Here is a 72,089-nt window from a genome sequence, read left to right as displayed (position 1 = left end):
GGAAGTCACAGGCAAGAAACATGAACCAAGCTCTAGGTTTCCTTGGGAGATATTCTGCACAGTTACACAACCGAAAGTTTTCATTGTTTTAGGGAGAGAATACCTCTTATTTTCTAGAGGAGGCCTGTCTAATGCAAGGGTGTAGGGACAGACAAGCAGTTCTACGTTCCTGGTTTCATCCCTGAATGGACTGATTTGATTTAATGAAAGATGCTTTCTTGAGCTCTTGGCTCTAAGCCAAGGTTGTGTGATACGCTGAGTCGCCCATTGAGCAGGAAACATGATTCTCTCCAAACCTCTTGACAGAGGCCCAGTGAGTCACAGGTCTTTCCAATATGCTGCCTTTTGTCAATAAACCGAATGGTGTCACCTAAATATGAGAAACACGAGAGGCTGGGTTGGTTCCGTGTCAGCAGAATAACAGCCCGTTCTGCCGAGAACACGCTGGCCTCGTTTCCTGGGTCTCAAGACCGCCCCAGTTCCTCCTGCAGCTCCTGGGAGAGCTCCAGCTCTGTGTTTTATTTCCAGGAGCCGCCTGCTGCGCGGTGACTCCCGGGACCTGATCGGTGGCCTCGTCCCATGGTGAGCAGCGTGGTCCCCACTCCTCCTTGCCCATCCACCTAGAATCGCAGGCCCTGGGCAACAGCTACTAGAAAGATCTGGTTTCTGCACAAAGCATCTGAGTGTTGTGTAGGCCCTGGAGCTGGCCAGTGTGTGGTGGCCCCTGCCTTCTGATGCACAGGGGCATTGGGACACTCAGCAGGGTGTCACCTGGCGGGGGGGAAGCCATCTGGGTCTGTCTTCAGGCTTCCACAGTTATTGAGAGATGATTTGGAGCAAACTCCAGAAGAAAGAAAATCTGGGGTTGGGATAGGATGGGATGTAGGCTCTCAGGCCAACCTCAAAACAAATCATTGAGGCTGGACTCATGATACAGCGTTTGAAAGACTGTTTGCAAAACACTTCCATTCCATCATCCCACTAGCCTCACAACAAGTCCATGAGGTGAGGGGGACAGGTGTCATCGTTATTTTGCAGATGAGGAAATCATGTCCGAGAAGGTCGATGACTTGCCCAGGGTTACATAGCTAATGAGCAGTGGCTCCGGGACTGGCACCCAGCTTTTTGGCTCCAACCCAGGTGGCTCAGGGAGACCAGCCACCGTTGTCCTGCCAACGTTTTGTCATTGAGGGGGACTCTGGAGGACAAGGAAAGAGAGTCCAGGAATCTAGGGCACTGCCCAGTGAGCTCACCTGGGCATGGAGGTAGATTCGCAGGTGGAGAGATTGGAAGGGTCCACCTTCTAGAGTAATAGCTGTGGAGGGGACGTGGACTCCAAGAAGCAAGATGTCAGAGCAGACATTGGAGAGGACATCATCCCTCTGGGACTTTGATCCTTACTCCCCTTTACCCACTGGTGGAGGCAGGAGGTGGGGGCAGAGCTAGGTGTGTGGTTTCTGCCATGCACACCTGTGCAACAGGCCAGGGACACCTCCACACTGCCTCCTGTGCCAGTGTTTGTGTGGGTCCCTGACCACCTGTACCAGATTCACTTGGTATAAAATGCAACGATACAGATACTCGAACCCTATCCCAGACCTACTAGCCCCGCTCTCTAGGGGTAGCACTTCCTAGGTCACGATGATACATAACAAAGTTCTCGAACCGCTGCCCTAGGCATGCCACTCCCCACTCCCAGACCACTGTGGGTTCTTGGGCCTCTCTAGGGACAGATGTGCAGTGTAAGATATATTCTGGGAACCTACTGCCTCAGTGGGTCTACTCTGGGCTGATGGTGTCATCTGACTGTGATAATGCCTGGCTCCGGTAGGGACAACATTTATCAGCACCTGCCACGTGCAAGTGCTACAGTAGGAGTTGCAAATACATTAGGAAGTTGCCACCTAATAGAAGACCCAGCCATGTGCACAGCGAACAGGTGAACACTAAAAATCGCAGAATTCACGAGGGGAACGAGCTTCCCACCCACACCCCTCTCTTTAAAGATCGGAGAACCGAGGCCTGATTAGAGGCGTGAGCTGGCCGAGGTCCCACAGTGAGTGGGCCTTGGAAGGCAGGTCCCGTCTTTTGGCTGCATTATGTCATGAGACAAAAGAAGGTTCTCTTACAGTCGGTGTAGGAAAGCCCACCTTTTGGGACTTGGGCAACATTCCCTGAAATTCTGCTGTGAATTTGTACTTTAAGAGCGTTCATCTTTCACCAGGGGGTTAAGGTGACTCTCGCTGAGAAGACAGACAAGAAATAAAGGCAGCAGGTGCATGGGGTTTGTAGGGGAAGCTTGTAGTGAGTCCTGCCTGTTCTGTTTGCTCCTCTGGCACCAGCTACCCGAAGCGGCTCCTTGCATTAAGTCAAGCCACAAAATCAGTCCAAACCCCAGAATGGCCAAATGAGGGACGGAGAGGTCTGGGGTCCTAGGGCCACCTCTGAGTGTGTCCCCAGTGGGAGGTTGGGATGCACCAGCCCAGGAGCTCCGGGGGGCCACACCAGCAGGCCCCCGACCTGCCTCCTGCCGTCTCACCTGCCGCCTTCCGCCGCTCTCAGGACGTCTCTGCAGACACAGCGCTTCACTTCCTGCGTGGTCATTCTTTGCTCTCGGTTCTCTGGCCCCTCGGGCGGCTCCGTTCGTCCCCGGGGCAGCCTTGTGTGACCTGGCCTTTCCCTCCCTTCCTTCCCAGGACAAGCACGCCGAGGAGGTGCGGAAAAACAAGGAGCTGAAGGAAGAGGCCTCCAGGTAAAGCCCGAGGCCCGAGACGTTTGCAGGACAGCGGACAGCGGCGTTCCAGGCAGCCCGCCCGCGGCGGCGCTCCCAGCACCGGGGTTGGGGGGGAGGGGGGTGGCCAAGGGGCGTTTCCTCTGCTTTTGGTGTTTGTCCATGTAAAGAATTGACCAGTGAAGCCATCCTATTTGTTTCCGGGGAACAATGATGGGGTGGGAGACGGGAGAGGAGGAGAGAGTTTGGGAAGGGGAGACGGAGACGAGCTCACTGACGTCGCAGCACTGCCCGGAGCACACTCGGCCCGGCCCTGGGTTTTCACATCCCCGCCGGGGCCCTGGGCGTCCAGGCGCCGCGTCGAGGGCAGGTGACAGCCCGGGCGGCAAAGGCTCGGAGTGAAGGCCGAGCCCCGGGCGGGCCGGCAGGCCAAGCCCAGCCCGAGGGGCGCGAGGCCCAGACGTGCGGCTCCAGCCCTGCAGCGGGTGGGACAGGTCTCTGTGTGTGTGAACCATTACCTTTTGATCATCACGACCAATGAAACGTTGACTCTACGTCTCCATTCTTTATTTCCTGAGTTTGTCCTTTGGGTGATTGTTGGAATGTTCTGGAATTTTAGCCCTTACCCACCTGAGGGCAGATGCCCTTTTTCCTTCCTTAATTTTGGATCAGAGCAAAACTGTGTTGAGTCAAGCCAGCCTTTGGCATAATGGAAAGGTTGTTTTTTTTTTTTTTTTTTAAACCCCCTTGTGGACTGTCCTTTATTGGATTGAATGCACTGAAGTGATGAGAAAAGAAACTCAATCTTCCTTGCTGTGGACTGACATTCTAATACGGTCCCCAGGACACCGTGTAAGAAAGTTGTCTTAGTCTGTTCAGGCTGATAAAACAAAGCACCTTAGGCTTAGTAATTTGTAAGCAACAGACATCTATTGTTCACAGTTTGGGAGACTGGGAGGTCCCAGATCAAGGCGCCCACAGATTCTGTAGCTGGTGAGGGCTCTGTCTCTCCTTCAGAGATAGCTCCTTCTTTCTGAGTTCTCATATGGCAAGACCAAAGGGCAAAAGAGCTTCCTTAAGCCTCCTTTACAAGGCACTAATCCCATTCGTATCACCTCCTAAAGGCCCCGCCTCTTCTGCACACTGTGTAGTTTTGTACAGCTTTGCAAAATAAACCCTTTGGTATTGCTAGTTTTTTTTTTTCCCTCGCCAGTCCACTGCAATTTAGCTTTAAGAGAAGATCACAGGAGGGATCAAAGATGACAAAAAAGATAACGATGGTGACAATGACAGCTAATTTAGCACTTGCTAGGTGCCTGACAATTTTCTCGGCTTTTACACATCTATTATCTCACTTAATCCTCACACCAACTGTAAGAGGTGGGTACTCTCATCACCCCATTTTGCAGACAAAGAAATGGACGTATAGAAAGGTTAGGTAACATGCCCAAGGTCACACAGGTGATAAGTGGGAGACCAGCGACCTGAATTTGGTGGTTTGCTCCGTGAGTCCATAGTCTTAGCCGATTCTCTGTGCTGCTTCTAGATGCTTCCAAACTAGGGTGTGAGTACTAGGGCAGTGTCCCTCATCTGTGAGTTGTGACTCATTGGATGCTGAGATCAACTTAGTGGGTCCCACTCCACTTTTCTTTCTTTCTTTCTTTTTATAAAATGGACTAGAATAGAAAACAAAACATCAAAATGCATCAAAATGTAATGGGAGTATTGTTTCATGGAAATTGTGTTTCAATTTTATATTTTGTGGATGTATGGACTGATCACAGCATAAAACTTGGGTGTGGCAGTTGAAACTCTTTGAAAGTCACTGTCTTAGCATGAGCACGAAGACAGAGCCAGGATGTGCAGCCCCGGATGCTTTAGGAAGCTGCTGTGCTTGACAAAGTGAGAGCTGCAGCGGTGCCATCAACAAGCAGCTTTTTCGGAGCAGAGACAGCAGGACGGATGGCCTCAAGGGTCTATTTGCACAAATGTACCCCACCAGCATCTCCATCATCCTGCTGCAATACCCAAGGCCGGGAGGAAGCTTCATTCCTGCCACTCTCTTTCGCCAAACTGCTACACCTGGCCATTCACTCATTCCCTGATAAACTGCACTGACTTACACTCCACCCTTTGTACACCCAGTTCCCTTGCTGGGTTGCTCTTCCCTGCCTGGTTGGATTAATTCCTACTCATTCCTTTAAACTCAGCTCTGACATTAAGTTCCCTGACTGCCAGTATTTCTATATTTCTCATATACTTTGATTACTGTGTTGTTTATTCACCTATCCGTCTCGCCTGTTAGATCCGTCATCCTTTGAAAACAGAAAGTAGTTTTATTAATCTTCATGTCATGCCAGTCCCTTCAACAGAATTTCTGTATAGGGTGGGATTAGGAGTGGCCATGCCTGGGAAAGAGAGGCTGGGGGACTTGTCTAGAAGCTTCCTTTGTACAGCACTTTACTTAAACACTGTATATACATATATAAGACGGAGAATGGAGATATCAAGATTATGCAGGCTACTAAAACCCACCTCCAAGACAGCCCAGCTTGGGGCCCCCACTAATCCCCAGTGCCTGACAGTAAAAACTGAAAACTCCAATTATGTGCTCAGCATGGGGCCAGCTTCCAAGCCTTAAAAAGCAATTCCTGCGTTAAAAGATTTTACAAAGCAGTTGGGACACACATGAAACGATCAAGGCAGTGGTTCTTAAATTTTCAATTTACATCCAAATCCCTCTGAGAACTTGTTAAAGTGTAGATTTCTTTGTTTTAGATGTTTGCAAATGAAAATAATTGACCAGACTTATTGCATCTTTTGAGGGTGTTGCCCTGCAACCTACATTTAGAAAGCTATTTCCCAGTTGGTTTTTTCTTTTTTTTTTTTTTAAGATTTAATAAGATTTAATCTTATTTTCAGTTATATTTGGTTATCAACAAATCTATTAAATTAATATACAACAGGATGGGCAAATGAGTTGTTTACAGCTATTATTTGTCCCTTCTTTTTGGCCAGTGCCCCTGCCATTCCAGCTGTGCAGCCTCTTCCTGGGATTCTGGGGACAGCCCCACAATTCAGAAACTGAGGGGTTCAAGCTTGGCACCCTACAGGGCCTCAGAACCTCACTTCAGCACCGTAGCTGGCATCCATTCTATTGGTTAAATATTTGTTTACAATTGACAGATAAAATTATATATATTTATTGTGTACAGCACGATGTTTTGAAGTATGTATGCACTGTGGAAGGATAAATCGAATTCCAGGTTTTTGGGAGCCAATCGTGACCACAGTTGGAGGAGTTCTGCACAATCAAGAGCCAAGGCTTAGGCAGCATCTCCAAGGGCAAGAGGAGGGGTAGGTCGCTGTCAACTGGGATCCACTGAGAGGCCTTCGGGGAGCAGGCAGCCCTGCAGCTGAGTGTTTAAGGATGAGCAGACTTGAGCAGACCCAGAGGGAGAGGCAGGGCTGGAGATGCGGGGTTGGGCACCGCCATGGGATCAGGGCAGTAGCCGCAGCTGCAGGAGTGAATGAATTCGTCATCTGGGAAGAGTATGAGGAAGGGCCCTTGGATCCCCTGATGATGCAGCAGGAAGAGGAACTGGAGCCGGCAAAGGTCAGTGTCAAAGAGAGGCATGTGTTAAATCCTGAGTTCCTAAACCAGTGGCTTCAATGGGGACGGCAGAGGGCGATTTGGAAATGTGTGGCAGCACGTTTGGTTAACACAAGCAGCAGCGGGTGAAGGCCAGAGACACTAGATGTGCAGGAAGAGAATGTCTCAGGCCACCCTCTGCTTCGGAATGTAAATGAAAAACCTGTCTGTGATTACCTAAGCCCAGAACCTAACTAAGTTTTCCATATAAACATATAAACTGTTAAGTTATATAATTTGCTCAGGAGTTGTTTTTCATTAACACCATTGGGGAATAACGGAGCTCTGTGCTTAACAACCAAAGCTGGGAGAGCAATCTGCTAAAAGCAGACACATGCACTCTCAGAAGCAGTGACTGCAGTCGTACCCTAACACGTGACTGAGTTAAATTTACGTCTTAGCTATAAATACATAGGAAAGTATATACGTGAAGGTAGCGTAACTCATGAATGCTAAACACATTGCGCCTTAACTTACTTTAAGCATAACTCCAGATGTAAGTCGTGGTGGCTGCAGAGACTGCTTCATGAGTGTGTGTTTAATCTGCACAACGAAACCATCAAGATAAAGACCCTGCATTTCTCAGCCTCCGCTTCTGCTTGATCCTATCATTTTACCCATTTCTGGGATGGAAATGAAAAAGATATGTACAACTTACAGGAAGTTTTCAAATTTAATTTTTCTTCTCTTTCCTGTCTTACGCTGGACTGAATGTGGCTATGTTGGAGGGATCGTTTTGCATCTGGAGGTGGAGGTAAGGAAAATCATGTGTATGAAGGTGTGACGGCTGGAGGAAGCCTGGATGTCTAACCCAACGGGCACCAAACTCACCTCAGACTTGCAACCTCAGCTTTTATAAAAGAGAGATAAACTTTTTTTTTTTTGAGACAATTTTTATTGTCAGCTACAATTGGATCTCATCCTATTGGATATAATTTCTTTCCTCATTATTAAAATTCACATGAAATTCTTGCCTTTCCCACATCCTGAGATTGTAATAATGCATCCAAAGCACTGGGATGCTGGATATGGGGGAAAACGAGGACCCTACCGTCATGAAGCTCATTTTATTTTGCTTCATTTTATTGTGCTTTGCTTATAGTGGTGTGTTTTTTTGCAAGTTGGATGTTGGTGGCAACCCTGCATAAGTCAGTCTATCAGTGCCATTTTTCCAATAGCACATGCTCACTTTCTGTCTCTTTGTCACATTTTAGTAATTCTCACAATATTGCAATCTTCATTATCATTATTATATCTGTCATGGTGATCTGTGGTCAGTGATCTTTCATGTTACTATTGCAATTGTTTGGGGGCACAAACCACGCCCATGTAAAATGGCAAACGTAATCGATAAATGTTATGCGTGTTCCGACTGCTCCACTCACTGGCCTTCCCCCCACATCTCTGCCTTTCCTCTGGCCTCCTCATTCCCTGAGACACAGTGGTATTGAAATTAGGCCAAACTCATAAACCTACAGTGGCCTCTACGTGTTCAAGTGAAAGAGAGGCACATCTCTCACTGTAAAGCAAAAGCTGGAAATGACTAAGCTTAGAGAGGAAGGCATGGCAGAAGCCAAGGTAGACCAAAAGCAAGGCTTCTTGTGCCAAACAGTTAGCCAAGGTGTTAATGCAAAGAAAAAGTTCCTGATGGAAATAAAAAGTGCTGCTCCGGTGAACACATGAATGATATGAAAGTGAACAGCCTTAGGGCTGACATGGAGAAGGTTTGAGTGGTCTGGATAGAAGATCAAACCAGCCACAACAATCCCTTAAGCCAAAGCCTAATCCACAGCAGGGTCTCAACTCTCTTTAATTCTATGAAGGCTGAGAGAGATGAGGAAGCTGTAGAAGAAAAGTTGAAAGCCAGTCGGTACAACCTCTAGGCAGTGTTCCCTGGCAGGCTGGTGTGTTCAGGGAGCAGTTTGTTACCCAGAGTGGCAGAAGACTATGTACAGTGGGATTGGCAGGAGATGAGCCTGGAATGACTGGGCCATTAGGAAGGGCCCTGAATGCCAGACTCAGGAATTTGGACTTAATCTATAGGTAATTAAAAGTTATCAAATGGTCTATAAAGATAAGAAATCCTTTCACAGCCTGTCATTGAAATGATGACACACGCCCACGTTCAGAACATCACAGTCTGTTTCCAACAAAATGGTAAAGGGCTTCTCTATAGAAATACTTTATAATTACAAGTTTCTTCCAAGGGACTCAAATAATTTTATGGGCAGGAGGCAGGGAAGAAAGGAAGGGGAGAGGGAATGGGTGCGCACATTTAATGCAAGCTCTAGATGAAAGATTAGGGCGAGAAGAAAGACTGAAGACTTGTTTTACATCAGGAAAGATTTCAAAAGAATGGAAGGGAAAATCAAGATGAATTTTGAAAAGTTTAATTAAGACCATGGAACATATTTGCCATAGGGAAGAAGAAAACGGTTTCTAAATTTATTTGTAATGAGATCTTCACACTTTATCCCTTGGTCTATTTATGTGGCTTCTCTGTAGGTTAATCGTAATAGATACTAAATGTCTCTTTTTGATTGACTTTCTAGAAACGTTACATGTGATATTTATTTAATTTGAGATTTATTCTTTATAAATACCAAAAGAAAATTTTATAATCTTAAAATTACATTTCATACCTTGGACGAGAGAAGCAAACAAACATGAAATGCCTACTATGTGCTTATTCTATGCCTGGCACTTAGTCTATATTATCTCATTTAGTTTAATCAGCACAATAACCTTATTAGATAGGCATTATTGTATCCATTTCAAACACCAGCTGAAGGTTTCAAAGATTGAATATAGTAACCAGATTTTTCTAAGTAGCAGAACCAGCATTTAAATTCTAATCAGCTTGACTCAGGAACCCACATTCTTTTCAAAACACCAAGAACTTTCTGGTTTTGCCTTTCACAGGCTGAGCGCACTTGGGCATGTTGTGCAGCCTCAGTGAGGGGAACTGAGATGTGCTCTGAATTCCCAAAGGAGCTACTTCTAGGAACCTTGAATTAGGTGCATGAGTCATTGCAGGCTAAGTTTCCCATGAGAAAGAAATATAGCACTCATGTCTTTTCTTGCTGGTAATTTTATTTGGATCCCTTGACTCTACAAAGAAGAGAATCTTCCAATGCCACTTGAAATGCCCTGGCCTCAGGGGGACAGGAAGAATAACTGAGCAATGCTAAGCCCCTTTAAGTCACTAACTCTCTTCACGTAGAAGCCATATGCTTCAATGAAAGGTCAGGTGCAGAAAGACCTCTTACTCGTATGGGAAGATGTAAGAACATGGCAATGCCTTGTTACCGTACCATTCTTAGTCAGTGTGTTTCAGATATCTTGAATACCTCAAATGAAACAGGATATTAATCTTTCTTTTTTCAACTTCTAAAAATCAAGAAAAGTATTTGAGCACTCATGGTACTGTGCATTTGGTTTTCTTACTTCTTTTGCTCTGTGGTTATTTCAAGAAATTGTTAAGCACTTGGAGCTGGAATTACCATCTTATGAGTATAAAACTCGGTTGTCAGGTTATGGGATTCTGAGATAGAAGATAGGAAATGGTTGGAAAATGGAACATCTTGCATTGCCCTACAGCCTGCAATTCGAGAGTTCGCACATTCTTGCATTTACCTCTCCAGTCCCAACTTCCAATACTCCTTTTTGCGAAGCTCTTTTTCCTACCAGTGTAATCCGCTCATAGTCTATCCATCGTGAGATTTGTACCTTCAACTTTTTGTCTTTCTTCATGCTTAGAATGGGCTCCTCTTTCCTCTACCTGCCCATGCCCTGATTTTCTTTCATAGAACAGCTCAGATCTCATCTCTACCATGAAGCCTTTGTAGTTTTATTTTAAAGTGTGCCCTTCCCCTGGAACTTACAGTTCTGTACTTCATGTTGTTTTTAATCTCTTAATTTATTCACTTCTAATTAAATTATTTGAGAACAATATTTGTGGCTTACCCTTCTTTGTATTCTTAGCATCAGCATTTAGTGGGTGCCTAATAAATGCTTACTGATGATTGACAGGTCCTGGGGCAGCTTGGATCGTGGCTCTGGGAGAGCTTCCCTGTCTGCTGCATGGAAGGCAGGAGGAATTGCGGCAGAGCTCCCAAGACCTCTGTCTCTTTTCTTTAATGCTCTCCTTACAACCCAGCTCTCTCAACCTCCTCCTTTCTGGTTCCTCCTGATCCTGCTCTTTCATATCCTGATGGCTTTGACACTGCCTTTCGACTGTTTCCTCATCCACAGACCTGCTGGACCCCGGATGTGGCCACTGAAATACCATACGTGCAGCTTCTCCGGTTCTCAAAAGGATGGACAATTATTATTTCTGTAACGTGGAGACGAGGCTTTGTAGAGTTATGAGCAATTACTGATACAGTCTGTGAAGCTTTATTATAGTGTAAGAAACACAGTAAATACTTAATAAGGTGTTAGATATGAGTATTAGCTTTCTCTATATTCCTATGCTTTCTTTCATCTGGGATCACTTATTCTACAGCTCACAGAATTGTCCTTATTCAAGGATGTGTCAAAAGGGAAAAACCAACCGGAGACCATGAAAAGAGACAAAAACACAAAATAAGGCTTTCAGGGCACTAAGTTGCATAGGAGTGCTTGTTAGTACCTTGAGAAATATTTATTAGCATAGAAAAGAGAAATACATTTTAAAAAGCATCTGTTTTGTCTCTCAATAAAATTCAAGATGCTATGGACCAAATCAAAGTCACAAGATGATAAGAAAATAGATTAATATGAATCGGGCTGAGAAGAGGAAGAAAAAAGAACATGGAGATGCACATGATATTGGGAAGTATTTAAGGAAAATAAAAATGCATACCAGAATTAAGACATGCATTAGAATCAGTAAAATATGTAAATAAATGAATATATAACTCACCATGAATAAATGGTTCAAGCCAAGATGTGAAATTCTTCCAGAATGCAGAGGAAGAAAGAGAAATAAAAAATATTAAAATGAGCAATAAATGAATAAATAGAATGTGTATTCTTTTAGTACAGATGATAGGAATTAATCTTAAATGAATTTAAACATCAAAGGGAATTTATGGGCTCACATAACCAGCAGGGCTCAGAGTGCTGTGACTTCAAGGGTATCTCTAGGCTGCTGTTATATAATTGGCTGTCTTAAAAATTTTTTATGTTCACATTTATCAATTTTTTCCTTTATGGCATGGAGCTAAACACTCATTTTAAAGGGAACATTTATCCACTTATTTACTCACCACTCATTGAGTACGAAAGCAGTTAAAGCGAATCTCATGAAAACGTCCGTGGTGGGGTACTTATTTTCTAGATCAAATGCATTTCTTAAAGACCAAATTTGTACTTCTGTTTCCACACTCTCATTCCTCCTTTCCTGTCTTGGCTTTCTATTATGTGTTGAGAATTTGCCCCTAGGTTTGGGAATTTTCCTTCTCATTGTGATAAGAATGGAAGTTTATTGCAGTGCAAATTCTGTGTAGTCATGCCGTGTTTGTTTCTGCAAAGCGGGAGGATCAGTGCAGCAAAGAGACCTTGGCTTTGGTGCTGGGATGGCCTCACTTTGCACATCAAAGCAGGCCAGGTGCTTGCAGGAGAGAGTTGTGCCCACCAGGTGGCGCTCTGACTGTTTTCATTTTGAGACCTTGAGCAGCAGTTCTGCAAACATGAATACTTTCACAGGAGAGATTGCTACCCCAGAGCTGTTCCAATTGGTAATTGGGATACGGTTGCTATGGTGACGAGGGGTCTTGGGGTATTTATGGCTTGGCAAGAGCCAATGTCTATGAGCCATCAGATTATTTCTTTCGATGCTGTCATAGCAAGGTCATGAGAATCCGCTAACATCGTGCAAACTGCAGTGGTCACTATTCTTTATGTTCTATGATTTATGGGCTATAACTAGAATTTTGAGAGTGACAGAACATACCTTTTTAAACATGTTTATCTTATCCCACATTGGATTTTTGACATTTTCTGTATATGTTTTATCTCCAACACAGCGTCTCTCAATGTGGTTTTCATACAAATGCTCCATGAGGAAATGTTCCATTGGTCTAACAAGTCTGACAAAGATGCTAAAACTCTCAGAGATTCACCGTGTACAGCAGCACATTAAAATCCACAGAACTCCTGTTTTATTTGCAAAAATTCACATGACAGTTGAACCCATTTTAATGGAATATTCATTAACACATGGGGAATCTATCTTCATTTTGTTCCTAAAATGCCAACAAATAATCCACTAAAAATGGGTTCAGTTGTAATTTAATATGTTCATGTAGGTCTCCCCAGCAAGATGGCGAGTTCTTTTCTTTGACACTAACCTAGCAAAGGCTTAATGCAAAATGGAGTCTTAATAAATATTAATGGTTATTTATGGGCTCCTAAGAAATATTTTTCAATTGAATTATCTATCCATGAATACCATTGATTGCAATAATATTTTGTAAATGAGCTTTAATGACAAGTTTTAGTGGACAAATGAATCAACATCCAAGACATGGTCAATCACATTGGTAATAAGTCATTTGTAACTTAGCATAGGATTGTTACTATGTCCATGAAAAACGACAAAAGATTGAAGCACTTTTGCCTCTACTCGCCATTTATTTTCTATTTTATCACATATTCCCCAATATTTTAAGATTAATATGTGGCTAGCAATTTTTCAGAAAGACACTTTTCGCCTTGTGAATAATCAATTTGTGATCGATCATAAAACAGAACCCATTTAAAAAAACGAAAAAGCATCAAGTTTTGCTAATACTCAGTCATCCTCACTCACATTTTATGATGTGAGTGGGTGATTTACTGTGTTTCCACTTTCTGGGGAAGTGTCATGTATGTGTGGACCTTCTCCTGCCAGCAAAAGAACAAGGGCCATGGCTCCTAAGGGGGATGCTTTTTGTTAACACCTGTGTGTCCAGACACCACACAGAATGTGTCCCAACTCATCTGCTCTGGGTGATGTCATGCTGTTTCCACTGAGGGGGCTTCTTCTTTAACTATTGCAGCCTCTGCTTTGGATTTATTATTTTTTTTGAGACAGAGTCTCACTCTGTTGCCTGGGCTAGAGTGTCGTGGCGCCAGCCTAGCTCACAGCAACCTCAGACTCCTGGGCTCAAGCAATCCTCCTGCCTCAGCCTCCTGAGTAGCTGGGACTACAGGCATGCGCCACCATGCCCAACTCATTTTTCTATATATATTTTTAGTTGTCCATATAATTTATTTCTACTTTTAGTAGAGACAGGGTCTCGCTCTTGCTCAGGCTGGTCTCAAACTCCTGAGCTCAAACAATCCGCCCACCTCGGCTTCCCAGAGTGCTAGGATTACAGGCGTGAGCCACCGCACCCAGCCTCTGCTTTGGATTTAAACAGACAAAGGCTCAAAAATGTTTCCCTACACCTTACAAGCTGCACAAGATGGGAGGAGGTACCTGTGAGCCTTCATTTTCTCATCTCTGAAATGGGGATAAAAAATCCACCCAACAGGCTACTTTGAGAATAAAGTATAATAATGTCTGTAACCAAGCAGCAAGGTGCCTGCCACGTAGCTAGGCGCTTGGTAAACACTATTTCTTCCTTACCTTCTTTGTCCATGGTTTTCCTGTCTCCCAACATCACTGGCAATAAAAAGCAGTGGAATTCTGGTGTGTGAGGTGAGGAGAGAGTAATGGGGAAAGACCAGAACGGGATCTACGTATCTTCACTTCTAAGTCTCTACTCTTTCCAAACTCTATGTGATAGATTTTTGGAGCTGACAAATCCTCCCACCTCCCTCTCTCTGCTTTATAGTCTCCCAGCACACGCAAGTGTTGGTATTTTAGGCTCACAAAACTATCTAAATGGAGCCAAGGTGTTTCAGCTGGCAGTGCTCCTAGGGGCATAGGTGGAGGCTTATTTCATTATAAAATAGAAACTTGCACAATTTTACCATGTGGTTCATGCTCACTGGCCAATTTTTGTTAAATGATTAATGTTCATGTTCACCTATTTTTCTGCGCTAGCTCCTAGTATCCAATTCCTCAGCATCTACTCAGTTACCATTTTGCCTTATTCCTATGGTGTGGGCTGATTTTTCGTGGCCTTTATCTATCAGTATATATATTTTTTGTCTCTCCAGTTGATTCTAAACTCACAAGTTTGTTTTGATCAAGCCCCCAAAGTTATTTTACCCAAAGCTAGACAACTGGTTTCTATTTAGGGTATTTTAGTTACACAAATATTTGTACTAGATTCCATTGATAATCAATGAATTACTTTTTTCATACCTAGTGGATCTGCTTAATGACTTTAATCACCAGTCTAAATACGAATCAATGATCCACACATTCAGCTGTTCTAACAGTTTGATTATAGAGAGTTGTATAATGATAAAACAATTTTTCCAAAGTCATTAATTTTTAGTTTTACAATACACAATCCTTTAGACATACACTTCGATTTTTATACAAATAATCCCCATCATTAATGAGGGAGAAGGATAGCCAGGATCTTGTTCAGTTAGCTGTTTTGAGTTTATAAGCAAATTTACTGCAATCGGAAAGAAGCTGGGGATAAAGACTATAAAGAAGTTCAGTGTCTACAGCTCTGATTGTATTCAGTTGTGATGTACCTTAAGTATTTCTACTTCATTTCCTGATTAGGTGGGTTACTCCCATAGTGCCTGGTGTGACGAGCGCAGGATTTTTGGCACGAAGCGGAAGTGGCTTTGAGTCCTGGCTCTGTCCTTTATTAGCTGTGTAATCGTAGATGTGTTATTTAGTATTTCCAAAATTTAATTTCCTCAAATTATTGTGGTGGTAATTGTACTATTCCCTTCAGAGAGCTGCTGTGAGGCTGAAATTTAACAGAGTGGGCATTTTAAACTGCTGACGTTGTCGTTTCTGGCTGCCGCGGTGCGGTTTGCAAGAGCCTGTCTTTTGCCCTGTTGGGTAGCAGCACAGTGACAAAACTTGAGAACGGAAGTGATTGAGATGGCTTTCTCCGTCTAAGGTGTAATATGATTTGAGGGTAAATTTAAGTGAAATGGTAATTAGTATCTTTTAAAAGAGCTTCTGGGAAATGAGCTAACGATCTAACTAAACAAACAATTCACAGAAGAAGTGACTACGGTGTTAACATGCTGTGATGTTATGACATATACTAGCATATTGGTTTTCATCCACGGCTCCTGGCTTATAATTTCCATAATCTTTGTTATAGTATTGTGTGCTTTCAGCCTCAGGAGACAGAATCAACCTCTCTGACCTTCTCCTGTCCTCTTGTCCCCTGCCCAACGCAAGACTCTAATCCGACATGGGTCAAAAGACCCTCATTCTAGAAAGGGTTCAGTGTTCAGAAAGCTTCCGGACCACCCTCCAGGAACCTCCACGTGTTCAGCTGCCTGGAAGCTCTCTGAACCCTGAACCCTGATCTCTTGGGTTCTTATGGAGGCTTCACTACATACACATGATTGACAACTGTGCAGAAATGTGATTGGACAAAAAGCACATGCTCTATACCCAGCAAGGCCTGTCTGTGCAAATTCTTCCTGGCCTCTCTGTGCAGCATTCCTTCCTCCAGCATATGGGGCAGAGCCCTTTCTAGAGTGATGGTCTTTTGACCCATGTTTGCCCGCGCTCATCACACCAGGCACTGGCTGTGCCATCAGCTTCACCATGTCTCAGACTTCATTTGGTAGCTCAGTTATTTTTAATTATTTAAATTGTTTTTATATCTTATTTCCCCAACTACACTATAAACTCCATGAAGTGGCATTTTATATATATAGTTGTTTAATTCTATCTATTAGGCTCAAGCCCTCTGTAAGCATAGACATACTTCTCTGTACACGGATATCAGTACTGTTTTTTATTGTCTATATACTAATATAGGCTTACATACATACATACACATATATCTTCCTCTCTGTATTACTAGGGAATGTTGTATGGAATGTGCGTAAGCCAGATAGTTTTGGAAAATCAAGAATTGCAGCAAGGCGGTACACGGGCTGGCTGATCAGCATGAATTCAGTATAAGGAATGAGTTTCAAAATGTTAGATTAAGCAGATATTCCAAGAGTGGCATTGACAGTCCAAACTAGATCACAAACTCACATGAGATGAAGCTTCTGGAACCCTACTAATTTTGAGAATGTACAATAAAGTGTATGGTAAGCTAAGGCAATGCACCCTGTGATCCCAACTGGATGCATCAGAGTCAATTGTGGGGGCCGGAGTGTGTCATTGAGAGCAGGGACGTCTGAGGAGGGAAAGCTGAGGGTATCGTGTACGCCGCTGAGTCTGGGCCAAGCTGGGAATGGTTACAGGCACATCGAGATACAAGAGGCCAGAGTGGGACATGAGTAAAGGCCATTTCAGATCTAACAGCAACCATTAGAGAACACAAGAAAAGTTCTATAATATCTGAACAGGAAATATTAGCATGAACCTTTGAATTTTTTTATTTCAAAATTACATATTTTCTAGCTTTGTCCACTAAAAGGCTAAAAATACATGACAGCCCATAATCAATGAGCACACTGCATTGATTGAGATTGGGATCGTTAAATACTATTCCTACTGAAAAAATAAACAAGAATTCTAGAGAATAATTGTGTCCAGTTATGGGGAAGGAAAATACATTTTGACCCTGGGATGTTCCACTGAACCAGAAAGTAAGGTGTAAAAAACTTAAAATGCATGTCCAAAACCCACAGTGGCCAAAAAAAAGGGGGTTCCCATTGGCCAAAGATGGGATGTTTGAATATTATTTCTTTTTAAATATTATTAAAAAGAATAATGAATGCCGTTGGTTGAAACACATTGACTATATAAAAAGCCAGGAGTTCAAAATGATACTAAAAAAAAAGAAAAACCTCATTGGAAGGAAGGAACTCAAGCAAAAATAACTTCTCACAAAAACTGGAAACTAAAAGGAAAGGATTAGACATTTATTCTGTCATTTCTTATGAGCTATATTTCAGGATGATCACAAAGCCTTAGATGACGAGACAAAGAGTCATTTATTACAGAAGAGCTCCCGCTAAAAACGCGATGCTGTAAAATCACTGTTTTGCAGCGGTTAATGATCTCCAATAGATGAAGCGCCAGACGAAAGGCGGATGGGAGGCTTTATAACTGGGGAGGGGAGGAGAGACCAGACTGCCTCCTTCTGCATGCATCGATCCATCACGCATTGCTAAGGGACGTCTAGGCAACGTGCACCTCCTGGTGTGATGTGATATGAAGCTCATAGCACTACCCATGAAAGATTCTTAAAAAAAAGAATTGAAACTGAATTGAATCAGACTTACAGGGCTAGCTCTCATTTTCAGAAAACACAAAGGTAGAGAAACAAGTTAACACCGCAAAGATGCAAATTCAGAACGTGCAACATTTTAGAGGTGGCTGACTTGGTTTCTGCAACGTGTCGATCAATGACTGGCATAGAAACTATTAAGAAAGGAAAACTCGATATTAAAAGTGACTTCAGACCTAATACCCAAAGGTAGTGAGTGGACTTTGCATTCTGATCTGAATCAACCAAACGTAAATGACCTTTTTGAGACAACTGGGAAAATTTTTTATGGACTGGACATTGTATGAAACAAAGGAATGATGGTTAATTTTATTACACGTGATAATGGCATCGAGTTGACATAAGAAGTCGTACTTTCAGAGATGCCTTTTCAGTTGTGTACAGTGACATGACATGGTGTCTGGAATTTGCTTTAAAATACTTTAGTAAGGAGAAAATGAATACATAAAGCAAGTAGGGCATAATCTCATTAACTGCTGATTTAGGTAAAGGATATATGGAGGTTCTTTATGATATTTTCTTAGCTTCTGTTAACAGATAAACTAAGGCACATTTAAATGTTTATTTGAGCCTTCAGCAGTTCATAAACCAGGCAGCGCAAGTGAGACTGCAAGTGGGCTCAGGCTCCACTAAGAGGGTGCGAAGAGAACACTTTTATAAGGTGTTCCTGGAAGGAAGAAAAAGAAAATATTTGGCTAAAGTGGAGAATCCTTAATTAGAGATGGTTTCTGACTGGCAAAGGCTCCAGTTGGAGGTTAGTTGGCAAGTTTGTGATTGGTTAAAGCTTCAGTTTTGTTTTACTGGCTAACATTCAGTTGGGTTTTAGTTTGCTTACGTGGGAACCCAAGGCAGTGGAGGCCTCTAAGCCTAATGCTCCACCTCCCCCATCCAATTTTTTTTTAAACTCTTCTAAGTATGTTTGAAAATATACATAATACAGTTTTAAAACCAAAAAGTGACCTTGGAAAATAAAATATTAAAACAACTTCTGGGGAAAGCATTGAAGAGACATTTGAAAATTGTCTTGAGATACTGGTCTTAGGACAGAGGGAGAAGATTGGAAACAGCCTCCTCACTTAGGTGCAGAGATTTTCTGGAACTTTGTTGATTATTCACTGGGAACAATAGCACCTGGGTTGACTTTGACCAGCCCTTAGACCATCCTTTCACATAGACCAGTGGTTCTCAAAGTGTAGTCCAAAGTACCCTGTGGGGGGGCTTCCTGAAACCCTTTCAAAAGAATCTGTGAAGTCAAAACTATTTTCATTATAATATCAAGGCATTATTTATCTTTTCCAATTGTGTTGACATTTGCCCCGATGGTGCCGAAACCAGGGCAGATGAAATCCTGACGCTTTAGAGGGAATCCAGGGAGTGGCATCAAATTGCACTTGTAGTCTCTGAGTCTTCACCACATAGACTCTCAGGGAAAAGAAGAACCAGTTTCAATTAAGGATGTCCTTGATGAAGAAGTACGAATTGCTAATTTTATTAAATCTTGACCTTTGAATAAACATGTTTTTAATAGTTGGTGTGACCAAATGGGAAATATATGTAAAGAACTTCTGCTGAAGACTCAAAGATGATTATCTTCAGGAAAAGCATTTGTGTGAGTCTTTGAACTAAACTGGTTGCTTTTCTTTCTTTCTTTCTTTTTTTTTTTTTTAACATGGGACATTATTTTTACTTAAAGAATGACTGACAAACTATAATTATTCAGACTTGGATATTTACAGACATTTTCTTGAAAATTAACAAGGTGAGTCTGGTCACTCCAAAAAAAAAACTTGGCTGGATTTGGTGCCCATGATAAAAGTCAAACCTTTAAGAGAATAGTTGACGTTAGAAAAATGGAATTTTGAAAACCTTGTATCTATCACTGTTAGCTCAAGTTTCCCAACTTTGAAGGCATTTCTAATGAGATCAGTGGTCATACTGACAAATGTGATTATTTTTGATAATGTAATATTGAAATGTGTCACCATTTGGAAGATGTGCAGAACTTAGTGAATCAATATTTTCCAAACAACTACTCTGTGATGTTGCAAAATCAAGCATGAGTAAGAGATCCATTCAAAATGCAAAATAGACCCAGGGATGTTAAGCCATAGCAATAACAAAAAGTTCATCGGCATAATTCCATATCCTACTTTGCTTCAAGGAAATATTGTTTATTGAACTATTGTGTAGAATGAAGAAGAATAACTGCAATTATCTAAAAAGGATATGAAAAACACCTTCTTTTTCCAATTAAATATTTGTTTGAGGTCTGATTTTTTAAAGTATAGTTTAACTAAAACAACATCTTGCAACAGATTGAATGCAGAAGCAAACATGAGATTACAACTGCCTTCCAGCCAGACATTAAAGAGATTCGTCAAAATGTAAAGCAATGCCACCGTTCTCACTATTGCTTTTGTTTTAGAAACTGTAGTTATATTTAATAAAAATGTGTCATGTGTGTTTACATGGGATGGTTTTATTGTTGTTCTTTTTAAAGGAATTATGAAATATTTAAAAATTTTCTCAGTGTTAATTTCTAGTATGGTAAATATTGATGAATGTAGCTCACATAAACAAAAACTTTTTAGAAATGTGAATCAATTTTAAGAACATAAATAGCCCTGAGACCAAAAAGTTTGCAAACCACTGGTCTAGGCTATGAACACTGCCTGGGAACAGCTCTCCACAGCTGGGAGCCCATCCCAGGGGTTGAGCTCGAAGCTCTAACTAGTAATAGAGTATTTCTTTGCCTGTAATGTCCCCTGTATGTCTAAGCACGTGTCAATAAATGCCACTCTGGAGGCACTAAAATAGTTTATGATTTCCCAGGACCTCGGTTCAAGAGACATGGGTCTTAAATTCAGAAGCATCTGTACAGAAGTAACAGGTAGATCAGGACTTGCCACAATCGTGTGGGAATTTAGCAGGTGCTCAATCACATGCTGTTTTTATAACCAGGGTTTTGGCTAGTTCTTCGGTTCCTGAACCGAAGGACCCAAAAGGAAAAATATTTGCAGGCCAAAGATGGTTTCTTGTGATGAAGAGCTGGAACGAGAGCAGAATTTGATACGCAAAATTGGATTGGAACATTTAATCCCTGCCCCTAATGGTTTTAACAAAAGGAAAGCCTTTGTTGCTATGCAAGTGCCTTTCAAAAATCAGATTGCAAGTTCTGCATTTAGACTTGACCCCCTATCTTGGCTTGACGATCTGTCAAGGGTTCATGAAATCCACTCACTCTAAATGCAGAGGCCACTTAAGCTCCCAGAGCACAATATCCGGAGGCACTTTCTGACATGCTTTTCTGCGGAGTCTCACTCGTGGGGGTGAAGTTTGCAAAGGAATCTTTTCAGTTTGTTTTGTCACTTGATAGTCCCTAAAGGGAAGCACAGTGTACCTTCAGAGGGCTGGACGAGAGCAGTCGTCCTTGCCCTGCCATGGAGCATGTGAGGCTGGAGTCCTTGCTGGGAAGTAGCAAATAGGGAGGGATGAAGGCTGTACTGGTTTAAGTTTAAATCTCTCCCTTTGCGGGGTGGTCTCCTTTTCTTTCATTCTTTCATGTAATGAGCTTAGAAACGAGGTTGCCCTCCCACTCACAGGGGCAGGAGTGGGTAAGCAGATGGGACACGAGCCGTTTTTTCCCCCTTGGTAACTCACCCTTATAAAGGAGAAAGAGGAGGAGGAGGAGGAGGAGGAGGAGGGGAGGTGAGGAGGAGGGTGGGGGGAGAGACCCGGAGCAGACCCAGAGCAGAAGGCAAGTTCTTCAGTCTCTCTGGATTAATATAGCTTCTCAGATTTCAGTGAGGACACGTTTTCTCTTCCGATGGGACCGTCTCACAAGGTGACGACTTGCTCACCCCCAGCCCGTGCCGGCTGGGGCCGGGATGGAATGGCATCCCTTTCTGCTTGACTTTCAGGTGACCCACGCAAAGCACACCGTCAACACCTCAGGAAAGGCTGGTGCTGGCTTTGCTTAGCTTGAATTCCAAAACCAGCCTTGCACATTTGCCAAGCATGGCCTGGGAGCAACAGTTTGAATGTTTGCATTTCCCAGAAAGCAGTAAGAACACTCACCTTCTCATACGTGTTAACAGAATTTCCTTCCAGGAGCTCCACGGGTGGGGCTGGGGGAAAGAAGTCGGGTCTGGAATGACCTTCAGGCTTCTCAGAGCTCCCTTGCTGGGGCGCTGCAGGCCCTAAGAGAGGGGGAGGTGATGGACACGTAAGGGAGTAAAGAATGGTAGTGGGAAGAATTCAAGCAGGACGCGGCTGGCTGGTGAGAGACAGTGAAGCCCAACTAATTCTGAGTTTTACTGTTCTCTCCTTTCACTGCCAAATCTCATCATGGCCATGTTTCCTGAGTCTACTATTTGGACATACAGTCAAACACAGGGTCTGACAGGGGGATGGGATGTGTGAGTTTGGGGTTCTTTTGGGAATACGGGGCCTCTGGCTGACAAGCTCATGACACCCTGTTCGTGCGTTCTTCACTCTTTTTTTGCGAGGGACAAACTGTGTGTACATCATTTATATTTTTCACTAACTGATGTGGGTTTGGCAATAGCTCAAATGTGCCCACTGGGCAGGTTTTTATAGAAAAAGGCTTTTCACACCTCAAAATATAGGCTGAGGTGGCATTTCATTATCACATCCCAGACCCATCTAATGGCTCTCAATGACAACTCTGAATGATCATTTTGGTGACTACAATGCACACGTCTTAGATTCTAGTCCCATGATAAATAATTCTAGCTAACATTCAGCACATAGTCCCTTTTTATTCTCTTAGCAGTTTCTTTTTTAAGGACAAAACCCCCCAAAATCCAAAGAATCATTTGACTCTGCAAAAGGCCATGTGAGAGCACATTGATTTTTTTACCTCCTGCAATCAAGGTAAATGTATCCTTTTCTTGAACATAAGGCATTTTAAAAGTGTGCCGCAGCTAGGCTGAGAATTGGCTATGCTTGATACGACTGGATTCTATTCTTATGTTTTTCGTATTTATTCATTTTTGTCAAAGTCGTGCATGTCCATATTTTTAAAAGTCGAATGGTAGTATAATGTTTCCGATGACAAAGAGCAACCTTCTAACCCTTCTTTCCCCTCCCCAGGTCACTATCGATACTTCCTAGAGGCAACCGCTGTAAATTCTTCTCTTGTCATTTACTTTGATTGTTCTAAAGCAGATACTTAAATTACTATTTCCTGATTTTTCAGTTTTCTATCCTATAAAAATTATCTGATGGCTTCTTATGATGGAAGCCAGAGATTTAGCATTCTTACATCATTTAACACACACATACATCCTCACAGCAGAATTCGAACACATTTTTGCTTAGATCAGCACTCAGTGTGTGCAATATTGTGACTATGTAAATATTGCCCTCAGATGAGCCAAGTAGGATATTATGTTTACATTTCTGTGTCAACTTTTATTTCCCAAAGTAAATTTCCTCCAATTTTTCTTTTTCCTCGGCTTTCTTAGAATTTCTTGCCATTTATGTATCTTTGGCGAACAATGCAAAATACCTCTTGATCTAATTTTTCTCACAATCTCACCAGTTCCCACTCACTTTTTCTTCCCCCACTTTTTCTTTTTTTCTTTATTTTTTTTTTCTCGATGTCATCCCTCCTGGAGTCCTCTGTATTCATTTCTAATCTGGACTAAAAACCACTGCCTAGCTGGGACCTCCCTTGAAATTGTCCTGGGAATCCCCATCGCCTTTCCGTGTGTTGGATCACCTATATTCTGTATCCCTTGGTTTAACATTTAAGGTGATACTTGCTGCTATAACAAACATATTTCAAAATTTATTGGCTAAATGCAATAGAAGTATATTCCATCTAACAGCCCAGTGCTCTTTGTATGGGGGTGTATTGATAGGAGTTTGTGAGATTTTTAAAAACGTATCCTTGCAATGTAGCAGAATGTCATAAGGCTACGTGTAGTTTTCTTTTTACTTTGCAATTCCAGTTTTTCTTTGACCCAGGGGAATTTTCAGTGGTTTATGTCCTGACATCAACAAAGAGGCTGTCCGGATGGGACCCTGCAAGAGGTCCGACTCCTGATCCTCTGTGTGTGACACACTCATCAGTGTCAGTCTCACACTTCTGACTGGACACCCGGTCCTGCTTGCTTCCAGAATTGGAACTTAAATTTGTGTAACAAATATTTAGCAAGTGTCCATAGTGTGCCATGTACTTACCCAGACTCTGGGGATGCAGCTATGCACAAAACAGAAAAAAAAAAGTCCCTGCTTTCATGGAGTTTATATTCCTCAGAGAAACTTGGTTTTGGCAAAGTGTGCCTGGACATGTGACTGTCCTTTTCTGAGCCAACCGGTGGAGTTTGATCATATCCCACAGCTCTTCCCTCATCTGGTTCAGGCATTTTTCATCTCTGCTAGGCCCAAGCTGCTGAGGTCTCAGCATGTGTTGCCAAAGTAAATAGTGAGTAAAAATCAACACAGATAGAAAAAAGAAGCATTATCAGAAATTATCTGTCTGCAGCTGGGCTGGAGCTGAGTGAATGAGGGTGGAGGTTAGAGTTCTAGTGCAGACAAATCCACATCCTGGCCCCAGTGGTAACAGGCCTGTGGGGGTCTTGTTCGACAGCTTGCAAACTGAAGATAAGGTCCCAAGAGTATTGTAGTTTCACAGCGAGGAGCCAGCAGTGTGGTTTCAGTTTGCTTAGCTCAGGATACGACAGAGAGACGGCACACGGGCTTTGGCACAGTCCTCTGATCAAAGATGCCGTCAACTGCATATTCCAGACACTCTCTCCGTTTATTCCCAGGTATCCATGGCCGCCTACAAACTTCTCCTTTTAGGAAATAGGCAATAGCAGTTCTAGTTAGCTTAAGAGGACACATTTAAACATGTTTAGCCTAATAGAATACACATATTCAAACTATGTGTATTTGGATAACTGATTTTCTGGGTTTCATGATCTGAGTTTATCTTCCATGTGAATTTCTACTCCAAGCTACATTACCTTTCTGCCATTGCCAATGAATAATCCACACATCCATGCTGAATGTCACTCCTTTCCATTTTTCAGCTGCCCTTGCAGAGGAGAAAAACTATCTTCATAAAATAAATACCATCTCTCCAGAAGTTACATGGCAAATCAAACTCTTTAAGTGGTGCTTGGCCAAGGCCTTGTGAATTTTGGAGGTTCCTGAACCTGTCTTTGTCTTTATAGACCATATGCTGCCTCTTTAGGAAGTCCAAGGACAATACTTGGAATTCAGCATGATGAGCTGAAATGAAACCTTCTGCTCTCAGAGATAAGAGTGAAAGTACAGGTTGGTGATGTCGTTTGTTCATATGGCTGACAAAAAGTCGTTTAATGTTAATGTGGGACTTTTTTGCCATGAGAACAGGCCCTGGAAGGAGGCAAATGAGTTAACATAGCAAGGAAATTTGAGAATAGTCTAGAGTTAAAGACCCATGGTCTTATCATACTTTCCTTACTCCCAGCGCTAGATCCTGGGGTCACACCCTCCCAACCCCCTACACAGTGAGCAGGAGCCGCGTCCTGAGGGGACTCCCGGGGCTGTTGGGTAAGACACAAGAAAGGATAAAAGATAAGCGTTTTATTTAGGATTTTTGCATCTTTGGATATAAGTGAGATTTGCATGTAATTTACTTTTCTATAATTGTCTAGTTTTGATATAGAACTAGTCTTATAAATTAGCTCCTAAAATTAGTAGAGTACATGCTCATTTTTTCTTGTCTCTGAAACAGTTTAATAAAGACAGATTATTTATCTGCCCCTTGAAGGCTTAGAAAAAATAATTAATAAAACCATCTGGGCCCCATGTCTTGTGGGAGGGTGACTGTGCGGGAGACTTGAGCACTGATAGAATTTTTCAAATGGCTGTTGACTTCCTCCGGTCTTTCTCTCCATCATGGAGTCAATTTAAAACATTTTTGTATTTCAGAAAAAAATCCATTTTACCGAATCTTTAATAGTTCTTGGTATAAATTTATTCTCAGTATCTGTAATTATGGTCTCTTTTTCATTCTTGATGTATATTGTTGTACCTTTTCTCTGCTTGTTTTTTGTTTTTGTATTTTTTACAACTAGCCCTGTTTATTTTATTAGTTTTTCTTTTTTAAGTACCAACTTTTGGTTTTGGTGACTGCTCGGTGAGGTGGATCTCTTCTATGTTCCTAACTGTCAAATCAGGTGGGTCCCTACCTGGATGCGCACCTGTCACCACCCCGGTGTGGGGTGAACTCCACAGCACTGCTAGAAGACGTGGATCCGAGAATGGGTTTTACCGGGAAGACTTAAGAGGCCAAAGTTAAGTGAGAGGGAAAAATCGGAGGTCACCTCCATCCTTCCACCACCCCCAACAGGATGAGCTGCCACTGCCCAGCGGTGAGGGTCTTCCTCCCGAGTAGAGGGACAACTTCCAGTTGTGGCTTCCCCTTTCGCTGGGTGAGAGTGGAAAAGCAGCTTGTCACTGGAGAAGTAAATAGGACGCCAGATGCCAGGCTGTCTGGATTTGGGGGCCAGATCTGTCAGGAGTGGTTGGCAATGTTAGCCACCTGGCATGTGGGGATATTGTTACTGACTCACCTCATGGGGGCTATGAGTAAGCCACGGAAGGTGAGTTCAGGGGCATCCCTCCTGCTAATGAGAAAGGGGGAAAGATTCCATTTGGTTTCAACTAGCCCATTTCCACACAGCTCAGAGCCAGCACTTCATCTGCCTGATCACTCTGTTTCTGCTTGAGATGTGCCAGTCTCTCGCTTGGCTTTGGATAATGTTGATGCTTCCTTGCAGTTGGGTCAGATTTTGCTATGTGTACTTCAAGGTTATGCAAACAATTACAGAAGCTCATGACTATTCTATCATTTTTGATGATTTGTCCCTCTTATTATTATGTAATATCCCTCTTTATCACTATTAATGTTTTGGGGGAAATTAAAAAAATAACTTTTTTATTTTTCAACAGTTTTAAATTTGTGAAAAAAATTGCAAATATAGTACAAAGAGTTCTCTTACATACCTTACATCCAGCTTCCATTATCACCAACATTTTATATTAATTAGTACATTTGTTACAATTAATGAACCAATACTCATTAGTTATTATTAACTGAAGTCCATACTTCCATACTTTACTCAGGTTCCCTTAATTTTTCCCTAATGCCCTTTCATAGTCCCAGGATCACATCCAGGAAGCCATGTGACATTTAGTTGTCATGTCTCCTTAAGCTCCCCTCCGCTGTGACAGTTTCTAAGACTGTCATTGTTTTTGATGACCTTGACAGTTTCGAGGAGTACTGACTGGTCAGGTATTTTGTTGAAGGACTGTCAAACTGAGATTTGTCTGATGATTTTCTCGTGCTTAGATTGAAGTTACTGGTTTTTGGGAGGAAGCCCAAGGTAAAATGCCCTTCTCCTCACATCCTACCCAGGGTACACACTGTCAGCGTGACTTACCACTGTTGGTGCAGAGCTTAACTGCCTGCCTGGGATACTGTTTTTCAGGTTTCTGGACTACAAAGTTGCTCATTTATTTCCCCTTTTCAGAAATGTACTCTTCAAGGAGTAGAGAGTTATGCTCCACCTCCTCAAGCGCAGAGTATTGACATAAATTATTTGGAATACTTCTGCATGGGAGATTTGCCTGTTTTCCTCATTAATGTATTTATTTAATTATTCAATTTATTTATATCAGTATGCACACATGGATATTTATTTTGTACTTCGGATTATAAGTTAACACACCTTTATGTATTTTGTTGCTCACATTGTTCCAGCTTTGGTCATTGGAAGCTCTTTCAGTTGGCTCCTGTGTCCCTTTGACATGCCTCCAACAATGTAGCTTTCTGTTTTTGTTTTGAGCACTTTCTTACTTTCTGGTGTTATAAGATGCTCCATGTGCATCTTGTATATTTCCTGCTCTAGTCCTAGAAGCAGCCATTTCTCCAAAGAGCCCGGTTCCTGTTAATGGAGAATGATATTGGAAACCAAAACCTGGGCACTAGATTGGGGAGTCATTGCTTCTAGGCTGCCTCAGCTGACAGAGCAAGGAAATGCAATATTCATGTATTTACTAGCCCATATATATAGTATCTGTAAGTATTTCCATGTGTAACTGTCTGTAGCTATATAAAGCTAAGCATGACTTCATGCTGATGTCACCAACTTTAATCCACTACTATGTGGGGCATTCTAGCTTTCTTCCTTTGCTTGAGATTCCACTGTATGGATACACCACAATTTATTTATCCTTTCTGTTTCGCTGCCCAGCGTGAGGTCTCCTTGGCAGAGAACAAGCCGTCTCTTTCTGTAGTCTGGCATGATTAACAGTCTCTATCCCATACTCTGCCCCTGGTGTCTCTTGTAGCATTGGATTGATCATTAAGTGTCCCCCGGGAGCTCAGCAGCGGCACATGCTGCAAAACTGGATGATGAAAAGAGAGAACAATCGTAAAACCTAACTACTTTTTTTGTCTGTAAGTGAATCTAGGGAGGGATTAGCTCTTAAATGAAATATTTATAGGTTTTTTTTTTCTTTTTTAAATTTTACGGCGTCTGCCTGAGAAGGAAGCAGAGATATCCTCCCATACTCAGTGTCCCTCCGACATTAGCATCATTATTGCCATTATTAGCATCATTATTGCCATTCTGTAAAGGCATTTTGAAGGCTCACGTGTCATGCAGTGCCCTGAGAACTTTAGCAGTTAGTTAAGTAGATACTTCAACCATCTAGGACGCTTTTTTAGAGACGGCCCCTTTGAAAATCTGGTGAAAGCTATGGACCTTCTTTTGTAGCTTATCCTTACAAATACATAGCTTGTGCTCATGATGCAACATTTTCCATAGCATTTCAAGGAACACGTAGATCCTCTGAAGCTTGGGTTAAGAAACCCTACCTGGGAAACTTACAATCATGGTACAGTTGACAATCCCTGATTATTCCCTGATTATCCGCCCTCTGAAATACAAGGCACTGGGTGTTCTGACAGAAATAGCGATGGGTACCCCACGGCTCCTGTCTCAGACAGCCTGCAGTTTTAGGGAAGAAGTAAACAAACACTGAAGATAAGGCAAACTTGGTAAATCTCACAAAAGATGTATTTTAAATGTTTCAATGTTGGGTAGTGGCTTTAACTTTTTGAAACATTTAAAGAAATATCTTAAATTTTATATTATTTTATTCTCAACACAGCACCATTGAAGAACAAAGGGAGGGAATAGGAGGGCGTAGGAAATAATAGTTTCTGAGTGTCTATTCTGTCAGGCACTATGCAAGGAGTTTTAATTACGTAACAGATTATTTAATACTCAAACACTTCTATGAGGTTGATATTTCCCCCCAAATTAATTATTTCCACCTTTACGAATGAGGAAACTGTGACACAAGTAATTTGTTAAGGTCACGTGGTGGCAGGACTAGGGCTTGGAATGAGGATTGTCTGCCTCTGAAGTTCATGTTCTTTCCAGTCGGTGACAAGTAAATAATTGCAGTGTTTGGCAACTAAAACTACTGATAAATGGAGACACTCAGTAGTTTGGCTAACACCCACCTCTATGAATTGTTCTCCAATTTTTCAAAGGCAGAATAAATTGCTTTCCTCCTCATGACTCCTAAAACACCATGCATATAGTGCTCTTTTTCTAGTAAACTTTATTTTTCAGAGCAGTTTTAGGTCCATAGCTAAATTGAGCAGAAGGCACAAAGAGTTCCCTTAGATCTCCTGCCCCCGCCCCCCACAGGCACCGTCTCCCCCACTAAAACCATGTCACCCAGAGTGGTCCATTTGCTACAGCCCACGAACCTACACTGACACATCATCACCACCACCCAGAGTCCATATTTTAGTGTATTCACAAAATTGCGCGCTGTCACCACTATGGAATTCCAGAGCATTTTCATCACTTCCCAAAGAAGCCTCGTGCCCACTAGTGGCACTCCCTCCTCTCGCCTCCCCCTGGTCCCTGGCAACCATGAGTCTACTTTCCGTCTCTTTGGCTTTGCTGTGTCTGGACACTTCATATATGAATAAATGGAATCATACAATATGTGACCTTTTGTATCTGATTCTTTCACTTCACGTGTTTCCAAGACTCATTTATCAGGACTTCTTTATTTTTATTTCAGAATATTATGGGGGTACAAATGTTTTGGTTACATGAATTGCTTTTGTACAGTTAAAGCTGTAAGTGTGCCCTTCTCCCAGATAGTGTGCATTGTACGTGTTCGCTGTGAATTTACCCATGCCCTCTTCCCCACTCCCACCTACGTGATTCCGTTGAGTTTTACTTCCATATGTGCGTAAGTGTTGATCAATTAGTTCCAGTTTAGTACTGAGCACATGTGGTGTCTGTTTTTCCATTCTTGCCGTACTTCACTTAGTAGAATGGTCTCCAGTTCCATCCAGGAGGGATTCCCGCAAGGACGTGTTAGTCTTTTGATGTTTATATGCACTCATTTCCCTTGGGTGTGGGGAAGTGCTGGGTTTTGGGGTAAGCTTTAAAATCCCAACACTTTCTAAAGTTCCAGGAAAGCTTTGCAGGAGTTCTGAAGTGGGCTAACATGATGGAAAATGCCATTTTCAATGGATCTGCTAGAAGATTACTAATTGGTGAGATAGGCATTTAATTTCCGCTGCTTTTTTTTGCGGGAAGGATGGCAAAAAATACAATGATATATATTAAGAACCTAGAAAACCTCATGTAACTTTATGACACATCACATAACTTTTTCAGCAAATATAACTTAATATGTTCACAGAGCTGTTGCCTGTGAGCAGAAACTTATTATTGGAATTGTGATAAAGACTCTAGCAAATCAGCATCCTCTGTGTTCCCTGCAGGGGACACAACCGTTTGCATTAGTTAGGACCCGGGATGGAGGAAAGAAACTGATGAACAAGACGTTACCAGCATCTTATGTTAGGGGCAGAGGATTCTGCGGCCATCAGTCACCGCGTCTCCATGGAGACTTAGCTAAAATGGGAGCCATTGGTGTAACTTCTGTTGTGAATTAATTAAATTATACAAATGCAGAAAGTACAGTGAAATGATATTTCCCTCACAGAGGCTGTGTCCTTATAGCATTTTTCAGTCCATAGGTCCTCAGGGCAGCAGACACTGATGGCCGATTTCCAGGGTACCGAGGTCTACTGACACTGGTAAGAAGGGCGATGTTTTCTAGTCCTGCTCATTTAGCTACTGTGATCATTTGGCATCCATCTGGTGAAATGACCCCTCAAACGGCTTTGACTTTAGTAAGGAGACATCCTCTAAAGTTGGAAAACAAAGCTTTTGCATTGGCTATTCTCTTATGCAAGAAGAAACCAGGCTGATTCAGAGAGTAGGCTGAGCTAAACTGAAGATAAGTCTCTTCTTTCCCAATCCAGCCAGCAGTTTCCTTGTAGAATGATGTGCTGTTTTGCTTTGAGACTTGCTCTGCCTCCTGCCGGTTGAATGACTGTGAGAAGGTTAACTTTTTTTTTTTTTTTTAATTTCAGAGTATTTTGGGGGTACACATGTTTTGGTTACATAAATTGCTTCTGTACAGTTTGAGCCAAAGTTATGAGTGCCCATCACCCAGATAATGTGCATTGTACCAGATCGGGTTAGCTTTTAGGACTTCATCCTTTTAATCTTTCTAATGACGAGGTTGTTCCCTTAATGTACTCACTCAACAAACATAAATTAAATCTTGATGATATGCCAGGCACAGTAATGCACACTGGTTTCCAAACTTTTTACCACGCAGATTCGCCCTTATAATATTTTCTCTTTTTGGTCCTGTTATTTTGAAAGATATGATCTACTGTGAGTATTAAGTAATATGAGTTTTTTAATATTTAAAAATAGAAGGCATTTAGAATCGACAATCGCAGCTTCTGATTAGCTGAAGATAGAGATTTCATCCAAAACAAAGGAAGCTCACTGTTGGAGTTAGCTTTTAGAGCCGCACTGCCGGTAAATGTTCTGTTTCCATTAGGGTTTGTTTTTTTTTTAATCCAAAGAATTCCAGGCTTTTAATCAATTTGTTATAAAGTGTCATCTACACACAGATGCCTTATTATATCTCTTCTTGCTTACTTAATTTATAGTCCCTGATCTCTCTGGCACAAAGAGAGACATAGGTATCTTCAGTTGTAATGTCAATGGAATTAATATTTCAAGGAAGTTCTGTTTTCATGGGTCTGATCCATTGTTTTTTTAAAAATATTAAAAGTGGTTCAAATATGTCTATTACTCCTTTGAAGGTTGCTTAGGAATCCAGGAGCTTCAAAGTAGGATGGGCAAGACGGTCTTTACTCTAAACCACTACAGCCTAATGATGCAAAGGATGGATGAACAAAGTAATATCACTGAGCATCGTGTTTTTGGTTTTGAGTTTGTTAGCAGATGCTTAGCAAAGCGGGAGATCATCTCACATCCACCTTGCTAGGTGCTTATGGAAAATGATTTATCCATCCAGGAAATAAATACCCTTGAAATCTTCTCAATGAACCATGACCTTATTTGTTCATGGGCCAGATAGTTTGAGGGATCAGCACCCTGGTAAAATCACTGGGCTGAGATGGGAAAACTTGTACGTGAAAACAATATAGCGGCAGCAGAAGGTCAGGGAAAATGATGTTCTCAAAACACGCTTGAACCTTTCAATTCAACTGAATCGAGAGTTTGCTGTTCTCCCCCTTTCAGCCCCCTCCATCCTCTACCCTAAAGCCCATAGTTTCCATTGCTGTTTATTCAGTGACCCCCTGGGAACAAGGAACATTTGGCTAACGATCGGAAAATATTCATATTGAACATCATGTGAGTGAGAAGGACCTCAGGGCACCGAAAAAGAGGGCCTCCAGATATTTCTTCATTTAGCAATTTAATTTAATATTTTTTGAATATTTTTTATGGGCCAGGGGCTGTGGAGCATAACAACTTATCTGTTGTTCCCTTGTTCTTAAGGAGCTTCCAGTGAGACGGAGAGGTTATAACATGACACAAAATGGACAGGAGAGTGACCGGCACATCTCCTGCTGGTGGCCAGCCATTTTTAGGAGGGGTGCAATTGAAACCAACCGTGTTACTTGGGTGGAGGCTACGTAAGAGAAGCATTTAAGTCAGACCCAGAAACGGTAGAATTAGGCTAGAAACGTTCAAGAGCATTTATCCAAGGGAAATCACATGAGAAAATGACCCAATAACCTACCGTCAAATATCTTTGGTAGAATCAATTTTTCTGGTTGGGACATCCAGATCTGTTTTCTTCAACACCTTGACCTTCATCTTTGAAATCTGACTCTGTTGACAAGAAGAATCAGTAAAGTCCATTGCATTTTCTCTGTAGGACTGTCTAATTGTGCATTCAAAGAAAACGAATCCCGAAGGCTTTATTTTTAGCGCAGAGCAATTCGGGAAGCCTGAAGATTCCATTATTGCTGGAAGTGCCTGTCACATTTCATTTTATTAGAATGAATTGCTAAAGCAGCATTCTATCAAAGTCACTATGAACTTTGGGAGGGGGTTATGGTTGATAATAACAGAAACGAATATTTAATACTAGAAATTAATATTGATCATCAGGTGTTTGCCAGGCATCATGCTAAAAGTTTTATACACATAATATTCATTAATCTCACAAAACCCTATGCAGTAAGTGCAGTTTTATGTTTTTACAAAGGATAAATTAATGCTAAGAGAGGACAAGTAATATGCCCAAGGCCATACCATTAATGCGTGGCAAAGCCAGAACCAACACTTGTTAATACTCTTAAGCTCATCTCTAAATACACATATCTACTTGATGATTAGCTGATAGCAAGCTGAAAGGCGAGCATGGCACATCCAAGGCAGCCTTCAGACAGTGCGATCTGGGGAAGTTTTATCCCCTTCCTACAATAAAGCCTCAATTAACTAGTGAATGCACTTAGGGAATGGGCAAATTTAAATTTATGGTTAACTAAGGATTATGAAGAAAACTTTCCCTCTAAGCCTCACAAGAAACAAGACTGAATCAAGTCTTTGATCACCGAGAAGCCGGCCGTATCTTACTTCAGTCCAGCAAATATGAATCGAGCTGCGAAGCGAGACCAGGGTTGAACTTCTCACCTGCACACACTGTGAGATAATAAATGTGTATTGTTTTAAGGTGCTAAGTCTGTTGTAACTTGTTACGGCAGCAGTAGGAAACTAGCACATTCGACACACGTTTAAAATTAAACCCAAAGGTGAATGATATGCCACCTTCTCATCTATATTATATTATAAATTACTCTAAAATCAAACACAAAAATATTAATTCTATGTATTTATTAATTTATGTCATCACCTCTATGGTTGATTTTTAATCTACCTGGATGAAGAACCCTTGTGCATTAAGGGCACACTTTGCCTTGCAAAGCTACCTGGGGCCATCTTCCCGAGTGTATTTGGATTCCCTTCTCAGCGGGATGAGGTTGCATATGGACAGAGATTTTGATATATTCATAAGATACAAAGTTATAAAGCTTAGAACATTTCCCCCCATGACCCAGTCATATAATCTAAACTTCTTTTATTAGCCTTGGGGCATCTGGGGATTCCAAGTCCATATCCTGCAAATAGGATTGATTTGATAACTGAAGTCCCCAGAGTTCAAGATAAGCTCTTGCCTAATTAACCTTTATCTGCAGATTGGAGCTAATGAAGCTCTGAACAGCCAGCCCCGTTACTTCACGACTAGACTGGACTCCACCAACCAATATACTGCTTCCTTCTGAGTTCTTTGCAAACTCCCCATCTTGCAGGACCACAGCACTTACATTGAAAAGATACCAAATTGTATTCTGTGTACCTGCCAACGTTGGGGTACTCTGCAGTTGCAGGACTTAAGTCATATTGGTGACATAAATCAGTGCTTTTACACATTGGCACAGCTTTCCAGCCTTCCAAAATCATTAGTTTATTATTTTTAAAAATAATCATGGAACGCTGTTGTCCCACAGAAAATTTGACGTTTCACAAAAAATTTAAATAGCAAAAGAGTAAAATCCATCTTATTTTCTTAATATAGGAAGCATGTTACATTTTGAAAAAATACAAATATAAATATAAATTCATATGGGACATTCAAGTTTTCATTTCAAAAGAAAATAAGCTCAGGGACTTTCTATAAAATACTTGCACCTAGCAAAAACTAACCAGCCCCTTGTTGAAATAGTGCTGTTTAGTGCTGAAGCAAATACAATAGAAGTAGAAGAAAAAAAAAATCCATCACAAATATAATTTAACACCTAGAAAAATACATGAGGGAAACATTGTACAAAACAACTAGAGAATATGGGAAAACCTTAGAAACTATTGTAGGAATTACATTTAGGATTGAAAGGATAGCAAAAGAAGCAAGAATTTGTGCCAAACAGGGTTAATTAAGGGCGAGAGGGACATCTTGAAGATTTACAAAGGTTTTAAAGCATAGAAAATGGAATAGGAAAAGAAGAAGGACATCTTAGACTTTTCTAGAAGTGCATACATTTGGCAATGATATTTAATATTTCAGAATCTACTATCATTTTATCAACCAGGTGTCTCAAAAAAATATAATGTTGTTTAGAACAGTTCAGATCCATCTATTTCACAGCTTCATTCTTGTCAAAACGTCAATACCTCAAAAATAGAATAAATTATGAGTTTGTGCTAATTTGGTTAATAAACAGATGAGTGCACAGGTGCACACAGTAGAAAATAAAAACAGATCTTCAAGAATAAGGCGTGAAGAATAAAAAGGATAAATTTGATAAATATTGTGTGAAATTTCTCAGTTTAGCTCGGAATTTGCTTTTAGGAGCCTGCAATTTGAAAGAAAGCACCTTTAGGCAAGCCAAAAAAAAAAAAAAAAAAGTCCTTAAAGTGACATCATACAGAAAATTTTACCCAGAACAATAGGCAATCCCATTTTGAAACAATTGATAACAATTTTTATAAGTACAAAATCAATCCAGATGTGCTTTTAAAAATGGTTAACATCACAAAGTTTGAATACAAAATTTCAGGCAAATTGGCCACTAATTTGATCGCTAGGTGGATTAATTTCAAGGAAATTCATTTTACGGTTAATGGATGTGTATGATCCCTCCAGACAGGGCAGTGAGCATTTGGGAGCCACAGAAGAGGGGTGATGCTCTCAGAGGATAGAAGGAAAACCAGTCTTGCTAGAAAGGGACATGTTTGACTATGGGGGTATGAGACATGGGGAGGGAAGGGTGTGTGTGTAGGGGGTGGGACTCGATTAATACAGGACTTTTCCAAAGGGATGACAATGTGGCAACAGAAACAGACTTTGATCTCTCTCAATTCGAAGTCACAGTGGTGTTTGTGGGATCGCCCTAAGGACTTGAAGGACAGGATTTGGAACATCCTCTTAGAAGGATGTTGAAGTGACACTGGCTGAAGCAGCTTGTGTCCCTGCTGGAGGACGCGATCCTGCTCTGTGCTCACAGTGTTCAAACTGAGCCCGTGACCTTCGTCTTCTTCCCTATTGAGGCTCAGAGGCTTAGGCCTCCCATCAATGAGACAAGCTCCAAATCACACAAGTGCTCTCTTTGTGGACACGTAAAGCCTATGTTTTAAAAATATGCAAGTCATGCATGTTAGGTAATGAAGAATGAGAGGATCTGGAGAGGCACGAAGAAGAAAACACAAATCATCAGTTATTGAACTTCCAGAGGTGAATGTTATTTAGTTTTTGTCCTTGCAGCCCTCCCCCTTTGCCTATATTTAGCGCGTGTATAGAGGGGCAGCATCTCATCTCATCTCATCTCGGTAGCTGAGCAAATACACATTCAGTCTATCGCACTGTCCTTGTCCTAAACCAGCGCTGCCCAATAGAATTCTTCTTCAAGAAGAAAACGTCTTCAAGTCGCAAAATTTGAAAAAAGACATTTCTTTCCCACCCCAATTCACATGTACGCAGTGGTAAAACCTAGTGAAAGAATGGAGACACATCCACCTGCCTTTCCATTTGGAGAGGGGTGGCCTGGTCTCTAAGCAGGAAGGGGTTGCCGCTACTTGAAAACTCAACAGAGAGAGTTTTGGAGATGGAAATAGAAACCAAGTAGAAATGTGCACATCCCCATCCGGCACACGGTCACATCACCCACCTGTGTGCTTCGGAGCTCAAGGCGACCACCCTGCAGCCACCAAGGAGCAAGACCAGTGACCTTCCTTACAGCCTCCTACAGGGGTCGCTGTTCGGTGGCCTCAGACCGTGAGATGCGCTCCCCCTGTAACCCAGAAAATGAGATAATGGGGTGAACAACTTACCTGTCCTCTTAGGCAGAAGAGCTTCCCTTATTAACATACAACTCCCTTGCTTGGCAACTGTCACCAGATCTCTTGGGTCTTGCTCTCTAAGTTCCAGCTACAATCCAAGGTACAGTTTTATCCAAGGCCACCAAGCAGCACAATGACGACGAAGAGTCACAGAAGCCTAATGTATCATCGGCGTTTCCTGGCCTAGGTTTTTAGCACCCGCCACATCAGACAATTCTATCACAATTCAAAAAGTAAATCCATTATCGGTTTAGAACATATCAAGACTGCATCGGGCCAAAGGCACATGTACCTGACACACCTGGAAGAACGACAGGGAAGTCCTCCCCTCCCCTCCTCAGGCTCTAGTCGTGCAGCCGTTAACAACATGAGGGCAACAGGGGTCGTGGACCTCTCTTTTCCCTCAGTTTCCACATCTGTAATACGCAATGATAAAAACAGCACCCGTGGTCATAGGCTCATTGAATAAGGTGGAAAGCGGTGCTGCAGCCAGGCTGTGGTGGTCCCGACAGCACGGAAACGTCTTCCCAGAGGGCAAGTGATGATCCAAGAAAGCCACCTTACGACCCCAGGTGAAGCAACTCATAAATAATGCCACTCTGCACGACAAAAAGACTCAACATCCCCCTCTTCCAACGTATGCACTGGCTCCTGTTTGTTTATTGTTTTTCTTAAAGTAAAAAAAAAAAAAACCTTCATTGGTATTTGAGCAGAATATGTGATAAAATATTCTTGCTTTAACTTATAGCTTCATAAAGCACCATGGAATGTGTTGCTACTCCTTTTTTGTCAATGATAACTTGCTCTCATCTTCTTGCCTCCAAGGTAACAATTATTAATATGTCCCATCACCTAAATGTCTTTACCTCTAGACAAAATCCAATCCAGCCCTGACCCTAGCTGCCTTAAACCCTTGGTAGAATCACCCAGAACAGACCAGAACCTTCCAGAAGCCCCCACCCACTCCCTCCTACTGAGATGTCCGGGGATCCTGTGGGGTCCACCTTCCCTTGCTGCAGCCAGATGAACAAACCTGCCTTTTCCCAGCGAGCAAAGTGTGTATTTTCTGCAGTGCCTTTTTGGCTACTCAGAGTCTGTTTTATTTCTTATGACATATTTAATCTGGCCGGCTCTTATTGTCATCCAGCCAGTCCCTCTACCTCATTAGGCTCTCTCAATCCCCAAGTAGAGTTATTTGGGGGGAATTTCCATAGCAAGACAAAGAGACTTCTGGTTCTAAATGGGCGTCTGGCTAATGGCCTCGAGGCAGCCTTTCCCAACTTCTTGCTCAAATGCCCCCAAAGCCACAGGGAAGCCAGTTACAAACTAGGACTGACAACTCAATGCCAGAGTCTTGGAAGAAGTGACACTAATTATAAAGCAGACGGAGGAGGGCTGAGAATAACCCACCATGCTTTAACTCACGGCACACCCGGGGTTGGCTCAAAAATTAGACACCATCTGCAAAACCAGAGATGAAGAGAGTTGGTACCTCCCTAACAAATGTGCCCTGGCTCACAGGCCCAGGTTCAGAGGAACCTAAAATAGGCAGACAGGTGTTCTCTATCCCATGTGCCCTTCTCTGGGAATTACCTGGATTTGTGTGGTCCTGCTCTCATCTCCACCTGTCTACAACCCACCATGTTTCTCCACTCAGGCAGAGACAGAAAATCCCAGAAAACACTGGTTGGGGAAGGAGATGAGAGAGGGAGAGTATCATATCCAGGGCACGAGTAAGGAGTCAGAAAGAGTCTTAGCAGCAGTGCATTCTGGGAGTTGTTTCATGCATTAATATTACACCTGCAGTATGCAAGAAAATCCATTGGCTCACAGGCAGAAAATGTTAGAATGTTTATTTCTATTCCGTTTTTGTTTAATTGTTTTTTTAAAAAAATTAGTTAATAATAATGGATCAATATGTTTCATTAATTGTAACAAATAGATCACACAAAGCTTTACTAAGCATGCTCATAAATATTTAGCACCCTCTTCTGAGGTTTCTTACTTAATAAAGGCAAAAGTCATGTGTCATACAAATGGCCAAAAGGTATATTAAAAACGCTCAACATCACTGATTATCAGGGAAATGCAAATCAAAACCACAATGAAATACCACCTCACCCCAGTTAGAATAGCTATTATTAAAAAGACAAAAAATAACAAATGCTGGCAAGGGTGCAGAGAAAAGGGAACCCTTGTATGCTGTTTGTGGGACTGTAAATTCGTACAGCCATTATGAAAAACAGAGGTTTCTCAAAGAATTAAAAATAGAACTACATATGATCCAGCAACCCCACTATGGGGTATTTACCCCAAGAAAAAGAAATCAGAATATCAAAGGGACACCTGCACCCTATGTTTATTGCAGCACTACTCACAATAGCCAAGATATAGAATCCATCTGAGTGTCCATCAACAGATGAATGGGTGAAGAAAATGTGGTATATATATATATATATATATATGCAATGGAATACTATTCAGCCATAAAAAAGAATGAAATCCCATCATTTGCAGCAATGTGGATGGAGGTCATTGTGTTAAGTGAAATAAGCCAGGCACAGAAAGATAAATATTGCATGTTCTAACTCCAGTGTGGGAGCTAACAAAGTTGACCTCATGGAGACAGACAGTAGAATGATGGTTACGAGAGGCTGGGAAGGGTAGGGCTGGGGGATGTGAAGAGAGGTTGGTTAATGGGTACAAAAATGCAGTTAGATAGGAGTAAGCTCTAGTGTCTCACAGTATAGTAGGGTGACTACAGTTAACAATAATTTACTATATACAGGCAGTCCCCGGGTTATGAACAACCCAACTTACAGTGTTCATTTTACCCTCATGAGATCTGCTGCTGCCCCAGTTTACCTTATATTAGTTTATGTTAGCTAGGAACTAGGAGGTATCCATGAACTGATTCACTGTAAGGCACGCAGGACTGGTAAGCAGTTGATCCAAGCTTGCAAGAAGAGAACAATGTCTGATATGAGACCATATGGGAAGTTAAATGAATCTCTAGTTGGTAGAAAAATCAGTGAAGCTGTCGGGCAGTACACTGTGTTTGAGAGTATTTGGAATAAAAGTCTTTTCTGTGCCCCTTAAAATTTTACCACGCAATCACCCATTCCGTCTTCGCATACATTTGGTTCAGACATAATGGCACAAAATCACCTTCAAATCAAAAGTGCCATTCTTCTTTGGCTCCAACAATGACCTCTGAAATGACTTGGGTCTCACTCCTTGGGAACTGCCATTTCCTTCTCTTATAACTGAAGTTCTACAAACCAACCACTGCACATTCAAAGATTAATTTCTCCGGAAATACTGCCTACTCTCGCTGATGGTGCTGTAACAATCTGTTCTTTAAATAAGTCTAAACTTGACAAACAGTAATCTTCTTGCTAATTGGCCAATTCATGTTCAGTTTTAAGTGCACTATTCATTTACCACGCTCCAAATCCTCTGCTACATCCTATCCATTTATTCTAGGGATGTGTTTTCGACTCGATTCTGCCCTCTCGACATTTTGCATATTAGCACAATTTCTTAATAACCTTTGTAGGTGTCATAGAAGAATTTCCTTCTGTGTGGAGAGATAATTGCCTTTCAATAACCTAGGTATGTGCTTTCCATTTCTTCACATACAATTTCAGTAATTAGGCTTTCTGAGCATGGATTGAGTTGGGCACTAAAGAGTCGGAAAGAGTTTTTTAATGCTTAAAATTTTACTGGATCTCTATAATATTGTTTGCTGGGCTCCTCGGGGCTAGGCAGTTTTATTCACCAACTCTTCAGAATCCTGATGCCCTGGAGAGTTTATCTTTTATAACCATCCCCAACAAATTAGACAGTTATTATTCAGTTCTGCATTTCCCGTCAAGGTGCATAGTAAATGGTTTACAGCTGATATTTTAATTGCGTTGATCCACAGCCTTGAAGTGGCATGCCATTTACAGAATCCTTTTTTTTAAAGCTATTTATTTGCTTTAGAAGCCATTGAATGCTCTCACTCAGACATATTTTGAGGAGACTTTTCAGCTGCAAAGATGGTAGGCTGCTATTCTCCTTGAAGTTGGTGCTATCAGAGCTCCAGTGGGAGATGTTGATGGCGCCTAAATGACATTTTCTCATAATTGATTTGATGTGAACACCTGGGCCATGTCTAAAAGACATAGAAATAGGTTATAATTGGTTTCTGAACCACAACATAAGTCTGGAAAATTATTGCATCTATTTAGGTTCATTAACTCTTTCCTTCTCTATGAATTAATTTTTATTATTAGCATTGCCCTGACATGGAAATGTCTTCTTAAAACCATATAAAATTTAACGTTTTGAATAACAAAGAAGGTTCTTTGTTCTGTTCTCTATTATTGTAATTTTGCTAGGTGATACATGTTTTCGTAAATTCTTTGTTTACATGTAATAACATGGTCGACAAATGTATCTAACGACTTCCAGAAATCTTAAGAATCATGTCATTTGGAGTTTGGAAGAAAATCAATTGAACAGTTTTTTTTTTTTTTGCCTCCTACAATTGGGCCAATAGTGATACATCTAACATGTACTGAACCAGGCCCTGTGCTAAGTACTTTACAGATATTGTAATATTTTATTTAATATCACAGCCTTATGATGAAAATGGCAAGGTTACCCTTCCTTTAAGAGACTGGGACGCTGAAGCACAGAGAGATTGAATGACTTTCCAAAGAAATGAGTTGTGGAGCCCAGGTCTGAGCAGAGAGTTCAGATTAAGAACCTGAGCCTCTAATCTTGACACTACTCGATGACAGGCAAGGCCAAGTGCCTAATGAGCAGGGTAAAAAGCCATAAGAAGACACACCAGCTGCGATGACAGGCTCAAGGGTGTCGTTAAAAAGCAACAGGGTAAATAAGCTGTGGTATATCCAGACAATGGGACATTATTCAGGCCTAAAAAGAAATGAGCTATCAAGCCATCAAGAGACGTGGAGAGAACTTAAACGCATATCACTACGTGAAAGAATTCTATCTACAAGAGCTGCATGATTCCAACTGTACGGCACTCTGGAAGAGGCAAAACTATGAAAATAGTCAAAAGATGAGTGGTTGCAAAGGTGAACCTTGATCAAGTGTCTTCCCACACCTCTTCCTGATTCTCTAATACTTTAAGGAATAAGGAGGAAATAAATATAAGCCAATTTCAATTTTTTCCCCTTGGGATTCACCTCCAGATAAGCCTACCTCTTTGTTGCTGAGATAATTCTAATCAACTACTTAGCAGAAAATGTAATTATTATATTGAAAGTGAGCTATCGTGTTTGTTTCTCTTTTTTTTTTTTGATAGATTTAGAGGTACAAGTGATTTTTAGTTACATAGATTAACTGTATAGTGGTGGTGTCTGGGTTTCAGTGTACCCATCACCCCGATAGAGTTTATTGCAACCAATAAGTAGTTTTTCATCCCTCATCCCCTTCCTACCCTTTCCCTTCTGAGTCTCGAATGTCAATTTTGACACTCTGTGCGACTATGCATACCCACAGCTTAGCTCCCACTTAAAAGTGAGAGCATCCAGTATTTGGTTTTCTGTTCCTGAGATATTTCACTTAGAATAATGGCCCCCAGTTCTATCCAAGTTGCTGCAAAAGACACTATTTTATTCTTTTTTTATGGCTGGGTATTACTCCAGGTTGCGACTCTCTTTCTTTGTTTCAGTAGAAGATTTTTTTGTTTGTTTATCTTTGTTAATTTAGGTTTCATTATTACAGCTGGACATTTTGATAAAATGCTAATATCAATATTTTTGTATTAATATTTCACTGGTTAAGTCTTTGAGCTAGAGTAAAAGTTATTCTTACAATAAAAGCTTTCCTTTGTCATCATTACCTTCCTGCTCTTGAGGATTATGGCGATGCAGAAGAATGCTTTCTAAATGAATGTGCCTTTGTTCAAGTCATAATTTTATCAAAGTGTCCAGTCTCTTTATAGAATCGAGTTTTGTTAAGCAAGTATTTGCATCAAAAATTGTATAGTAGCAATCTTAGATGGAAGGTGCTTAACCTGTCATTTTGTAAACACAGATCTCCCTGGGGCACTCTGCCAATCGTTCCTGGAGTAATGGTGCAAAAGGAGACAGGTTTGCTTACTGAGATCTGCACGAACTTACACCTACCCCGACTGAGGTTATCAGAGAAGGGCAAATTAAAACCACAATGAGATACTATCTTACACTAGTCAGAATGGCCATTATTATTAATAAAAAGTCAAAAAATAACAGACGTTGGTGAGGATACAGAGAAAAAGGAATGCTTATACACTATTGGCGGGAATGTAAATTAGTACAACCTCTATGGAAAACAGCATGGAGATTTCTCAAAGAACTAAAAACAGAACCACCATTCAATCAAATATAGCATGTTCTCACTTATAAGTAGGAGCTAAATAATGCGTACACGTGAGCATAGTGATTGGAATACTAGACATTGGCAACTCGGAAGGGTGGGAGAGGGATGAGGGATGAGAAATGACTTAATGGGTACAATGTACACTGAATAGTGATGGTGAACATTTTTAGTGATGGCTACACTAAAAATGCCAGACTTCACCACTAGGCAATATATCCATGTAATGAAATTGCACTTGTACCTCCCAAATCTATAAAAATAAAAAAGAAAACACAAAAAACAGACTTAGAGTGCAAATTGTTTTGTGTTCTTACCTAAATTGAGAAATTGAGTCTTTAACCTTTATTTCAAGATACATGCTTCAAATTTTTAAAATATCAAAATAACAATATCACTATAACAAAAATATTGGTATTTCTCAGTACTTAAAAATAGCATGGAAAACCTGGTCACACAAATTACAGAAACTATTGTTTGAATCACTAGCTGTAGGATCTGTGAAATGAGTTGGCAATATTTTCTTGGCCACTCCCCTTTTTACTGGTGGTAAATTACCATGCAGAAATTTTTATTTTTGTGAAGCATAATTTTTCAGTCTTTTTATTTATGGCTCTGGGTTTGAGTCCATGCTTTTGAAGTCTTTTCCCATCCTTTGTACATATTCTCTGCTTCTATGAGTTTGACTCTTTTAGATTCCACATATAGGTAGAGCCACGCAGTATCTGTCCTTCTGTGACTGGCTTATTTCACTTTGCATAATGCCCTCCATATTTTATTGGTTCCTTTCAAAGTCCCAAATTCCTGGATGTGTCTTTGCAGGTGGCCACAGAGAGGTGCCCAAGAGCAGCAAGCCTGCTTTCCCAGGAGTTTTAATCTCTGGCATTAAAAAAATATTTATCATTGAGTTGCTGTTTGTTTCAAGATAATATCTGGGATTTGCACGGATTAGCAGTTCTTAGATTGCTGGGTAATCAGTGTAACATTGAGGAATTGAAGGCTCAGGAATGGGGAATCTTAAGGGATCCCATATAAGTAAAGAGCTCAGCACAGTATCTGGGACGTAGTGGCACCTCCATAAATATGAGTTTTCCCTTTTCTTCTTCCTTCCCCTTCCCTGCCCTCTCTGTGTCCATCCCACTATTTCTCACTCTCTCTCTCTCCCTATTGTTTATTCTCATTGAGTCAAGAAATTTCCTAGGAACCAAATTACAGACACTTCAGAGCAAACAGAATCCCACCAACCAATCAAGAATCAAACCTTGTCCCATGTTAAGGCTTTTCCTGAAGCTTGTGTCGCATCCTGAAGCAAAAAGAAGTGGACCCTGGTGTTAGATTTCAGTTCAAATCACAGCTCAAATACTGAGCCACCAGCGGTGTGATGGGGGAGCATTTCTGCATACTCTCCCTGAACTGCAGTCTCCTTTTCTGTAGAGCAAGTGCAATACCCATCTCGTAGAATGGCTGCAAGGGTTCAGTGAGAAAACATGGGAAAGCACTACCAATAGTTCTTGCATTTATATCAGATTGAAGTGCAGGCAACAGGCTTTTGTTGGGGAGGCAGAGAGGGCAAGAAGAAACACTTGACCTCTTGGTAATACTAAACTCTGGTGGCCCTGTGTTTCCTTGAGGGATGGCCAAGGACACACAGGATGCCCTTGTGCTCTGTGGGGTGAGCCCCTCAGAATCAGAGAGAACAAGTCCCGAGGGGCTCAGGGAGGGACAGGGAAGAGAGTGAACATTAACTCTGCTTGCCTTTGGGGCCACAGACCTGCTTCTTCCCATGGAAATTCACTTAGGAAAAAAATCTCTTGGTTAGACTGATTGGTCTCAAAAGGTTTAACTTAATATAAATACATAGAGTGTGTGTGTGCGTGCGCCCACACGCATGTGTGCAAGGGTAAGGAACCGGTAAGGGGGTCTGGGACCTCTTTGCCTCTCTACTGTGTAAATCATGACCCATAAAGAAATAATTTAATAGAGTCACCCCCCAAAATATGCCCTTCTAAACTCATCTGTGTGTGCATGCACGTGTGCACAAGGGCATGTGTATGCAAAAACACGTAGGAAATAAGGAAGATGCTGATTCCATTATCAGGGTACCGGAACAGAAAAGATTGTGAGGGTTATTAATGATCTCGGGGCGATAGTAAGTTTGGTTTATGCTCAATGCTTACCAAAACATAGATAGATGCTTAATAGCTTGGCTGAGTGAGTATGTTCAATCTTTTCTTGTCACAGGGTCTTTGGTGGAGCCAAGATTTCCTGCAAACCTCGAGAGAGCTGGACATGGTGACAAAGACCTGGGGATCAGCTCCCTAAGGGTTACCTGTGGCAGCCTGCTGGCCAGCAGGTGCTTGCAGAGGAAGATGGTCTTTCGATGCTTGGACGAGCCAAGCTTGTTCCCAGCTTGGACTTATGACAGCCACTCCTCCACCGGAAATGCTGCTCCCTCAGGTCCCGGGGCTAACTCCTTGACATTTTCTTGTTTATTTGCTCATGGCTGGTTTCCCCTTCACTAGAATTTAAGCTCAATGAGAACAGCCACATTGTCTTTCCCTCTCTCTCCTTAGCTCCCGGAGTGATGTCCTGCAACAATAGAATAATAGGAACTCAACAAATATTTGCAGAACGTTGAAAGAAGGTATTATGCTTTCTTGCACCATAAGACTGAAGTGCTCTAGACTTAATTTTTCAAGAGAAAATGGGGCAGCCACTAAAAAAAAAAAAAAAAAAAAAAAAGCAACAGAGGAAAAAAACACCTGAATAAAAGCATATGCTTAAAAAATCTGGCTTGCATTTTACATTTTTGCAAAGGAGACGTAATTAAAGTGTTTCACTCTCCCCCTGGACCTCTGACAGCAAAATTAGCATGAAGGAGAACAGTACATAATGAGAAGCAAAGGTAAGCATTAAAATGTTTGTCTCATGCAAATCGCACAATCTACTTCTGATTCATCACCAAAAAAAAAAAAAAAAAAAAACCAAATCTTTTTTTCCCTGAAATCTTAGAATTGATAAATGTCAGTTGAAATGCTTCTGAAATGCCTTCACTTTGGGTGTAGACTTCAAGTAAGGAGTATTTATTGGACACTTCTGAAATGCTGTCAACTACCCTAGGCACTGGGGTGGCAATTACAAAAAGGAGACCAAGTCCTCCCTCTCTCCCTGCCAAGGAGTTCACAGTCTAAAGGGTGGTTGAGACAAAGAACACAACACAGAGTAAGAAGCGGCGTAAATATGGGTGTTACAGAAGCATGGGGTGGGGGTGGGGGCGTGCTGGTAGCTTTGTGAAAAACGTGGCTGTGAGTGAGATCCCGTCTCTAAAAAAAAATGTAGCTATAAAATAATGACGTCGAGGAAATCAAATTTAATAACGGACTTCGAGCAGGTATGAGGAGCCGGTCAATCACCACCCTTTTATCGAGAGCTTCCTCTGTACCAGAACTCTCCTGGGTTCTGTGCATTTAGCCTTCAAGAAACTCAGTTGCCACCATACTGGGTCGGTGAAGGCATCCAAAGGCCACGTAAGGTCGGTCGCTCTCTTTCTCCACTGGGCTTCGGACCTCAGCACACCGCAAGAAGAGTGTCGCCATTTGCAGAAACAATCAGATTGCTTTATTTTACCCCAATGGAATGCAGATATTCTGACCAAACCCTCAGAGGAGGTTGAAGTAGGAAGAGAATCTGTCAGATAACTCAAAGGCCATCTCTAGCCTCTGGGCATTTACCCCAAATCCTTTGGAAGAACCTGTGCCCTCACTCCTTCCTGTTGCAGCAGATATCTTCCCTTTTTCGAAAGCTAGTCATCTTCCTCTGTTTCGTATGCAACTCTTGGATGGGGCCCAGGTTCTACCGAGATGGGTGGGATAGTTTGATTTATGACAGCAGAGAAATAGGCTTTCAGTTAGTTTTTGAGTCAGAAGCATCTTATAACTCCAAAATAAATGGTGACAGAAGTGCAGTCCGTGCCAAATGCCCCTGCGTCGGGTTGAGTTAAAACCGTCAAATTTAAAGCGAATGTTGATAGCACTTGCTCATTAAGAAATTTGCTACTTCCTTGCTCAGGAAGGCATGAGATTGAATTCTCCAGAATGCTTACCCTCTTCCCCTTGTTGGTATCTTCGCTCAAATCTGGCTTCTTCTTGAATTTCTCCTTCCTGTCACTATGGTTTTGGTTCAAGTGATTTCAGGGAGAATGACGCAGATGGGGTTAGATGCTGCAGTTGCTACCCCGGCACGGCCTGGCTGGTGGCCGCTGCAGCTCCTCCTAGCACTGCCTGGGTGTGTTGGGGGGAGAGCAAAGCTATGTACACCCCCAGTAGGAAGGAGGGAAACAGACTGCTGCCTGGAAGACCTCAGGTGGCATACTGCCCTCACATACCCACCTAGCAGCAAGGACGTGCCTTTTCTGCCTTGGTTTAAGTCCTCGGATTGTAGTTTATCCAATAACCCAAGAGACAAAGCTCCAAGTTCCCCGGTTAGCAGTCCCAGAGCTGAAAAACCAAAGTTTTATATGTACTTACAGGCAGAAAACGTTAAGAATGCCTTACCCTGACAAGCAGAAAATATCAATGAATTCAGTGAGGGTCTAAATATAGTGCCTAACCTTATTAAGAAGAGATTGGAGATATTTGGGCCATGTCACCAAAGCTTTTAAATCAACATTATGGGAAGTAACTCCCACAGATCTTGCCAAAGACAGATATATGGGTTGGAGTTTTGACATAAAGTGGCATATGGGAATGTACTTATGTCTAAAGGGTCCTAGAATATTAATTATTATTTTTAGTGACAGTGAATTATTATGTTCACTTAAATAGAGAGAGGAAGACATCACTGGAAATAAATAGCAAGGATCTACCCTGTTTCCTTTCCATAAACACTCCACCTCCATGAACACCGTCACCGCCACAACCCAGGATAATTGGCATTATCACGGATCTAACACACCAGGAAGTCTGTTTATAGACACGATGTGATTTAGTTACAGAAAAACCTATGAAGGAGAGAATACTATCACTTCCATTTTTCAGATAAAAAAGTTGAGTTTTCAAACTGTTGTATAATTGACCTGTGGTCACACCACTAGTAAATTATAGAGCCAGTCCCAACAAGCTTTGTGATTTCGAAGACCTTGCTCTTGGACGTGACGCTGCCTGTGATGAGAAGTTGTCCTGAGAAGTGGGGTCCTCCAACTTTCCTCCCGACAAGCATTTCCCAGGCTTTGGTTTGACCTCTGGTTGGGATCATACATTTTCAGCTTTCTCCATGAGTCTCCTCTAACAGACTCATCTTATAGGGACCATGTGGTCTTTCTTAAAACATAAACCCATGCACAGACCAGATGCCATTAAACAAATACCAGATCAAGATAGAATCTTGAATTTTGCCCTTGAAAAATTCCTCGCACAAGAATGACAAATGGCACTGCTTGGCATGATGCCGACTTTCTCCCCTTCAGTTGTTTGCCTACGTGACCAATTCTTCCCTATTCCCGTCATCTCTGTGAAGCCTGGCGAGGTTTGCTCAAAGCCTGGCACTGTGGAGGCTTTCTTTTTACTTCTTCCCTGGGAACAGCTGGCAGCTCTTTGTTTCCTACCTGTGAGCTGTACAGGCCACACTTCTCGGTTGCAGCCTTGGGAGCCGGGAGCCAGTCTTGACTCAGGTCCAGACATTTGTTCCTAATTTGTTGATGAACTCAGGCAGTCCCCTGCCGGCCTCTGGCTTGTTTTCTGCCGGCATTATCTGCATTGAGGTTTACCAGATGCTTCCAGGGGGCCTTGCTTATTTAGGTTAAACTGTTAATGCTGCTGTCCCTCCGCTCTTCCCGCCAGGCTACGATTCTACGGCAGGGACATCTTATTAGTCAGCTCTGCAGTTCTGGTACCGGGTACGGGCCAGATACGGTGGATGAGATTGCTTCATAACACTTGCAAGGAAGGAAGGGAGAGGGATAGGGAGGAAGAAAGAGATGGAGTTGTTGTTATTATTATTGTTATTTGGGTTTGTTTTTAATTGGTTTACTTTCTGGTAAAGGTCTTTAAAGCAAAGAAAGGTTACAGAAGAGAGAGCTAGAATTCTCCACCAGACCTCTTGGATTTCTCTGAGAAATGATTTAATGGGAAGAGCAGCAATGTGGGAACCAGACTGCAGGTGCTCAGTTTCCCAGGCCTGCCACTCACTGCTTGGATGACCGTGGACAAGTTCCTTAATCTCTTGGTTCCTCAGCTGTAAAGTGGAGAAAATGGAAGCATCTTTTTCTTACGCGTTTAATGGGGAGTGAAAGAATAACTAGAAGTGCCCGCACGTGAAGGAACTAGTTTAGTATCGTTGCTGTTGTTAACGAGAGAGCATTTAGCTGCAAAAACTTAAGAGACTCATCTCTAGGAAAAACATGTATTCATTTGTTCTCTAAGTATTTATCAGACACCTAATTGGTGTCAAGTATTGTGTTAGGTGTCAGGGAAGAGATGTAATCAAGACAGAAATGATATAAAATTCATACCATTAATTATGCATCCAATCACTGTTGGTACAAAGACAGAGCAAAGGGCTTCAATGGAGAATGAGGTGGGGGTGGGCAGGGGAGCTTACCCGATCTGGGGGTTGGGTGAGGAGGCTGCCTTGGGGTCACAAAAGCAGTGAGCACTCCAGGGCTGGCGACACTCCAGGCTTCAAGGCTTGCATGTGCTGCCCAGACCTGGCCAACTCTTCCACTGCAATTCTGCTCCGGTGCCACTGGGGCCCCTCAAGGCTCAGCAGCTCTGAGTGGGGGAGGCAGTGCCCCTGGGCAGCACCCCCAGCCTGTCCCACACGGGTGCTCTGAGCGGCACAGCACGGAGGTTCTCAAGGGCAGCTCTGTGAGCGAAGGTGAGGGCCAGAGCAGGTGCGGGACAGGACAAAGGCTGGGCACGAGTGGAGTTGATGGGACTGTCTGGGAGCAGCAGTGCGGCATCTACTGGGAGAGGCCAGGGGACCAGGCCCCCCTGCCTCAGTTGGTGAAGCTGGAGCCAATACCATTCAGGCACTAATATTAGCAAGTCTTCAGGTGTAGATACCTAGATGCTGGTAATGTCTGGGCCATTTGTGTTGCCCAAATAAGACTTCTCCAATTTTTTCTGTTGACTGTGGCCATTTTCATAAGAGCTTCAATTTCTTCCCCTTGAGCTCTAAGAACTACAGAGAGTTAAAGTATAAACCAGTCTCTTGGACCCTTCCCCATATTTTTATTCATAGTGTGTAATGTCTGATAATTATCTTTTTCCCCTTTTGGTATATTAGGAATTGATCTCTGTGTTCCTTCATTTTTAGCCTGTGTTTTCTGTTTCTGATGTGAGATTGCTATGTTATTGCATATTTCTTGAGTAGGATTCATTTTTAAATCTTTTTAGCCTCTGGCAACATGAGACCTCGTTGGTATTTCTGGATCTTTATATGAACAAGATGTCAAATTCTTGATTTCACTAACACATTTAAGGACTGGAAAGGGCTGCCTTTGTGAGCAATAAGAGAGACCTGGTTTTCTTTAAAAAGGAAAGACAGAGAATGCTAAGAATCAGAAATTATTCCTATACAATTTTGCATGGGGCTTCTGTTTTCTTCCATATTTGAAATTTACCAGACGCCCTCTCCAAGAACATGGTCCATTTAAGAGATGTGGGCTGATGAACCTGGGAGATAATATAACCTTATTTATAGAAGTTAGCTCTGTTTGCATTAATTTTATTGACATGTGTGTATATATACATTATATTAGATATGATAATGTTATAATATATATTATTTCAGGAAGGAAAATGCCTAATTTACTATATATAAAAATTATACAGTGTATAATAAAATATTACAGTATATTATGTAATATATAGTAAATATTTTTACTATATTACTATATATGGTATATATACATTTACTATATCACATATAAGTTATTTACTATATATAATATATTATGATATAATATGTAGTGTAATATTTATTGTACATATAATATTTACTATATATTAAATAAAATTAAATGGGAAGTTTCATGCCTGGAAAAAGGAATTTGAACCACTAGGCAGATACTGTGAATTAATTGGTAATTTCCGATTTGCTTTTTAATTCCTGAACAGTTAATCCGTGTGTTCATGTGAAACTGGCCAAGTTGTGGGCTAAATCTAGGCTAGTAACACAATTTGTGGAAAAGATGCATTTAAGAAATACTGTTTCCAGAGCAAAACGAATTGAGACAAGCATGGCTGACGTTCAGCGTTGTTCTCGAACATCACTTAGGTAAGCTGACCATGCCACCCCGACTCCCACCCGGGACTGCCACGGTCTCCTAACCTGCTCTCCAGGTACGCTCTTCCGCCTCTGTGGTCTGCTCCTCAGAGGATTATCCTTCGCTTTAGAGCTGCCCACCCCCCCGAGAAACCAATACTGCAGGAAGATCAGAAAGGACTTCATAGGACAAGGGCATCACTGTCTTGCATGGCAGAGTTCAGGTGTGTCACCTTCTGTGCAAACATCCTGCTGTTCCCCGCACCAGGTGTGAGTCTTCTCTCTGCCGTAGCCTGTGGTGCAGGTTGCTTGGATTTTTCTTATGGCACTTAGGATTGATGAGTTTTTGAGGAGTAGGGAATTAATTCTCTTTGAGTATCCCTTCCTTTGTGCCTCTCCCCCCAGTGCCCGCCCTTGAATGAACGGACGGAGGAGAATGGAACGAAAGGTCAAGTACGAGCGGTGTTTTTCCATCACGGGTTACCTGAGCACCACTTTGGTAAAAAAACAAATTCTCTTCTGGGTGCCTTTGTCAAGTGAACAAGCCACAGTATGGGGAACTGATCTTGTAATTTGAAACTGTTTTTTTCTCTCTGGAGGATATTACTGAAATCCTTGAAGTTTCTTCTGCTTCTCCTCTTCCTCCTCCTCCTCCTCCTCCTCCTCCCCATCCTTCTTCTTCTTACTCTCTCTCTCTCCCTCTCTCCCTCTCTGGCTGGCAGATAAAATTCAGGACCCTCAGTTACATTTTAATTTCGGATAAACAGCAAATAAATTTTTAGTGAGCATGCATCAAATATTGCATGGGACATACTTATATTAAAACCTATTCATTGTTTAACTGAAATTAAATGTAACTGGATGTCCTTTATTTTTGTTTGCTAACTCTGGCAACCCTACCTCTTCTGACTTTTTATAGTATCTTTAAGCATAGGAAAAAATGAAATTCTATGGGAACTCTCCCGCCTTCGGCCCCATTAATGAAACCCCAAACGGAACAAATTCTGAAAAGTTTCTGAGAGAAGAAGGCACACGTTGTATAAGGAACTGGGCCGTGGAATCAAAGATCCTCTGTTCCTAAGACTGGGAGCACAGCACACTCACTATGTTGACTATTTTTCCATATTTTAAAAAGGGGAAATTTGGTCTAGCCAACTGTCCCACGGAGGATGATGTGGCATCCAGTTTGGAGAAATGGTCAGTAAGAGAAATTCAATAGGGAGATGTTTTTCTTGCAGTTGATTTTTTTTCCCCTGTAGGCACACTGTGGATGGCACCAGGAAGATTTGGAAGATTTGGAGTTACTGTACAAGGGCCACCTTACACACAGTAGTTCTTTTTTTCTTTTTTCTTTCCCATTGCAACAACAGCCTCATCTTCCTATGAGAAAAACAAACTGTTAACAGTACCAGGTTTTCATATTTGTTATTTTGATTTTAAAAAATGTGCGTTTCTAGAATGCTGTCTAACAGGCCAGGTGGAGACCAGCATTTAAGCTTTTTGCCCAGCAGAGAGAGCAGAAAGGATGTGGAGCCACAAGCCCAAGCAAAGTCCCTTGAATGTACCAGGCAGCGTCTCTGATCCCTACAGAGAATTCAGCATAAACATCTCTACGATGCTCTCCTGGTCGCAGTCCTGGATTCCAGAACGATTCAGAAACATTAGCAGCAGGTTTCCTTCATGAAATTCTCCCTTTCAAAATGTTGGGTTTCCTGGCTTCTTTCCTATCTCGTTTGGCGTCTCTCTCCTTTGCTCTGCATATTCAACAGGCGGAAAAAGCTCTGCGGAAAACCCTGAAATAGCAACAGCCAAGAAGCCGACATGGAGTCCGCCAGGCTCCACTGGGCTCAGATCCTGCCAAATACTTGTCATCAAATCACCAGCAGGACATGGGAAGGGACCAGTGCTCCAGAGGCTGTGGCTCAGACTTGTGACTGGTGTCATTACCCTCCCCAGAGAACCTGTGCCAATGAGGAAGTCGCTCAGAGAGCCCCTAGAAAACCAAAAATACCAGCTAGAGCAAAAATGCTCCCTGGAACAGCAGCAGCTTAACTGCTTATGTTCTGGCTGCGGGGGAGGTGCACAGGTGTCCAGCAGTGGCCCCTCGCCCCTGCTTCCCAGAACCATCCCGTTCCCATGGCAACTCTGAGGACTCCTTGAGAGAACTCTGACACTGGACCATGTCATCCATTGTGTGCCCAGAGTCAGTCTTGGGCACCACCCAGAATCTACAAGGAACTAGAATTCTGAACCTTGAACATGAAATCCTGGTCATCCCAGAGGCTCCAAACTTTCAAAAACCACTGCAGTGGGTTCCACATTCTGGCCCTTGAGATCACTGTACTAAATGTGGAATAAACTAAGTGCTTAGTAGAGACTGCTCAAGAAGAAAGCGGTTTCGGATTGTTGGTACCTAGAAATAGGAGTCCCATGGTAACCATTTCCAGTGTCATCAATAGTTGGACACAAACCCCTGGAAATAAAGGTGGCTCTCAACTCTCTGCAACAGCAGTTTGTATCTTCTTTTGAATCCAGTTTAGTGAAAGTCCTAAAGGGAATAATTATTCTTTGAAAGACAGATTTATACATTACCCAAAATTCATCTTATTGCATATCTTAAAGCTAACTTTACACAGACACCTTTTTCCTAACACTGAAATCCAGAATGCATTATAAAATGCTCTGAAATGTGGGCTGTCATTTCCATGAAGAGATAAAAAAATTTATGTCTTCAAAGATACACCATCTGCAATATAAATGTCAAGGTTGCCGTATTTAGGAATGCAGTGCGCTGCTACTGTGGTTTCAGTTAAAGGCGGGAAATAATATGGTCCTTCTTTCTCACGGAGCTTTCAGTTTGCAGAGGACTTTTACTTACACTATCAGTTCTTTTGAAGTCTACTAACATATTGCACAATCTATGATCTGCCAAACTTTGCACCAGGCATTAAAGATATGAAAATGACTAAAGGAACTCATCAAAAGGGGTTATCATCCTGGGAAGGAGACAATACATACGAACAGATAATTAAAATATTGTGCATTGGATGAAAGATACGTATGGTGTGTTGAGAAGAAAACAAAAGGGACATAATCTAGGGTAGGGTGGGGCTAAGACTTTCTGAGGAGATGACTCTATTGAGAACTTATAATAATCCTTTGAAGCTTATAATAATCCTTTGATTACCAATGTTGATATTTCTATTTAACAGGGAAAATCAAAGTTGAGAAACTCACATGAGTGCTTCTTACAAAGAGCAGCGCCTACACACTTGAATCCCTATTAACTCCAAGTCTACGCTCTTTCCACCATATCCGTAACAAATGTTTTTCACTTTTACTTGTACTTAAAAAATTACCAATGCAACGAACTCAATCGTTTTTTGAAAGTGGGATTACATTTCCATTCTCCTGGGCTTCCCTTCCGTAAGCTTTCCCATCTTAACAGCATGTTGTAGATGGAAAAATCTTACTGATCAAGAAAACTTTAGTTGGAACATCTAACAGTATTAGCTTTTCTCTGTATTCCATCAGCCTATGAAATCCTCTATTTTTTTTTCCTGGCAACAGCAGGCTTGGGTGTGAGAATTAGAAGTAACTTAATGTTACAGCTTGGGCTTTGAGGAACCAGGACACTGACTGGATAGAGAGATCAAGTTCTCGGCTAAGCGTTGAGATCACACCTTGTGCCAGATGTCAGAGTCTTTTAGAAGAAAGTTCTTCACGTTGGAAAACAGGACTGAATAAAAGGACTTTAGTGAGTCGCATCATCTGAATTTTCTCGGCCATGAACCTGAGTGTGAAAGGCGGGGAAAAGCAAAGCGGCTCCTCCCGTACATTTGTGAACCAGGAGATGAACAAGAAGGATTCCTAATAAAAGCCCAGAAATTGCATGAGTCCTTTGGAGCCAGACTGTATCTTGCCCTAGAATACTGAGAATGGAATCAGGCTTATAAGAAATGAGAAACCTGCACTATATGTAGGCTAGTGTTTTCCAGATAGCGGCTTATAAGTATTGCTGCTAAAACTCACCAGGGAAGCAAGGCATAAATTATTATTCAAAACTTATACATGAAGAGTGACTTGAGCACTAGTGTTGGAAACACTCCCCAATCTTGGGGGAATTTCAGCTGGAGGTAGAGCAACTGGGTCTAAACTGAAGAAACACATTCTCAGTAACTCTGGGAACTGCCAGTGTTTTAATTCTTGAAAATGTTAACGGAAATGGGGAATTGGCATCTGGTATCTAGTAGTTTTGACCAATATCCCTGGATGACCAATCAGATTAAAATTTTTTTTATGTTTTAATTGATGTTTCATATTTATTATGTTTATTTCTTATAAACAGTTTATTTATACCCTTTGCCAATTTTAATGTTGGAATGCTCAGCTTTTTTTTTGGTTTAATATGAAATCTGGAAAGTTTTGTCTTTTTTTTTTTTTTTTTTTAGAGGAAGAATATTTACCCACTTACTTGTTAAAAGATAGCAGAGGTTTCATTGGGGATATAATTCTTCTGTTCTGTATATGATTAATTAGAAGCCCTATTTATGGACTGATCCATGCTTTCCCACACTATTTTAATTGCTAAAAATCTCATACTAAAAGAAAATACTTTCTACCTTTTAAAAAATGTTTCAGAAATGTTCCAGCTTTCCAAAGCATGCCTAGTTTTCTAATTAAGTTTTAGATATTTTTTAAACAATCATATTTGGTTGGGTTAGTAGTTGTAAATTAATCTGGGAAAATTTACCTACTTTCTATTTAGACTATATATCCAAATGCTCATCGTTTATATGTTATTTTCTTTTTCTTTTATTGTCTTTGGTAATTTTATGTATTACACATTATTTGTTGCTTATAAATAAATATTTTGGGGATAAAATATTTCATTTATTATTAAAATGCATATATATATTTATTTATTCCTGAATTTAATTACTTTTTCCTGGAGTACTTTCTCCAGAGTTTTCAGAGGATAATAGTATATCAAACATTCCTATTATTTCCTCACATCTAAACAATGGTTTGGATGAATGAAAAATTCTGAGTTAGAAATTCTTTTTTTTTTGAGACAGGGTCTCACTCTGTTGCCCAGGCTAGAGTGCCATGACATCAGTCTAGCTCACAGCAACCTCAAATTCCCGGGCTCAAGTGATCCTCCTGCCTCAGCCTCCCGAGTAGCTGGGACTACAGGCATGTGCCACCATGCCCGGCTAATTTTTTTCTATATATATTTTTAGCTGTCCAGATAATTTATTTCTATTTTTTTTAGTAGGGTCTCGCTCTTGCTCGGGCTGGTTTCGAACTCCTGACCTCGAGTGATCCTCTCGCCTCTGCCTCCCAAAGTGCTAGGATTACAGGCGTGAGCCACCGCGCTCCGGCCAGAAATTCTTTTCTTCAATTCAAAAACTATCACTCCAGGTCCTTCTGGGCACCCAGTATTTAAGGTGAGATGACTCATGTCAATCTGTTTTTTTTCCTTCACAGGTAAGCTACTCTTTCTCATTAGAAGCTCCTAGAATTCTCTTTTTCATTTTCTATTCTATAGTATATTTTCTATTCTACAGAATATTTCATTACTATAATGTTCCAGATGTGGCTTTTCCTTTATCACTTTGATAATCCTTTTGAGCATTTATAAGCCAAAATATTTTGTTTTTCTTAAATTATGGGACATTCTTGATCATTATTTAAATATTTCTTCCCTCCTGTTTTTACCCAGAATTTCTACTTAGCTCTTTTTCATAATTTTTCTTTTCTGCATCTTCTTACCAGTATTATGAATTGCCTCTTTAAAAATATTTATTATGCTTCTTTTTAGTTATTGATAGTTCCGATTTCCTAATTCAGATCTATCCAGATTATGTCATTTAGTTGGATGATTATTTTTTCATGCCAAGTATATTCATTAATTGACCCCTTCTCTTTGTCCACAAACCCATCTTACCTTGGTAGCCTCAGCTCTCTTGGCCAAGATTATCTACGGGGTAGAGGTGTGGAGGCCAAGGTCTTAGAATGTGCTGCTCCTGGTGGGTCTATGGAAAGAGAGGCATATACACACACAGCCCCACCTTAAATATCCCCTCCTCCTTCTGGAACGTTCTTCACCCTACTTCCCTCCTGGATGGTGGCTTCCTGCCACTGTCGCTGAAAGGCGTCTTGCTGGGAGAAGAGGCAGCCCTGTTCAGGGGGCCCAGTAAAGCTTGCTGCACGGTGCTGCTTCTCAGGGTCCTGTCTCTTCCTCGACCAACCCTCAAATCCTCCAACTTACTGCAGTCTTTATCTAAAAACTCATTGCCAAACCCGCGGGTCTGCTAGATTGTCTTTTATGTTATCTTCTAGAAGTTTTGTAGGTTTTCATTTTACATTTAGGTCCATGATCCATCATTTTAAGTCGATTTTTGTGAAAGTTGTAGGGCCAGTGTCTAGATTTGTCTGTTTGTTTGTGGCTTTTTAGAAGTTCCAGCACTGTTTATTTTATGTATTTGCTCCTTTATCAGAGACCAGTCACCTATATTTGTGTGGGTTTATTTCTGGGCTCTCTCTTCTGTTTCACTGATGTGTTTATTTTTTCACCACTACCACACTGACCTGATTATTATAGCTTTATAGTAAGTTTGAAGGCTTGGAGTGTCAGTGCTGTGGCTTTGTTCTTCTTCAGTATTGTGTTGGCTTTTCTGATTCCTTCGCCTTTCCAAAAAAACATTAGAATCAGTTTGTTGATATTCACAAACTAAGTTGCTGGGATTACAGTACGTTTTTATCAGCAACACCTCTTGTAACATTCTGAACCAAGCAATCACTCTTCTAGTTAGGTCTAATATTAATAGTTTCCCAGTTAATTCCTTTAAGTTTTTCTGTTGCATCTTTTCTCGTATTAACAACTCTGATTTCAACTTCTTTGTGCTGGCTAACCCTTTTGGAACAGTATTAAATACAAATTGCATTTGTAGGCATTCTTACCATCTGTATTTGATAATAATGTGTTTATTATTTCATGTCTAGGTTTGACACTGCTCTTAGTTTAGACAGACTATTTTGTTCCATTTTGTCAATAACTTTCTTTCTATGCTTTCCTGAAATTAGATGTTGCCTTTTAACAAATGCTGTTTTTGCATCCTTCAAAATGACTTTGTTTTATCTATGTTGTCATATTAATATAATCATATATGTCAACTTATTTTTCAATCTTGAATCCTCCTTGAATTCTCACTTTAAGTTTTTCTTGAATTTATGTAGGGAATTCTTTACTTTAGTATACTTAGGACTTAAATGGTTAATGTCTTCTGTAATATTTTTGTACTTATATTCATAAATGAAATTGGCTATAGTTTTATTTTTTGAAGTAACCTTTGTTTTCTCTGTACTCTCAAGCAGTTTAAATAGCATAAGAATTATCTGTTCCTTGACAGTTTGAAAAATGCTGTCTATAAACCTGTCTAGATCTGATGATTTCATAGGGAGTCATTCTTCGATAAAGCTCTTCCAATTTATTCTCTGATGAATGTCGATTCAGGATTTTTAAAAATGAGTTTGTATTCAACTTTCAGATTTTATATTTCCTGAGAAAATTACCTATTTCAATGGTATTTTCAAATACTTAAATCTGAGGCTGTAGGTAGAATTGTCTCATAGTTTAGAAAATATTCCCTGACATGTTTTTATGTTCCCTTATTTAACTTTATATTGCTGCATTTTGTCTCTTTGCTTAATTAGATTTTTTAAGAACCAGGTTTTGAATTTGTTTTATTTTAAATGAATTTTTCTATTTTCTGTAAATTATAAGTCTTTGCTGCTGCTTAGCTAGGTTTTCATTTTATTTAATAAGGAATATTAGTATCTTTAATATAAAAATAGCTCGTATAAAGCTTTAAGAAAAAGTGAAAGACTGCAATAGAAGAACAGGCACGTGCCTAATTAAGAACTTCACACATAAAAAAGCTATATTGGTCACAAAAGATATTTTAAGAAATCACTTTTGCATAGTAAATAATGTGAATTAAAACCATGGTAGGAAATCTTTTTTGCTTTTAAATTAGCAAAGATGTTTTTGGCTAGTATGGCCAGTACTGGCTTAAGAAGCAAAACCAAGGATTAAATAGAGAAAAAGAATTTTGCCCCATGGTTATGATTTATGAGGTTTCCATTCTGATGAATGCAAGAAAAAATAAGCTAAATATTAATATAAACATATATCTTTTCTCTAAAGACAATGTATGGAAAGCAACTTATAGAATTTGCACATTTTAGGCTGAAGAACTTCATTATTAATATCATATTCACTTACCAAAAATGTGTAAACCAATGATATTATGTTGTATCGGGCTCCCCTTTCTCCATCCCAACTGAAATTTACAATTCAAATTAATGTGGATGACTTTGGCTCATGACTATAATTTATTCCAGGATAGAGGTTTCAGGCATAAACATCTCCATCTGTCTCTGTCTTCAGCCCCCACCTGAGGAGCCCATTCATCAGTTTGCTTTATTGATTTTTTATCTGAAGAAGTGACTCAACATGTACCAGACAGTCAAACAAATTACTGATCATCTCCTTGCATGATTCTGAATTTTCAAAAATTACATGCTCATATGAAACATACAATTCTGTACTATATGAATAATTTAGAATATCTAGAAGTGTCTTATCACTTAAAACATGCATGCGCAAAAATACGTATCCAATCTTGTTGGCTTTTACTGGTTTAGAAAAGAGAACTATTTTTGGTATCCTTTAAATGACAATTAAGTTTACGTTGTTATTATGATATACAATTATATTTGTGCATATACTATTTAGATACTTTATGTTTATGTTAATTAACATCTTTCCACTACACTTTTGGGTGCATGATTTTGTTTTGTTTCTTTCTTAATCCTGCTTTATAAAGTATCTTCATTTTTCAAACTGAAGAGAGGGTTAGAACTTATTTTTCCTAAGGCTGAACAGTTAACTTCCAGGAGCCTTGAGACAAGAATATAGATCTTCTGACTCTGGGCTCTTTGCAGTAAACATCAGTCCCTCTGTGAATAAAATCCAAACACAGAATGAAAGAAAACATGGAGAAAATACAAAAGGAGTTATTTGTGCTGCGTTTGGAGGTGTCATCCACACCCAGGAAGCACCTTTAATTATCAATCTGGTGTTAATTTACTTATCTGTGTCTAGTCTGTGACTAAACATTATCCAGCCAAGGCTGATTAATCCTGATATGAATCAGATATTTTCATCATTGGTTAAAATTCATGTTCTAGCCATACCTACATGAGCTAGAGCCTACATATGCAGAAACTGTACATTTGTAGTTAATTTTTTTAAATTGTGATTCATAGAGTTACAATTTATAAATTGCCAAACATGGTACAGAATGATAATTATATAGAAAATGATGTCAGAGTCATTATATGTTAATTAATGCGACCTCCATTCAGAATCTTGTGCAGAACACGAGATTAAATTTAGGACTTATTTTTTTTCATGTGCTCACAGATTTAACCAGAGAATGTGGCTCTACTTCATATTAAAAATATAATTGTCTTTGTTGATTCAATAAGCAGCATTCATTTTATTATAAAAAATATCTACTTATAAGGCTTTTAAAACAAATTGAGTCTATTTGTTTCTTTTCCCCTGATGTATTAATATTTTCTCTGCATGGTGCTTTGGAAACTATATGACCTAGAAAGCAGACTAATTCTTGTCACAGCTGCAATCTTACTGATGCAGAAAATTTGGCATTTATATAAAATGAAGCTATCTCGAATGCTTTGTCTGCCCTTCTAAAATCCCCTTTGTTTAATTGCTATGTTTGGAGCCTCTAAAAAGGGACTACTTTCAGGAATAAGTGGACAGGAATGAGGGGATACTGATGTGTGAATACAACAATGATATAAAAGAAAATTGATTTTTCCTCCCTCCGGCTGCAGTCTGTGGAGGGTGCTCTGCCTGTCACTGATAGCTGCATGAGTCAGTTTCTGATTCGTGAGTTACAATCCTGACCCACCCCCAGACCAGGATTGCCCCTGCTACCCGTTTCCATGGCGCCCAACTTCCCCATCCTAGCACATTATTGCAATTGCTTATTGTGCATTTTGTTTTCCCTGATACATGCCCACGGTCAGGGATGATGCTTGGCTTTCCATTGTCACACCAGCATCTTGCACAGAGCTGGCACACAGCAGGCCCTTAATAAATGTTTGCTCGATAAAAGAATAAATATAGTTTAAAATGTGAGCTCATTTCCAACTTCTTTTTTTCAATAGTGTCTTGGAGTATAATTGACATTTAAGAAACCGCATGTGTTTCATGCGTTTGGATATATGCATACACCCATGATACTTTCACCACAATCAAGGTAAGAAGCATATCTGTCACCTCCAAAAGTTTCCTCTGCCCCCCTTTTGTGTAGTAAGTATATCACAAAAAATGTAAAGCTAAACTGTGATATGTAACCCTTTGTTGTTCCACCTTCCAAAACTACTTATTATGGCCACTTCTTGTCTATTTTCCATCCCTCGTACAAATACTTTACAAACTAAATCATACTTGAAATACATAAAATGAATGGGAAAAAAGGGAAAAAGGATGAGTGTAAGGGAAAACACTGACTGGGGCAGCCTTCTCTCATTCGCCCACAACAGCAAGCATGAGCCCTGATAGTCATGTTCCCCTCATTCATCTCATCTTGAGTGACAGTTTTGGAGAAGGGAGGAGGAGGATGTTGGGTACATATGGCAGTAGCATGACATTTGACTGCCTTAAAAACAATTCCGACCAGCTGTAGAAGGGGTGCCCCAAACTACCTGCCTGTACAGACTGGATCTTCTCAACGTAACAGTGGGGGTGCTCCACACTGTGGCAGGGGGGGTTCTTCTCTCATGGGAAGGGATAGCGGCAAGGGGAGGTGTGGATTCCACGGCACCTGGGACTGGGGCAGAAAGTCTCATTTTGGGCAATGCTGGTGGGGTGAGAAGGGGCTGATTAGAGGAAAGTGCAGATGCTGAAACTGGAGGAAGAGGCAAAGCCAAAGTCCTGGTCCAGAATTCTGGCAGAAAATCCAGACTGTGGCCCAGTTGGATGATTTCAAAGGAAGCTATTGAGACAAGAGGATTGAGGCAGGCGTCTAGGGGGAAGGGGATGTAGGCAATGAGGACCGAGTTAGGCAGCTGTTGAGATGGGGTCCAAAGGTGCTTGAGGCTTCCTGGGCCTGCTGGTCATTCTCCCTCATACACTGAAGACTTTACATCAGTATCTATGTGGATATCACCTTTCAAAAATAACATCCTCTCAGTTGCCTCCCTTGGACAGTATCAGCATCTACCTCAATGTCTGCTACATCCTAAGTGCTTGATAAACATTTCTTAAGTAATTGAATTAATGAGTTGCAACAAGTTCTCAGCTTAGGAGTGAGCTGGTTATCGGTGAATCAGACCAGGAGACCCTCTGGTGATTATACCAGCTAAGAGTTGTTCCCTGGACTGTGTAAGCCACGTTTCCCTGCCAGAGGCATTTCCCTGACACATCAGTTAAACAAAGTCTGTGTCTTTATATGATTTTTAACCTAATAAAAACTAGATACCCAAATAAATGCAATAGTTCAATTCCGATTTTCCTCATCTCCTGACTTTGCTTTTTTTTTTTTTTTTGATGGTGCCCATGAAGAATGTAGTCCCAAGTCAATTTCTAAACATCCTTCATTTTGATTCTGAGACTTGTCACGCAATGATGAGCAGAAGCCGCTATGGTGTTCTGGTTTCATGCCTCTGACCTGGAATTTTTCTTCCCTTAACTCAAATATTTGCACTTGGCATTTGGAAGACTGACTCAACTGTTTCAGCATTCCCTAGGCAATAAAGATTTAAGTTAATTAAAAAACCAAAACAGAGCTGGTCTCTGAAAAACAGAGCACGTAAGAATGCCAATAAGCAGGCATTTATGTTTTTATTACTACAGGGCTTTGCAAAATGTTTAATATTCTAATGCATTGGGTTAGCCAGTCACTGACACCTCCCACCAAAAGCACCTAGGATGGTGCCTGGAAAATAGTAAGCTTTTGATAATTTTTTAATTGGTGAATACAGGTTTGTAAAGCATGGTACTCGATATGAAATGTATTGGAGAGACAGAAAATGTGGTTTAATCTCTTTAGCAGTTGCAAAACAGAAATGGAGAACAAGAAATACAAAAACCTGTAAAAATATATGAGGAAACGTAGGGGTATATCGACATTCTCAGTGAGGAATAGGGAAAATTTATGTGTGTAGCCAGCTAGGGAAATCTGGATTGGATGAAGGAGATCTTGCCCAGAGAGAAAAGGAGCAAAGGGCAGAGGGTCTCACCTTCGTCATGGTAAAAGGAGAAATACACTTCTTCCCAGAACAGCACAGAGTGGGCTGCAGTGCTGGGGATGGGGGGAGGGCAGGGTGGGTACACAGTACACACCCTGTAAAACCATCCACAGCTCCAGGCTGTGCCAGTCCCCTGGCCTGAATCGGTCTGGGATGGCGGTGCTGGCCAGGCAAGCCGAGATCTGGGGGAATAGGGTTCCAGGCAAGGAGCAGAGAGCATCCCATGGCAGGGCAAGTCGATGGAGTTGAGAAACAGAGAAGGTCAGTGTGGCTGGAGCCCAGTGCATAAGGGTAGAAGCCAGGTCAAGTAGGGCCTTTAAATCCACTCCTGTCTCTCACCATCTACCATGAACTGAATGTTTTTTGTACCTTAAAAGTTCCTATGCTGAAGTCCTAACCCTCAATGTTATGGTATTTGTGGAGGGAGGCTTTGAAGGGTAATTAGGTTTAGATGAGATCATGAGGGTGGGGCCCTCAGAATGGGATTAGTTTCTTTACAGGAAGAGGCACCTGAAAACTGCTGCACCCTCTCCCTCCACCATGTGTGGACACAGCTGCTGTCTGTAGGCCAGGAAGAGAGTCCTCACCAGACACCGAATCTGCTGGTGCCTTGATCTTGGACTTCCAGCCTCCAGAACTGTAAGAAATAAATGTCTGTGGTTTAAGCCACCCGGTCTATGGTATGTTGTTATGGCAGCCTGAGACAACATCTATGGAACCTTGGGTGAATTAGAGGACAAGCCTTGGTTGTCTCCCTGCAAAATGGAAACGTGTAAGTGTCCACATCACAGTTTATTGGGATAATTAAATGAAATTATCCATTTAAAATGTTCTGTACAATACCTGAGACATAGTAAATGCTCATGCATTCTGTTATTGTTGATAAATTCTGCAGGCATAAATGTGATTGATGGGAAAAGTCACTAAAACTTTTTGAGAAGTTACTTTGTTTTGTTTTGTGTTAGCAAAATCATTCCTGGTGGTATCCCACAGAGTGGAGGGGCAGCTGCTGCATGAGTCATGAGATCATTGAGATGCAGACCACACTGTGGTTTTGGCCATAGGTCTGCCAAGAATTACTCTGGAAAAGGAGCAAATAGACTTGTTGAAAATTATTTCATTAGAGAATTATCTGAAGAAAGAGAGGAATGAAGAAAAAAGATTTGTATGCTTTTCATTGCCTTCTACTGATCTGGAGCTGACACACAATCACACGAAGTGGTAATCAAGGTTGAGTTTGTTTCAGTTAATCAGTGATTTGAGTTTTCATCTAGTGAAAGAAAAATAAAAATTCTTCTATTTATATGGGGAGAAAGAAGCCGTCTAGGGTAGGGGGAAAGACTTCAGTTACTAATAGTACTTCTGTGTACACTCATGGATTCTCCTTTTTATAGTTTGTAGTACCATATTTTAAGGGGAAAATCATGACAATATTTCTAGCATAAAATGCTCTGCCATTTACAGATTCCTCCAAAAAGTCTTTCATGCTCTGCAGTTTACCCAACTCTCTGAGAGGCACTCATGCTCAAAATGAGGCCCCGTCCTCAGCGAGCAGCTGCAGAGCAGGCTGAATGATGCCTTCCACCGTCTATACCTTTGTGTGTATTGTTCTGCCCACTTGGGGTCCCATTTCTCTTCTTCTGTCCACCAGTGAGCTCCTCCTTATCCTTCAAGAATTTATATAAAAGGCGCTGCTTCTGTGACAGTGTCTGTGATCATCCCCGACTCTCACTCAAGCACAGATGGTCTCATCCTCCTCCTTGTTCCTTTGAATGATCTGCATACCAGACTGTCTCCTAGCACCCTGTAGGGAAGCTCTTTGTTATGTTCATGCTTGGCCACTAGGTACATGATAAGTTATTTGGGGACAGGGTAGTGTCCTATTTAGTTCCTTGTCCTAAGATGCTCAATTATTGTCCCTGGTACATGGCAGATGTTCAAAAACTGTTGGGGAGGCTGGGCACAGTGGCTCACGCCTGTAATCCCAACACTTTGGGAGGCTGAGGCAGGAGGATTGCTTGAGGCCAGGAGTTCAAGACTAGCCTGAGTGACATAGCAAGACCCCATCTCTACAAAAAATGTAAAAATTTTCTGGGTGTGGTGGTGCATCCCTATAGTCCCAGCTACCCTGGAGGCTGAGGCGGAAGGATCACTTAAGCCCAGGAGTTTGAGGTTGCAGCGAGCTATGATCCTGCCACTGCACTCCAGCCTGGGCAATAGGGAGAAACCCCATTTCAAAAAAAAAAGTTTTATATTTTTAAAATAAAATTAGGAATTCCCATTCCATATAAAATCTGGGTAGCATCCACATTTCAGCCTCTTCTAGATTCCTGTTAAAATAACACTGAAGTTACAGCAAAGACTTTATAGATAATCTAATGACAGGATGTGATGGTAATCTCCACCAGCAATAAGGTAGATACAAATGAACCAAAAATAAAACATAGCTATGCCTCACAGCGTTACAAAGTTTCTGGAAATAAAAAGCAGAAGGACACAGCTCCCCTCTCTGGCAACACACCTCTTCTTTTCCCAGCTGGAGAAACCCTGGGGCTGCACCAGAAAAATGACCTGCTAGTCTGCCACCACTTTGGTGCTGGCATGAGCTGTGAGAGGAGCCCTCCTGTCCTCCTCTGTTTCAGTGTATCCACATCTAGCACAGGTAGACAGTCCCAGAAAACACCTGCGCAGAAACTGGAGGAAAGGTAAATTTCTCAAAGCACTGAGGCTCACAGAAGTGCCTTGCATTCTAATAAGCACATTCCCAGTAGTAAAATGAGTGCGGTGTGTGTGCATGCGTGTTTGTAGTGGGGAGAAACCAGCAGAATATTCCCCCCACTGAGCACAGTCACATCCTTCATTGGGTCAGAGTAACTTAAGAGGGCCAGACAGTGGGGGTGGGAGATTTTAAGAGTTTAATAATGATCTCATCCATTCACCCATTCACTGCTATAACATGATCCTATTTCCTACGGAGTTTATGCATGGATTAAAAAAATAAACTAAAAAGATTCAAGACCAAACATTAACAATGTTTATCATTATTTGCCTGTGTAACTTTCCCAGCCATTGAGAATGTATGACAGCTGTCCTTCAATATATACAAAGGATTGCCTCCAGCACCTCCCGAGTATAACCGAATCGGTGCATACTGAAGTCCCCAGTCGGTCCTGCAGGACCTGAGTATAGGAAAAGTCAGCTCTCGGCTTGCTCGGGTTTCGAATCCCCCAACACTGTGTTTTTTGATCTGTGTCTGGTTGAAGAAAAGCCGTGCATAAGTGGACCCATGCAGTTCAAACCTGTGCTGTTCGCAGGTTTGTCACTGAAAAGAATAGAGGCTCTAAAATGTCAGTAGCATTTAAGATGCACTCACGGGACTCATGGGTGACTTCATGGAGACGGTGGCACTTGGCGTGGCTCCTGAGGGACACATGGAGTTTTGTCATGTTTGGAAGAGGAGAAGAGTTATAAGAGCAAAGTCTCAGGGAATAGCGAGATATTTGGGAAGATGAGGCTGAACAGTTAGGCGAGCACCTTAGTGCAAAGTGATGCGTGAGGTTAGGAAGCCTGAACTCTTTCTTTTGAATAACAAAGAGTCGATGAAAATATCAGTTGGCAGAGGTAATGTGATTAGATTCCCTCACCTCCTCAGCTGTGCCTGTCACTTCCCTGGTCACAGCTTTCCAACAAATGTCCAGGAACCTCCTGGATTTTCTGGCTTCACTCTGCTTTCAGCAAAGGCTCACTCTCAAATTGGTCATTACACCTTGTTATTTAATGTGTTTTTTCCCCAAGACATTTGCAATGAGAATGTTCTTCATCTCTCTGTCCCTCTTAGAAATTTTTAAGTTATGCTTACACACATAAATACTTTAGCATAAATACTTTCATATGTTTATATATATTTTCATAAGTCTATTAATGTGATTATACCAACTAAGCTGTTCAGAGCATTTTTATGACAAATTTGATTCCATCCATAGTTTTTTCCCCATGCATACATAAACATATAGTATCATATATACCCACACACAGACATATGTGTAGGGTCTTTGTCATTTGTTTTTTAAAAAAAATTAGATCATATTATACACACTTTACTGACTGTTTTATTCACATCAATCACTGGAAATACCTTCAAATTAAGTGGCATAATTATAAGTCACTCTTTTTATCAACCACACAATCTCTCACGATTTCCATGTAGTATCATATTTTTAATCTTTTTCCTGCTGATTAATATCATTTCCACTTTTTCATCACTACAATGCAATAAGCACTTATATATATTTGTTTACATGTGATAAACCCCCAAAGCAGGGTTGCTGGGTCAAATGATACATGTAATGACAATTGTCATAGCAAGGGGCCAGATTGCTTTCCAAAAATGCTATAATGCTACATTTCCAATGGCATGAGCAAAATTAACACTTTTGTGCAACTCGCCACCAGCAATAGATATTATATCTCTTTTTGACGCTACTGTTGCCAGCCTGGTGAGTTTAATGTGACATCTTAATACTCTTTTAATTTGCATCTTTCTGACCACTGGTGAATTCCAGCATCTTTTCACATGGTATTTTTGCCTATTGGGTTTTGCACTTCTGTGAATTATTATTTATATTTTCTTTTCTAAATTTTTGTCCCTTCATAAATCTTTCCTGATATAGGGCTAGCTGGCTGGTCGATTTGCATGGGCTTCCTGGACACAGAATCCCCGAGTAGTGTTAGAATTCGAATTTTTAAAACATGAGCTGACTCATCTGTAAGAGTCTCTTCCCTGAGAGGGTGAGTATGCAGCTGTACTCCAGCCAGCCAAACTCCGGGAGGAAGGATCCAGGTGAGGTTCATTCATTGCCCTACCCCCTCCCCTTTTTTTGGGGCAAAATGAGTGAAAAGAACACAAATTTCTGACTCCTAAAACACCTACATGAATTAGGTGCCTTATCAAGGAATGCAGGTCTGTAGCCGAAATAAGCTCTCCCCAGCTGTGTCAAATGCTGCCTTTGAAAATGTAAACTATCCTGCAAATAAAACACCCCCTGGGCATGACAGGATTTCAGGATGACAGATGTGACTCGGGGCGGTCTCAAAGGACATCCTGACAGGGTGGTGTGTGTGTCTCTCTCCATGATTAGTCAGTGTCTGTGCTCACCATTCTAATCTATTCCCACCAGCTGCGTGCGGCAGATTATTACCTAGTCAATATGGAACGCAGCCAACTGCTGGGGAGGCATTGGCCGCTATGCCAGCCTGCCGTGCAGTCACCGAGCCCAGCCTTTTCCCCCCGGGGCCCTTTAATAAATTTAAATGATGTAGACTGCTTGATCTCCTTGTCACTGCAGTGAAAAAAAAAAAAAATCAAGAAAACTCAGCCTTGTTTCCATGACTAACACCGTCTGATTTTCTAAGGAGGGGTGGCGAGAGGGTTAATGCCTGCTGAGAATTCTCTGCTGCCAGCCGCCACCCAAAATTATCCACCCTCATCCAGCAGCGGCTGAGAGCACAGGCTACTCTAACTGGTTCTAACCTGTCTGCTCCAAAGTATTGTTTTTTTTTTAAAAAAAGAAATCTCTCTGTTTTCTGTTTCAAAGCAGTAACCTCTTTGACACCAAAATAATTATAACCACAGATACTAAAGTGGAAATGACCATCTCTGTACGTTTGACAGGGACCACAAATTGAATCAAGAGAGACTAAATGACTCACCCAATTACAAGTTGGTTAACGGCATAATCAAGACTCTATCACGATACCCTGACTGTGCCATGAGTAGTAGAATGTTCACAGATGGTTTTCACGGAACCTATAAAACCTCTAAAATTGCATGAAAATTATGTGTGTGTCTCCTTTTCTTGCAGGCCACTAGCTCCACACATGGCACAGACCCCTGTCTCTGCCATCCTGAGAGGGCCTGGTGGCTGGTGTTTCCTGCCTGCTGCCACCCACACCTGGTGACCACAAGCAGATAGAATATCAGCCCCAATCACAGCTTCTGGGCTTCGTTTCCAAGCCGAGGGAGAACTCCAGTGAGGCCCACTGCCCACATGCCTCCAAATCCGCGTTGCGTCCCTCATGTCCTGGAAAGCCTCGTCCATGGCCAAACCCACACCCATTTCATGAGCTGCACCTCCCACGCTGCCAGCCCCTGTGACGGTGACCTGGGCAAGGCGCTCAGGGCTCCCCAGATGGCCCTGGTGCTTCTTCCTAATTCCAATTCCAATCCATCCTCTTCTCTCCCTCTCCACAAGCCTTGTGCCACCAGCCCTTGCCATCCCTGCCCAAGGACTCATGTGGCCCCCAGCTAACCTGCCCCACACATCCGGCTAAGCCATCTTTCTAAAGGACCAATCTGATCATATTGCTTTTTTTGCATCCACGTAGGATAAAAATCCAAAATTCTTCACACGGCCTGCAAGAGCCCTGTGTGATTGTTTTTCTCACCCGCTTCTCTAGCTTAATATAACTGAGTCTCTCCCTTGTTTTCTAAGCTCCAGCCATTTTGTCCTTTTTTTTTTTAAGTTCTCAAAAACAAACCAAGTTACTTCCCACCTCAGAGACTGTATACACACGCCGTGTCTTCTACCCAAGACACACTTCCTTGTGCCCTCCTCTCCTCAACACCTCCCCCACACCTGTGTGGTCTTAACCAACACAGCTCTTCCTTAGGAACAGCCTCCCTTGAACTTGAGTAAATTAGATACACGCCACCCCCCCATATGGCTTCTTGGTACTTTGCACGTTTATTTTATGACACTTAGCAAAATGGTCATTGATTCATCGTGTGACTGTTTATTTACATTTAGTCCATAAATTCCCTGAGTTCACGGACTCACTCGCTTTTTCCTTCCACCACGTGTTCCGAACACCTGCACAATACCTGGCACATTGTAGGTGGTCAATAAATATTTGTAAAGTGAGATGTGTGGCTGAAAATCTGTAGGTGGAGGAATGAATGAACAAAGCTGCTCACTCTACATTTATCCCCGGCATGAGCATATGGATAGGCAAGTCTTTTCTCTAAAATTGAAAGACCATTTTAGTGATTTAAAATTTTTTTAACTGGATCTGAAGTTGAATTTTCTTTTAGCACATTTAACTCCACAGCAAAATAAAGAGCCTTAAAAAAAAGTATAGCTTTCCCACACTGTATACACAATTCTCTAAGTGATAAAAAGAAGTATAGCTATAGATTTGGAAAGTAATTTTTCATTGTAGAATAATATTATTTATACAGGGCTGTAAATCAGACATTTGACTTTCTAAAAACAAATAGCAAAGGTTGGAAACACCTAGTAGAAGCCCCAAATATCAGCAATTGTTTCATTAGTCATTTAAACATTCTGCTAGCCTAAACGCCCGTTGCTTTACCCAATAAACAAGAAAGTAATGCCCCATCTTATTTAAAATCATGGGTGCACATTTTAAAACCATTGCACAGTATGTGGACAGCCAAGTTAGGCTGCAGATATATGATTGCAAAGACACGCCAAACTAATTCTCAAAACAAAGCTCATTAGATCAGCTCGTGGATATTTTTGTCCTTTTTTGCTCCTGGTTCCTGTTTCAAGCTTTACAAGGCTCTAGGCCCACACCGTTGGAATATTACAAAACCATCTGGTGAGACTGCAGGCCTCCTCCTCCCTTAGGGGGACTGGATCAATGGAAAGTCAATGGATTTACTTTGCATTTAAGTAACACTAGTGACCTTCTGTGAATCAAAATGTGATTCCCCCAAAGACGCTGATCTTTTTCCAAGAATAAATGGGTTTAATCAGCTTTTAGAACAGCGCTTAGTCCTCAAACATAGCAACTCTTCTAACCCTTATCTTAGTGGGTCTGCATTCTCCCTTTTCTTTGGTTTTGACTTTGCATTTTTTCTTTTATCACGTATTGTATCTTTGGCTTAAAAATGCCTCAAGGTCTTTTATTTTTTGGAAAGGAGTTAAAGAATCAATTCCATATAATAAAAAGTTCTATTTGATTTTATACTTGCATGGCTGGATACGCTTTGTGCAAGTTTTAAAAACACAAAAATAATACTAAATAACCCTTATACAGATGTGCATATGAAGTAAAGGTACAGAAACACACAT

The 72,089-nt window shown here is 41.3% G+C and overlaps 1 protein-coding gene and 1 long non-coding RNA gene across 9 annotated transcripts in view; one reads left to right on the top strand and one right to left on the bottom strand.

Annotated features, from left to right (window-relative positions):
• STMN4 (stathmin 4) overlaps nt 1–3,283 on the top strand; it is an 18,098-nt gene extending 14,815 nt beyond the window's left edge. For 2 of the 5 annotated variants that reach the window (XM_045535811.1, XM_045535809.1), the window contains one exon: nt 2,697–3,283. In XM_045535811.1, coding sequence (XP_045391767.1) covers nt 2,697–2,756 — 60 coding nt within the window. In that variant the 3' untranslated portion in view covers nt 2,757–3,283. Of the gene's footprint in view, nt 1–528; nt 550–2,696 lie in introns of those variants that run through there. The other 3 variants (XM_045535812.1, XM_045535810.1, XM_045535813.1) reach the window with 2 other exon arrangements.
• A 14,184-nt stretch (nt 3,284–17,467) lies between these two features.
• Nucleotides 17,468–52,036, bottom strand: LOC123626645. 4 transcript variants are annotated; one of them, XR_006730952.1, is made up of 8 exons: nt 51,709–52,036; nt 48,980–49,309; nt 47,766–47,873; nt 45,707–45,966; nt 36,828–36,950; nt 32,900–32,991; nt 21,776–21,897; nt 17,468–17,653 (listed from the first exon to the last, which is right to left on the bottom strand). It is a non-coding gene; the product is annotated as an uncharacterized LOC123626645 (long non-coding RNA). The 4 variants fall into 4 exon arrangements; XR_006730953.1 differs by lacking the exon at nt 51,709–52,036 and adding an exon at nt 49,975–49,996; XR_006730954.1 differs by lacking the exons at nt 17,468–17,653; nt 21,776–21,897 and adding an exon at nt 24,307–24,525.
• Between the last annotated feature and the right edge of the window lie 20,053 nt (nt 52,037–72,089).

This window comes from Lemur catta, chromosome 22 (assembly GCF_020740605.2).
Source record: "Lemur catta isolate mLemCat1 chromosome 22, mLemCat1.pri, whole genome shotgun sequence".
Classification (NCBI taxonomy): Eukaryota; Metazoa; Chordata; class Mammalia; order Primates; family Lemuridae; genus Lemur; species Lemur catta.
The sequence above is the reverse complement of the archived record's forward strand: the minus strand, read 5'-3'. Positions and strand labels throughout refer to the sequence as shown.